Raw genomic sequence first — 56,748 nt, 5'->3', positions numbered from 1 at the left:
CGAGCAGTAGGCTGCTTCATTTCAATATTTATTGGCACAGCAGTCGTCAGCATCACAGTAAAATTAACTTTCAGATACCCATCAAAAATGGCAAAACGGAAGGTGGACACTGAGAACCGGGGGTTCATACACAACGGTGGAGTCGGAGTATATGTTCACGGAGGTAGCTGGAAAACCTGTGTGTCTTCTGTGTGGAGAAAGTGTGGCGGTACTGAAAGAGTATAATCTGAGACGACATTATGAAACGAAACAACGGACAAAAACAAGAATATGGACATGGAACAAAGGCTACAAAAGGCAGAGATATTAAACGAGGCTCAAATCTCGACAGGCTCTGTTCAAAAAAGCCAATCACAAGGCCAGGCTGCTGTCAAGGCCAGTTTATTTTGGCAGAAGAGATCGCTAAATCAGCCCGGCCATTTACGGAGGGGGATTTCATCAAAAACTGCATGATTAAAGTTGTGACGAAGTTTGCCCAGAAAAAAGGGAACCTTTTTTAATGTGAGTCTGAGCAGAAACACCATTGCCGAGAGAGTAGACCAGTTGTCCATCAATCTAAAAGAGCAGCTTGTGAAAAAGGGAAAAGATTTCATTGCATATTCCTTGGCTGTGATGAGAGCACCGACATTTCTGACATTGCCCAGTTGTCAATTTTCATCCGCGGAGTGGACTCCAGCCTAAGCGTGACAGAGGAGTTTTTGGCTTTACGTCCTATGCATGCACAACTAGGGGCATGATTTGTATGAAGAGGTGTCAAGATGTGTAAATGAGATTGGAGCTGCCTTGGAAAAAACTCGTGGGTTTGACAACCGACGGAGCACCTGCGATGTGTGGACACAGGAGCGGACTGGTGGCGAAGATACGGGAAAAGATGCAAGAGGAAAACGCGACAGGTGAGCTGACAGCTTATCATTGTATCATACACCAGGAAGCGTTGTGCGCGTAAAGCCTTGAAAATGGAGCATGTAATGAGCAATCATCACGCGCCACAGTTAACTTTATCAGAGCCAAAGGTTTGAATCACCGCCAGTTCAAGGCATTTCTGACGGAGTTAGAAAACAGTGAGCAGTTGATGTATTTGCCTTATCACACAGACGGTGCGATGGCTAACCAGGGAAAGGTGCTTCAAAGATGTTTCGAGCTTCGTGAGGAGATTTGTCTGTTCTTGGACAGCAAAGGAGAAAGACACAACACAACTCCGAGACAAATGTTTCTGTGTGAAATGGCTTTTCTGTGTGACATTACGAGTCATCTGAATGCAAGAACTTGCAGCTGCAGGGTCGGGATCATGTCATCTCTGATATGTACAGTACAGTGAAGCATTTAAAACCAAACTGACTCTGTGGAGACGCAGATGCGGAAAGAAAATTTGAGCCACTTTCCCAGTTGCCAGACCATGAAAGAGGAAAGCTCTCTACCAGTGCGTTCTCCCGAGCGCACATGCTTGTATAAAATAGGTATGCTTGCCGCTGACTTTCGACGCCGATTTGCTGACTTTGAAGCACAAAAAAAGCAGGTTGGAACTGCTCGGTAAACCCATTTGCTGTGACGTGGAAAGAACTCACCACCAAACCTCAAATGGAAGTTGATTGACCTCCAATGCAATGAATGCACTGAGGGCAAAATATTCGGCAGTGGTGTCTGCGGAGTTTCGCCACGTTTCCTCCCCGACCACAATGCCCCAGCTGCGCATTCCAGGACTGCTCGAAACGTTGTTCTATGTTGGCAGCACATACCTGTGTGAACAAACTGTTTTCTTTGATGAACTGAACAAAAATCTACACAGAAGTCGACTTACTGCTGAACACACTCAATTCTGAGGATTTCCTCAGCTCAGAGCCTTACCCGAACATTGATGAACTTGTGGAAAAGATGGGACAACACCAAGTAACACCCTCAACCTCAAACAAGTGAACATTACTGTGCAATCACATATTTAGAGTTTTACTCAGTTCAAGTTTAAAAGTTAAAGTTTAATATTTGTTTTCACTGCAATTACTTCTCCTTTAAACAAAGTGTTGTTTTTGATTAATAGATTTTGCACTTTATTTTATTGTATTTCAATCCAATTATATTTAAAATAATTTCAGTTGAGTGGATGATAGAAAATTGCTATTATTGTTTTTTTCTTTGAAGTAAATTTAGCCCACTTTTGCTAAAATAGAAAATATAGCTACTGATGGTGCCTTGAATACCGGTTTCTTTCATTTATGTTCATGTTATGGGGATTTTTATATAAAGGAAATTTGTCTTTTGTGTCTGTTGAAAATTAAAGATTACTGACATAAGAAAATATTGCTTTTATTTATCTGATCATATTGGAATATATTTGTTAGGTTTTCAGTAGGTTCAATTAGGTTCACTAGATTATATGCGTCATTTTAAAAAAAATTTCAATGAACATTCGAACAGTCCGGCCCTCGGCTTGTAGCTAAATTTTTTATTTGGCCCTCCGTCCATTTGACTTTGACACCCCTGCTGTAGGCTGTCTCATCATCGCCGGTGATCAGGCCTACCTTCGTCGTGTCGTCAGCAAACTTGATGATGGTGTTGGAGTCTTGCGTGGCCACGCAGTCATGGGTGAAAAGGAAGTACAGGAGGGAACTAAGCCCACACCCCTGTGGGGCCCCGTCTTGAGGATCAGCGTGGCGGAGGTGATGTTGCCTACCCTCACCACCTGGGGTCTTGTCGGCCGGTCAGGAAGTCCAGGATCCAGTTGCAGAGGGAGGAGTTCAGTCCCTGGGTCCTAAGCTTAGTGACGAGCTTGGAGGGGACAATGGTGTTGAACGCTGAACTATAGTCAAAGAACAGCATTCTCACATAGGTATTCCTCTATAGGTGGGTGAGGGCACTGTGGAGTGCAATTGACATTGCGTTGTGTATGGATCTGTTGTGGCGATGTACGCAGGAGTACGGAGATCTGATTTACAGAATGGAGGACGAGGGAGGGCCTTGTATGCTTGCTTGTGGGTAGAATAACAATAATCTAGGACGTTATCGCCCCTAGTAGTGAGAGAAATGTGTTGATGGAAGTTGAGCATCACGTGCCTTAATGACACAGAATTAAAATCTGTGGCAACCAGAAAAGCATCCTCTGGAAGTAAGTTTTTCTGCTTGGTTATAGCCTTGTACAGTTCGTTAAGTGCCAGCCTGTTCTTGTCCTGAGGTGGAATGTATACAACAGTTACGGTAACAGCTGAAAACTTCCTCGGGAGGTAAAAGGATCGGCATTTGTCCATCAGGTATTCGAAGACGGTTGAACAATGGGTTGGCACTTCCACCAAGCTCGAGTCAGCAAACCAGTTGCGGTTTGAGGCTAACCCCTCCCCCCTCGATTTCCCCGACTCCACTGTCCTGTCGGGATGGTGAATGGAGAGTCTATCGAGTTGGAAAGCCATGTGGTGTATCTTGTCCGAGAGTCATGTTTCAGAAAAGCAGAGAATATTGCAGTTTCGAGAGTCCCGTTGGTAGAAAATCCGCGAATGGAGGGAAGAGGTGGTCGGTTTTCCCTTCAACTTAATCTCGCCAGGATCCCCCTCTCTTGCCTCTGTAACGTCGTCGTTTCCTCTTGGGTAGCCCGAAAATTGGCCGGAATTACAGAAAGAGCCCAGGGCAGATGAGTCGAAGTTGAAGCCGGAATTGAGGTAAGTAACTGCCGATCTGATGCTCAAAAGTTCTTGTCGGTTGTAAGAAATGATAGAGGATACATTTCGAGAAAATAAAGTAAAAATACACAACAAAAGAATTACAAAATAGCTAAGTTGCTAAGTTGCCAATGAGCTTGCATAACAACGGCCATCCTGTATGGCTCCATTTTTTTATTTTTTACATCTCACATTCCAGTGTTCGAACTTGTTAAAAAGGCTGCATGGGATTTCTATCAATGTGACTATTTGCACCCAATGGCAATGTTCGGTTTAGGTATAATGCCGGGAGCCACTTATGGATTTGTAAGGTCTAATGCAATTCCACCTCCGAACACAGCCAAAACAACCACCTTGCGGATGTCGGCTGAAGCAGATCTGATTGAATAGAGCCCATAGTAGGCTACCTCTATACTATCCACTGCAAACTCAGAGTCATTGAGGGAATTGTTTATTAGTTTATTTATTTATTTTTTATTTCCCCTTTATTTAACCAGGTAGGCCAGTTGAGAACAGGTTCTCATTTACAACTGCGACCTGGCCAAGATAAAGCAAAGCAGTGCGACAAAAACAACAACAACACAGAGTTAGTGGGACGTATTGGGATAGAAGCTCAAGGTAATTTCTAAGAGAATGATGAGAGATGTAGAATATAGAAAATCTCAAGAGCTTAATCATGTTGATAGTAATGGATTGTCTCTTGAAGGGAATTGCCTACCGTTCTTGTAAGGTGAAAGTAAAAGAAAAGTGAGGCTCCATGCCATTCTAATTTATGGATATGCTTACTCAGCAATGTGCGTCCACACAGTGTTTTGGCGAGCTCTGCGTTACAAATTCACTACACAAACACACTGCTCTTACAATTAGGTCATCCCAGCTGATGCTAGTAAACCTTTACTGACATTTTTTTTTACATGGACATATTCATCAATTTAATTCTCCATCATGTTAGGTAAGGAAACAGGTAACGGATAGGCATGTGTTATCTCATTCCGGTTAATTGAAACACAATCAAAGTCATGATTGAATTATGATGATGCATGGACAGCTGTTCTCTAAAGAATGCATTTTGATTGGTAGAGAGGTGAACACACTCACAGGAACAGTGTCCAGGTGCAATGGCCTTCTCGGGGAATCTACTGCCACACACACTCACAAAAACGAAGGAGACGGCCAAGTGACCCCAGAGGTAGATTTACAATGTGTCAGCAGCAACCTCCCCCTCCTCCCTACACACCACTGAGGATTTATAACATGACTGGAGAAGTTTTGGTTTGGCTGACTGACTTACCGAGGTCAAATTACAGCATCTTGCAGCCTGCTCTAGCCACATGATGAAAGAGTAATCATACAGAATCTTAACGTCACTCTAATATCTGCCCATAGACTTCCGGCTACATCTGGGGACTTTTACACTATGGTTTCAATGTTGGGTAGACTTGAAATCCTACGAAGTCAGAGCCAATAGCTCCTTCGTATTGTGGTGTACGTGTCTAAGTCAGTCTGGAATATAACCAGTCTGGTATTAATAAATTGTGTATAGGGATTGGGGTGGAAATATGGTTTTGGGAATCAAGAGTGGAGCTATCTTGAGCATAGATTACAGTACAGGACGTGGTGGGGATAGACTGATAGTATAGAATGATATGTTTTGGAAATCTGCCATTTTCTGTCAGATTTTGCACTTCCTTCCTGGTTGAACAGCATTTTCCACAGAGGGTTTCTTCATGAAACCCAATGGGACAGCTGAAGAACACTTTTTTTTATCCCTATTGCTAAAAATCTTGTTGTATCCTATGTTTTACATGAAATGTTTCTTGATGTAGTCATACTGAGAAAGCCAGTGGTTCCAAGAATGAAGGGGCAAAAATGTTGGTTTAAAAATAACTAAATAAAACAAGACTTACGGGCAATCATGGTCTCATTATTTCACATATCGTAAACTCAAAACATCAACAAAGTACATTGGCATTAATCCCTCAAAAATGTGACTATTACTTAGAAGGGTTTGATTCAACTCATGATAATAATGGAGTAAAATGCTAACTTACATAACAGGCTCTAGCACAACAACACAGTGTCAATGTATCACATTTCTATGGATAGAAATGCAGAAAAAGGGTATTACAATTTATCGGATTTGACTGATCAAATATAAAGCTAACTATCATCAACGTCATGCAATGGCAGCTTTGCCATTTTGACAAGGCAATTAATATACAAATACTATGTTACCAGTGTATCTTGTGTATGGTTACAAAGTCAGATGAATTGGGAAGTTCTCAGTTCTTTGAGCAAAGGCATCCAACAAACAATTTCAACCTTTTAATTTACTGAGTGGGTTTGGCTTAGTCAGACAATGCGCAGTGTAAGGATTCATGTTGTACAGGCTGTTCAACAAATGTGAGGGTATGAACTTGGTTGGATAAAGAAGATGAAAGAGCTGTTGCCATTCAATTCTTACACAGAGAGGTTACGTCATTTAGCAAATGCTCTTACCCAGAGCAACTTGCAGTAGTGAGTGCATAAATGTTTAATACTGGTCCCCCATGGGAATCAAACCCACAACCCTGGCATTGCAAACTCCATGCTCTACCAACTAAGCCACACTGGACCTGTGTGTTCCACTCACTAAATTGGAATGAACCAATGAGTGATTCCTTTTCACACCTGGTTGAAACAGACCAGTGTTCATGCCACAATAGGAGCCTTTCTTTCCTTCATGTGCCATTGAGCAGCAAAGGTTGGTAAAGTTCAGGAGGCACACCAATTTTTATTTAAAAATCTATAAATTGTGAAAATGAATGCCCCTGTGTTTATTTGTGCTTCACTTTCAGGGCCAGAGACTTCAGTCCGGTTGCCAGCTGCAGACCTATTAGTACCCCACAAAACCCCCTAACATCACAGCTGTGGCGTTGTGTTTGTTTGACTTTGTCATTATTGAATTGAGACATGCAAGCACAGTGGATGTGAATTGAGAATGTGTATTAACTCATTTTGAAGGGTGCACTTGTTAAGTCCTGACCATCTCGGATAATGTTTAGACTGAGAAACACTTCCAAACTGTTGACTCTGGTCTTGGACAATTCAACTTTGGGTGAGTTATGTATCTCAGAAATTTGAAAGGTGTTTCTGAGGCCAAGTTTTCCATTCTTTCTGGACCTCAATGCTGACTCCTGAATTCATTTATTGAGGAGGGCTTGAATAAACACAGAATATGGCATGAGCTTTTGTGCCTTAGTGTTGATTGAATATGTTTGAATAAGGATTATCCCAAAGCTGCGTTCAAGCTGTCATCAGAGAGTGTGTAATTTGATGTAATTCTTCACGAATCATAAATACAGTTTTGACATATGGTATATGGTTGTTATTCAATATTCAAACAATAGCACACAGGGTAATGAGAGAGCGGTCATTCAACACTACGGTTGAGTGGTCACTCCTCTTTTCTATCTGCTATTCCACTATGTCATCTCCATGAAACTTCCACAAAAAAAACGAAAGGCCAAAAATCCAGTGTTCCAGGCTGCTTCAACCGTACGGCTTCAAGCTCCACAGGAGGAATCTGTCTTGTAAACTGATCTGGCTGGCCAGTCATGACCTCAGCCTTCAAGCATGAGTTCTCAGCATGGGTCTGGGTTTAAAAGAACAGCTTTCCAGTGTAACTGAGACTAATTAGCATCTGTCCCTATGGAGAGCAGCAGAAGGTACAGTAGAGCTGAAAAGATGAACCTATAGACACTCTTTAAGTAACATCCCCTTATGCCTATGATGACAGAAGGTAGGCTAAAGAAAATAGGCTGAGAAGCTATTTGTTTTCTGAAGGAGATTATTTTATTTTATTTTTCCCCACTTTGCATTTATTGTGATCTTAAAGCAATTTACTAAAGCAATGTTTTTGTTTTTTAATTCTGCAACAGATTCATATTTCTCTGAGTGCTGCAATGTTAACTCGCAATGTGAACTGTACAACAAACTACAATAAACCAAGTTTTCAATGCCAAATAAAAACTTATCTTTGTAATATTGCTCAGTTGGTGACAGCTTAATCACAGTATGTTGCCAAGCTGTTGTCCAACAAACAGGTTGAGAGCTGTCAGCAGATCTGTGAATGATGGTCTGTGATCATGACGGATACAGAGGGAACTCTGTGAGATGACAGGTGGCCGTGGACAGCATTAGCTCTCTGAGAATCCTCTTGGGGGTCTCATGGAACAATGTTCCCTTGAACCTCAGCTGTGGATGGGCTAAAGTGATAACTTTTGCCTCTGCTGTGTCCATTAGCTTGATGTGATCAATTGTAATTGACGCTGCTTGCTCCAGGACGGATTGAGTCCTGTTCTTTTAATGGGATCCTCATATTCCTCTTGAGAATACTCAAGGTCTTATTCTACAGCTTTGCTTGCAATGGAGCCCCCGAGCAAAAATATTCACTACAGTGCCTAAAATAAAGCAAGGTGACATTGTTCCTAAACCAGAATGTGGGTTCAGAGGGTAGGCTAAACTCAGAATGTGGGTTCAGAGGGTAGGCTAAACTCAGAATGTGGGTTCCAGGAGGGGTAGGCTAAACTCAGAATGTGGGCGTAGTCGGTAGGCTAACCTCAGAATGTGGGTTCAGAGCGTGGCACAGAGTGTTCACTCTCATAACCAGAATGTGGGTTCAGAGGGTAGGCTAAACTCAGAATGTGGGTTCAGAGGTAGGTTTAAACCAGAATGTGGGTTCAGAGGGTAGGCTAAACAGAATGTGGTTCAGAGGGTAGATTAAACTCAGAATGTGGGTTCAGAGGGTAGGCTAAACTCAGAATGTGGGTTCAGAGGGTAGGCTAACTCAGAATGTGGGTTTCAGAGGGTAGGCTAAACCAGAATGTGGGTTCAGAGGGTGGGCTAAACCAGAATGTCGGTTCAGAGGGTAGGTTAAACAGAATGTGGGTTCAGAGGGTAGGCTAACCTCAGAATGTGGGTTCAGAGGGTAGGCTAAACCAGAATGTGGGTTCAGAGGGTAGGTTTAAACCAGAATGTGGGTTCAGAGGGTAGACTAAACTCAAATGTGGGTTCAGAGGGTAGGTTAAACTCAGAATGTGGGTTCAGAGGTAGGTTAAACCAGAATGTGGGTTCAGAGGGTAGGCTAAACCAGAATGTGGGTTCAGAGGGTAGGTTAAACTCAGAATGTGGGTTCAAGGGGTAGGTTAAACCAGAATGTGGGTCAGGGGTAGGTTAAACCAGAATGTGGGTTCAGAGGGTAGGCTAAACTCAGAATGTGGGTTCAGAGGGTAGGCTAAACTCAGAATGTGGGTTCAGAGGGTAGGTTTAACTCAGAATGTGGGTTCAGAGGGTAGGTTAAACTCAGAATGTGGTTCAGAGGGTAGGTTAAATCAGAATGGGGTTCAGAGGGTGTCTAAAACTCAGAATGTGGGTTCAGGGGGTAGGTTAAACCAGAATGTGGGTCAGAGAGAGGTTAACCAGAATGTGGGTTCAGAGGGTAGGCTAAACCAGAATGTGGGTTCAGAGGGTAGGTTAAACCAGAATGTGGGTTCAGAGGGTAGGTTAACCAGAATGTGTTCAGAGGTGGTTAAACTCAGAATGTGGGTTCAGAGGGTAGGCTTAAACCAGATGTGGGTTCAGAGGGTAGGTAAACCAGAATGTGGTTCAGAGGGTAGGTTAAACCAGAATGGTAGAGGGGAGGAACTCAGAATGTGGGTTCAGAGGGTAGGTTAAACTCAGAATGTGGGTTCAGAGGGTAGGCTAAACCGAGGATTCAGAGGGTAGGTTAAACCAGAATGTGGGTTCAGAGGTAGGCTAAACCAGAATGTGGGTTCAGAGGGTAGGTAAACCAGAATGTGGGTTCGAGGGGTAGGTTAAACCAGAATGTGGGTTCAGAGGGTAGGTAAACTCAGAATGTGGGTTCAGAGGGTAGGCTAAACCAGAATGTGGGTTCAGAGGGTAGGCTAAACCAGAATGTGGGTCAGAGGGTAGGTTAACTCAGAATGTGGGTTCAGAAGGGTAGGCTAAACCAGAATGTGGGTTCAGAGGAGCATCAGAATGGTGTTCAAGGGTAGGTAACCCAGAATGGTGTCAGAGGGGTAGGCCTAAACCAGAATGTGGGTTCAGAGGGTAGGCTAAACCAGAATGTGGGTTCAGAGGGTAGGTTAAACCAGAATGTGGGTTCAGAGGTTAGTAAACTCAGAATTGGGTTTAGGGTAGGTAAACTCAGAATGTGGGTTCAGAGGTAGGCTAAACTCAGAATGTGGGTTCAGAGGGTAGGTTAAACCAGAATGTGGGTTCAGGAGGTAGGTTAAACCAGAATGTAGGGTTTCAGAGGGTGGCTAAACCAGAATGTGGGTTCAGAGGGTAGGTTAAACCAGAATGTGGGTTCAGAGGTAGGTTAAACCAGAATGTGTCAGAGTGTGGTTAAACTCAGAATGTGGGTTTCAGGGGTAGGCTAAACCAGAATTGGGTTCAGAGGGTAGGCTAAACCAGAATGTGGGTCAGAGAGTAGGTTTAAATCTCGAATTGGGTTCAGAGGGTAGGCTCTAAACCAGAATGTGGGTTCAGAGGGTAGGCTAAACCAGAATTGGGTTTCAAGGGTAGGGTAACTCAAATGTGGGTTCAAGGGAGGCAAACCAGAATGTGGGTTCAGAGGGTAGGCAACCAGATGTGGGTTCAAGGGGTAGGTTAAACCAGTGTGGGTTTCAGAGGGTAGGCTAACTCAGAATGTGGGTTCAGGGGTAGGCTAAACTCAGAATGTGGGTTTCGAGGGTAGGCAAACCGAATGTGGGTTCAGAGGGTAGGCTAACCAGAATGTGGGTTCAGAGGTAGGCTAAACCAGAATGTGGGTTCAGAGGTAGGCTAAACCAGATTTTATTACGATTTGCATCGCAACAAATAATCTGCCTCAGACCCCAACCAGGAGCATCAATAATCGTGCTTAAATTCTCAGCAACACAAAGATTCTTGATGCCCTTCAGACTCCTTCTGCACCAAGGACGTCAAGGACAAAATCAGTTAACCACTAACTGAGGAACTCAATTTAACCTTGCGCAATACCCTAGATGCAGTTGCACCCCTAAAAACTAAAAACATTTTGTCATAAGAAACTAGCTCCTGGTATACAGAAAATACCCGAGCTCTGAAGCAAGCTTCCAGAAAATTGGAACGGAAATGGCGCCACACCAAACTGAAAGTCTTCCGACTAGCTTGAAAGACAGTACCGTTGCAGTATCGAGAGCCCTCACTGCTGCTCGATCATCCTATTTTTTCCAACTTAATTGAGGAAAATAAGAACAATCCAAAATGTATTTTTTGATACTGTCGCAAAGCTAACGAAAAGCAGCATTCCCCAAGTGAGGATGGCTTTCACTTCAGCAGTAATAAATTCATTGAACTTCTTTGAGGAAAAGATCATGATCATTACAAAGCAATTACGGACTCCTCTTTAAATCTGCGTATTTCCTCCAAAGCTCAGCTGTCCTGAGTCTGCACCAACTCTTCCAGGACCTAAGATCAAGAGAGACACTTAAGTGTTTTAAGTACTATATCTCTTGACCACAATGATGAAAATAATCATGGCCTCTAACCTTAAGCTGCATACTGGACCTATTCCAACTAAACTACTTAAAGAGCTGCTTCATGTGCTTGGCCCTCCTATGTTGACCTAATAAACGTCTCTCTATCCACCGGATGTGTACCAAACTCACTAAAAGTGCAGTAATAAAGCCTCTCTTGAAAAAGCCAAACCTTGACCCAGAAAATATAAAAACTATCGGCCTATTTCGAATTCTTCCATTCTATCAAAAATTTAGAAAAAGCTGTTGCGCAGCAACTCACTGCCTTCCTGAAGACAAACAATTATACGAATGCTTTCAGTCTGGTTTTAGACCCCCATCATAGCACTGAGACTGCACTTGTGAAGGTGGTAAATTACCTTTAATGGCGTCAGACCGAGGCTCTGCATCTGTTCTCTTGCTACTAGACCTTAGTGCTGCCTTTGATACCATCAATCACCACATTCTTTTGGAGAGATTGGAAACCCCAAATTGGTCTACACGGACAAGTTCTGGCCTGGTTTAGATCTTATCTGTCGGAAAGATATCAGTTTGTGTCTGTGAATGGTTTGTCCTTGACAAATCAACTGTACATTTCGGTGTTCCTCAAGGTTCCGTTTAGGGACCCGCTAATTGTTTTCCTAAATATTTCACCTCTTGGGGATGTCATTCGAAAACATAATGTTAACTTTCACTGCTATGCGGATGACACACAGCTGTACATTTCAATGAAACAGGGTGAAGCCCCAAAATTGCCCTCGCTAGAAGCCTGTGTTTCAGACATAAGGAAGTGGCTGGCTGAAAACATTCTACTTTAAACTCGGACAAAACAGAGATGCTTGTTCTTAGGTCCCAAGAAACAAAGAGATCTTCTGTTGAATCTGACAATTAATCTTGATGGTTGTAAAGTCGTCTCAAATAAAACTGTGGAAGGACCTCGGCGTTACTCTGGACCCTGATCTCTCTTTTGACGAACATATCAAGACTGTTTCAAGGACAGCTTTTTTTCCATCTACGTAACATTGGCAAAAATCAGAAATTTTCTGTCCAAAAATGATGCAGAAAATTAATCCATGCTTTTGTTTACTTCTAGATTAGACTACTGCCAATGCTCTTACTTTCGGCTACCCAGAATAAGCACTAAATAAACTTCAGTTAGTGCTAAATTCGGCTGCTAGAAATCCTGACTAGAACCAAAAAAATGTGATCATATTACTCCAGTGCTAGCCTCCCTACACTGGCTTCCTGTTAAGGCAAGGGCTGATTTCAAGGTTTTACTGCTAACCTACAAAGCATTACATGGGCTTGCTCCTACCTATCTTTCCAAGTTGGTCCTGCCGTACATACCTACACGTACGCTACGGTCACAAGACGCAGGCCTCCTAATTGTCCCTAGAATTTCTAAGCAAACAGCTAGAGGCAGGGCTTTCTCCTATAGATCTCCATTTTTATGGAGTGGTCTGCCTACCCATGTGAGAGACGCAGACTCGGTCTTAACCTTTAAGTCTTTACTGAAGACTCATCTCTTCAGTAGGTCATATGATTGAGTGTAGTTTGGCCCAGGAGTGTGAAGGTGAACGGAAAGGCTCTGGAGCAACGAACCGCCCTTGCTGTCTCTGCCTGGCCGGTTCCCCTCTCTCCACTGGGATTCTCTGCCTCTAACCCTATTACAGGGGCTGAGTCACTGGCTTACTGGTGCTCTTTCATGCCGTCCCTAGGAGGGGTGCATCACTTGATTGGGTTGAGTCACTGACGTGGTCTTCCTGTCTGGGTTGGCGCCCCCCCTTGGGTTGTGCCGTGGCGGAAATCTTTGTGGGCTATACTCTGCCTTGTCTCAGGATGGTAAGTTGGTGGTTGAAGATATCCCTCTAGTGGTGTGGGGGCTGTGCTTTGGCAAAGTGGGTGGGGTTATATCCTTCCTGTTTGGCCCTGTCCGGGGGTATCATCGGATGGGGCCACAGTGTCTCCTGACCCCTCCAGTCTCAATGCTGCAGTAGTTTGTGTCGGGGGGCTAGGGTCAGTCTGTTATATCTGGAGTACTTCTCCTGTCTTATCCAGTGTCCTGTGTGAATTTAAGTATGCTCTCTCTAATTCTCTCTCTCGGAGGACCTGAGCCCTAGGACCATGCCTCAGGACGACCTGGCATGATGACTCCTTACTGTCCCCAGTCCACCTGGCCGTGTTGCTGCTCCAGTTTCAACTGTTCTGCCTGCGGATATGGAACCCTGACCTGTTCACCGGACGTGCTGTTTTCAACTCTCTAGAGACCGCAGGAGCGGTAGAGATACTCTTAATGATTGGTTATGAAAAGCCAACTGACATTTACTCCTGTGCTGGCTTGCTGCACCCACGACAACTGTGATTATTTGACCATGCTGGTCATTTATGAACATCTTGTCCATGTTCAGTTATAATCTCCACCCGGCACAGCCAGAAGAGGACTGGCCCACCCCTCATAGCCTGGTTCCTCTCTAGGGTTCGGCCTTTCTAGGGAGTTTTTCCTAGCCACCGTGCTTCTACACCTGCATTGCTTGCTGTTTGGGGTTTTAGGCTGGGTTTCTGTACAGCACTTTGAGATATCAGCTGATGTACAAAGGGCTATATAAATAAATTTGATTTGAAATTTGATTTAATGTGGGTTCAGAGGGTGGGCTAAACTCAGAATGGCTGTTAGGCTAAGACACGCGTTTTTCTTTTGAAGGTTGAACAACAAATGTAATTGTAGAGGATACAGAGCAATGGAAAGATCTACATCCTTGGGGAATAAAGATTCATGAACAGTTTAGACTACAGGTAGTCTAGCGGTTAGTCGGGCCAGTAAGCGAAGGTTGGTTTGAATACCTGAGCAGACATGGTGAAAATAGGCAAGGTACCCTTGAGCAAGGCACTGAACACCAATTCGCTCCAGTTATGGCTAACCCTGTAAAACACATTTGGGATTACCAGGTCATTGTTACCTTGGGTTCAGATCCAGACCCTTCCATTTTTGGGGTTACAAAAGCAGAGGACRTAATGAGATGGACCAGAGGCTGACCAACAGCAGAATAGATCTGACCTGAATAATGTCTGTACAGATGCTCCTTAGAGTGCAGTGAGAGGCCTTGAAAAGGAGCAGCTCTGAGCAACTGGGTCAGCCCAGCCATGTCCCAAAAAAAAGCAGCCTTACAGCTTGAGTGTCTAATGCATGTGAACACCGGCCATACTCYGTTGCCATTTCCCCTCTAAGCCAGTCAAAATGTCATTACTCAAGCAGTTGAATGCCTACCAGAATTTGTGCTCTTTGGCAGATGTTCAAGTGATAGCTAGAAAATGGCCAATTGTAAATGTGCCATGCAAGCACCAATAAAGGAAACTAGCTGCACATCACATGAAATTGCCAAGACAGCAACTAAAGCACTAGCTCCTTCTAGTGGACAAGATTAAGTATTACAATAAGAATACCTTCAAAATCAAAGTATTAAACAAAAGCATAATTTAAAAGTTTATAAAATGTTTATTGACATTACATGAATATACAGTCTTGATCATACATGCAAGTTACATTGATGGCCAGGTAGAACTTACCCACTTTAGGTCAATGCATTTAATTACCAGGAAGTCCAACACCCAGGTGTTGGAACACAAGCTATACACTTCCCAACACTAACATTTCTCCCACAATCGTTAAGACTTTACTAAAAAAAATAAAATCACATAAGTAATACATTCTGTACAGTACAAGCAGCACATAGCGCCAGCAGGCATCTCATAGGGTGAGTTGTTTTGCAAGGTCCTTGATCAATGAAGACTTAAGCTGTGAAATAGTGGCAATTCTCATCTGCTTCTGACTAGAGTACTTGTTCTTAACCGTCTGAAACAAAGAGTTAAAAATCAGGGGGACAAGGGCAATTTCGTAGAATCATTTGAACGCTAATCATTGGTGCATGTATAGTGACATTCACAAAGCAAGAGGCAGTACTTTGTATGATACTCACCATGTGCTTAGTTTGTCCCTCGTTCACCTTCAGAACATTTTTTGCGATGTGCTGCATGGCAGGGACCAGGCTGTCTTCTGTGTAGTTCATGTAATGCTGTAGTGTGGAGCTCTGGGGTGAGGACAGAAATACAGCAAGTAAGAAGACTTAAGCAATAATGAACAATGTCCTCGTTTCACTGGTCAGGAAAGCTTACAAAATGGTGGATGCCATTCAGAAAAGTTAAGAGAATTGAATAAACTGATGACATCTTACCCATTCACCGCAGTTGAAGACCTTCAGGGTGAGGGCAAAGGCTGCACTGGCCACCTGGGAGGGAGGGAAGTGCACCATCTCGTAGTCTACCATGGTGAGCTCCACAAAGTACTTTGCCAGGGTGTGGTGCTCAGCAGTCACCTGGAGAGATTTTAATTGGTGTGAATACAGGACAGGGCTGTCCAACCCTCTTCCAAAGAGCTACAGTCCTATAGATTTCTGCACTAAGGCTAATCTAGTGCACCAGATTCTAATAATTAGCTGGTTGATAAACTAAGCAAGTTACACCTGTGGTTGGAGCAAAAACCTACAGGAAGGTAGCTCTTTCGGAACAGGGTTGGAGAGCAACACAAATGGAGGTGTCAGTATTGAAGGGGGTTGGCATACCTCGCCAATCTTTGAGGCCCTTCTGAGGAACTGGAGGGGGAGAGGACGGCCAAAGCTGAACTTGAGCACCCTTAGGATCGTCATCTCCATGTCCCTGATCTGTGCAGTGGTGTAGGCCTGGTCGGTAACATAGGCGAAGTCTAAGATCTCCGGAGGGTACATCTCCTCGTATTTGGAGGCAATGAACATGGCTGTCACACCAACAAGCTGGAGCTGRTTTTTGGGCAGTGGGTTATCCTGGTGAACGAGATGTCAATCAATTGGGACCTTTCACACACACAGTAATAAGAGCAAATMATTTGTGGTTCTGTCAAACCCATTTTGTTGATCTGCCCCAACTTGAAATGCTGGATTGGCAAAAAATAAAGCCTACTAGCGGGTTAAATGATATGTCTGCTACATTCCCCACCACGTGGCCTCCCGAGTGGCGCAGTGGTCTAAGGCACTGCATCGCAGTGCTAGCTGTGRCACTAGAGATTCTGGGTTCGAGTCCAGGCCCTGTCGCAGCAGGCCGCGACCGGGAGGCAGCGCACAATTGGCCCAGCGTTATCCGGGTTAGGGGAGGGTTTGGCCGGCAGGGATATCCTTGTCTCATAGCACTAGCAACGCCTGTGGCGGGCCGGGCACAGGGCACGCTGACACGGTAGCCAGGTGTACGGTGTTTCCTCCGACACATTGGTGCGGATGGCTTCCAGGTTGGATGGACATTGTGTCAAGAAGCAGTGCAGCTAGGTTGTGTTTCGGAGGATGCATGGCTCTAGACCTTCGCCTCTCCCCGAATCCGTACTGGAGTTGCAGCAAGACTAGACTACTACCAATTGGATATCACGAAATTGGGGAGGAATAAAGGGGTGAAAATAAATTCCCACAACACTTCAAATAGTTTCAGATCAGGATGTCTAGGATATAGTTGGCCAAGGGAAAAATGCCACTGACTTATTACCTGAAGGAAGCGATCAATGATTCCCACAGTCATGAACATGGTCTCCTGCAGCAGGCGGAACTTGATTTGGACCTGGACAAGCCAATCGATGAGGATAGCACGCATGTTGCCTGTAATTTCCTGTCCCTCCAGATATTTGGGTTTGACAGCCTGATCAATCTGCAAGGGGAGATGACAGAGGGTCATGTATGCAACAGGCACATGCAGTAAGATAATGCATTTGCTGGACATAGTTACTCCGTTTCAGAACACCAACCTCAAGTTTCTGGAGATATTTGTAGATGTCCTTCACATAGTCACTGCAGAGCATGGGGTTGTCATAGTCATCAGCATCTACATCCTTGATATTAAGTAGGACATCTGAGAAGGCCTGGCACAGCTCGTTGGGAACACAGCCAGATGTCTCCATAGGTGTGGGAGACATTGGCTCAGGCAAAACCTGTCAGATAACACCCAACGTTCATATTCAATATGGGGTGTAGTGGTGAACAAGGTCCAAGACGGGAATGGAGAGTTGAGCAGATTGAAGGCAAACAAAAATATGAAGCAGACAAATTATTGCCCATCACCCCAGAAGTCTCACCTGAACAGGGGGAAAAACTACTATTTTTGGTGCTTGAACCACCTGGGCCTTTTCAGTCCGCGTGCTGGTCTRCCTGTCAACCACCTTAGTGGTTTCTGCCTTTGCATTCTGTAGAATCATTTAAGCGCAGTATTTTAGTACAAAAAAAAAAAAAAGACATGGCAACTAGATCGTAAGCCATACATAGAGAAAACGTTTCCGGAATCTCACCTTTTTCAGAGTCTGTCTGGGGACTCCAACATTTCCGATTTCGCCGAGCGCCGCTCGTTGTCTCAGCGTAGGCTTAGTTCCCAGAACAGCCTTTCCCGGCAGAGTAGTTTGGTTCTCTGAGGAAGCCAGACGACTCTACCGCAATAAAAGAAACCATGTAGCTAGATTGATTCACAGTCAAATAAAACAAGGGATATCGAACTCTGAATGGCTACAGTACGCAAGAATGTCACGAGAAGGAAACATTTTTGCAGATGCACGAGGCGATTCCCTCATCTCCATTTGAGCTCCAAAAACTCTAAACTAATGCATAGAAAAAATGAATCAAATGCCACGACTACATTACAACAACGAGAAAATCCGCAAAATATAAAACTTACTCTGGTCATAGGGAGAGCCATTTCGAAAGATGAGTTTGTTTGCTGAAGACAGAATACACTGATCTGTACAATACCAAAGGGTGAATGACCGTGGTTTAAATGCAGGCTTACTCGAATCTCATTCGCTGCGTTCCCAAATTCATTGTCATCTGATTGGATGATATGCAGCCGCTTAGAATGCGTTCCTAGGACAACCTGTAATGACGACAGAATTCATCATTTTTTTTAAGACTTCCGCCTCCTTATAAATAAGAAAAATACGTTTTGTTTCAGTTGAAAACAAAGGCACTTTATTGTACTTAATTACGGTTTACCAACTTGTTTTTTTGTTTGTTGATGTTTTCTACTATGTAATGAATTATATGTTTGCAAAGATCTTTTTATTTATTTTACTAGGCAAGTCAGTGAAGAACAAATTCGTATTTACAATGACGGCCTACCGGGGAACAGTGGGTTACCTGCCTTGATCAGGGGCAGAACGACAGATTTGTATCTTGTCGGCTCCGGGATTCGATCCAGCAACCTTTCGGTACTGGCCGAACTCTCTAACCACGAGGCTACCTGCCGCCCCTAGGAGCACCATCAGCMGCTAATTTCCCCAAAGATTCTTAAAAACCTTTGATTTTGGCTCTGCTTTTCTTTGATAACTCCACCATCACAGTTGCATTTTATGTAATAAAGTGTACACTTGTACTGCACTGTTATTTTACTATTTACGGTCTTCTTATTACTGCATTTGTGCTAGTCATGTAGGAAACAGGACATCATGCCCATACAACACACATTTATTATATTGTGTTAACCTCTGATCCCATAAATGTGCTCTGGAGGCACATCAGGCTCTGCAGTAGCCACATATCTTGTGCATAATTACTCTTCTAAAAAAATGGAGGTGGAGTAATCAAAGAACATAATAAAGACAGTGGTTGTAGTCCAACCATGATAAAAGTTATATATTCCATTTTTATTTCACATGAACTGCACACACACACATAAATGCAAAAAAAAAAAAATTCTAAAATTTGATTTGGTACCACAGAATAAGTTACATGATACATGTTCCATCTTTCAGATAATTCATGGACTCCATTTGTTGTGTCATTGCCAGAACATCATGGAATCCAGTAGTGAGGCCAGACATGTGCTGGAAATAGGCCTCCTTCTCCACCTGGACAGATAGATTATTCACCCCGGCATCTTTCAGAATAGCAGTCACCTATAAATGACAACATGAAAATGGTTTGAGATGTATTATTCATGAAAACACAATTAACTTAACCCAAAAAATAATCAATAAACATTTTTTTACACTCGCCTGCTGTATGATCCTCTGCTCCACAACGTCTGACATCAGCTGCAGGTGAATCGTTCCTGCGATGACACTGGCTGAGTGTCTCCAAAAGTGAGGGTCGCGGTAAGATAGCACACCTTCTACTTTCTCAATCTGAAAGAACACAAAATTACCCAACCTGATTATTCATTGTATGGRCCGCTCTTCAAACAATATCAATCAACCCAACATGATTATTCATTGTATGGTATGGTCCACTCTTCAAACACTATCAATCAACTGAACACAAATCTAATGTACTTAATTATAATATTTCGATTTTGATTTACTTTACTATGTAAGTACAGGTTTTGCTATCCAACCTTTTCCAGGGCGATGTTGAGGTCCTTCTCATGTTCAGGAGGCGTCCTCAAGAGGAGGACCTCGGCTGCATCTGTCAGCAGCGGGATGACACTGAGGAAGATGAGGGTGGAGATGAAGAGGGAACAGATGGGGTCAGCGATCAACCAGCCAAACTGACGAATGAGAATTGTGGAGATGATCACACCAACACTGCCCAGCGTGTCAGCCAGCACGTGCAGAAAGACACCTGGAAAAAAATACGCATTTAAAGCCGTGATTAAACACTGACTGTGGTCCGTCATACAGTTGAAAACAACGAAGAGCAAATGAGCACCTAATTTGGACGTACATTCATAACACCTCTCTTCAGCTCAGCTCTACAAGGAATTATGAACAGCTTTTATAATGTGGATCACTCACCTCTCATATTGGCATTCATGCCCCCGCCATGGGAGTGGCCATGGCTGCTTCCATGACTGTGTCCATGACTGCTCTGCCCATGCCCGTTTCCACCGTGCCCATGTCCCCCATGAGAGTGCCCGTGCTCACTGTGCCCATGCCCGTGGGAGTGGCCATGATCATGTGATGAACAGTTGCTTTTAGCGGCACCGTGGGAGTGGGCGTGGCTGAAGGCACAGATACCCACTAGGTTGACGAGGAGACCTCCAACTGACACAGGCTAGGGAAAACACAGATGCTGTGTTATCAGGGTTACCAGACGAACATTTGTTTAAACTCTTTTGGACAACCTACATATTATTAGGTAGAGAAACTTGAATATGTTTGATACAAATGTTAACATGATGAACATAAAGAGGCATTATGAGAAGCTGTAGACATGGTTAACTTACTGTCAACATGTCTGTGTTAATGTTGGGAGGGTCTACGAGTCGTGTGACCGACTCCACAAAGACAAAGAAAGCTATGACCATGAGGAACAAGCCATTGATGAATCCAGAGAGAATTTCAACTCGGCCATATCTGCAAATTGAAACAGAACATTGATCAATTACATTTGAATTTCTCAACTTGACAATAATAGCTCCAGATAAGAATGAAGACGTCCAATTAGGGCTGGGCGATATGACGATATATATCGTGTGACGATAGAAAAACTTCTATCATTTCATATTATGCTCTATCGTTTATTTCGTTGTGTCGCAAATCACACTCTATACGGCAATATTTTTCGTTGATTGGACGACGCTTTGCGTTCTTCCACACGTGCAGAAGGAAATTTGCAACACAAACAAACATGGAGGAGAGTGAACGTGACACAAAGCACGGAGCTCGTATCTAAAAGAGGGGCTACTTCGGTCGCTTGGACGTGGTTTGGGTATCAAAAGTCTGACACGGGCCAGAAAACCGTCCTCTGCAAAATATGCCGCAAGCCGGTCCCGACAACAGGCTCAAACACCACTAACCTCTTTTACCACCTACGCAAGAATCATGTGAAACAGTACGGAGAGAATCTAAGGATGAGACCCAAAACAGTACAATCGAGTGCTCAAAACAAACCACCGACTCAGACATTGCAAGAGGCTTTTGCCCGCGGCACACCATATGGCAAAGAATCACAAAGGTGGAAGGAGATAACAGCTGCCGTTACAACTTACATCTGCAAAGACATGGCCCCAATTTACACTGTCGAGAAACTGAGGTTTCGTGAGTTGGTGCCAACACTCGACCCAAGGTACCAAATGCAAATTGATAAGTGACAAGTATTAATGCCAAAATAACATTTAAAACAGGCAAGCCCCCCTCCATTTAAAAAAAATATTATATATATATATATTTTTAGGCCTATATTTATTTTGTTTGCAACTATATTTGAAGTGTTTTCTATTTACCTTTTTAGGTTTCATAAATTTGGTTACATTCTTAATTGAAAATGTGCACAAAGGTTCTAAATAAAAGGAGAAATAATCATATGAGTAAGTACCTTTTATTTGTTGATTATAACTCAAAATGTAATAAGAAATAGGCCTTTACATGTGGTCATTTCATATAAACTATTTATTCATTGAATTTACAGAAAATGTGCTATATCGTGATATGATTCGTTATCGGGATATGAAATTACTTATAAATCGGGATATGAGATTTTGGCCATATCGTCCAGCCCTACGTCCAATACCTCTTAGAGCAGCTTATCTCCATTACTGAGCTTACCCATAAGAGAATATCCTGGTTGCTTTCCAGCGTGTCATGAGAGCTGCGAAGAGGCCCAGCACTAGAGCAGAGCAGTCAAACAACATGTGGAAGCCATCAGAGATCAGGCCCAGGCTGTTGGTCCACACACCGTAGAAGAGCTCCACAAACGTGAAAGCCTAGAACGTGGAAAACAAGAAGTAACAAGCAATTTAGTCAACTAATCTTAATTTTTTAGCCACCACAAAAAGCTCTGTAGATAAGGCATGGTACTGAAATTCTCAAGTCTAGATCACCCAGTCCAGTCATCTGATATTCAGTCCTGTGTATTCTCATACCTGAGGTTCTACTTACCAGATTGAGACAGAGGAAGTAGAAGATCTGTCTGGAATCATACTCCTCCAGGATCTGTTTGAGGGAGTCTTTGATGAAGCGGGGCAGAGACTGGGACGTGTGCTGCAGGGCGTCCCCCATGAAGTTATACAGAGGGGTTCCCTCGGGGGAATACCCCACCAAGGTCCCCTTCTGACCCTTCTTCGATGGTGACGACAAGATGCTGTCAGCTGAAAACAGTGAGAGAGGGGGATTTACGCTATATGACATGCTCAATGAATGCCACCTGAAAGTTAGACTACTTAATGTCAGTCCTTACTCTGACAAAAACTGTCTAGCCACCATGAAGTCAGTCATTACTACTGCCGGTACTCTCACTCACCCATGATGAAGAAGACTGCACTGACCAGCACCCCCCCAGAGAGCACATGCTCCGTCTCTGTGCTCTCTTGCTGGGGGGTCTTGCTCATGGTCCGGAGCTGTTCCGTCAGCGGGTGGGTCCAGAAGTTGGCCAGCAGCAGCCCGCTGAGGAAGAGAAAGATGGAGCCATAGCGGGCACACCTGGGAGCCTCCATCTTGGTGATGCAGATGGACTCTACATAGAACTCCAGGATCATTACAGAGAAGATGATCATCCCAAATGGCAGGATAAGAGCCGACCATGACTCCACTTTGCTCTGGAAATTTAGAATCACAGTTTAGGCACTTTGTACTCTTTATGCAGTAACAAATACCCAATTGTTTGGGCTCTTAACCTTACTGAGACAAAATATTTGTAAAGAAATCTGATAAAGCTGCATTAGATGCCTTAGAACTGTGCTTTCCCATATTATCCATCTCTTACCTCTGTGGTGGCTGAGAGCACTATGACCCAGGGCAGCAGGACTATGGAGGAGACCAAGTTATCCAGGGCATAGAGGCGTTTGGCTCCCCCGATCTCCACAGACAACTTCCTGGAAGCTGTGTGGAAGCCAATCTTCAGGCAGAGAGACACCACCAGCAACACAACCCCACCCTGAGAAAGAGAGCATTAGTGGCTTAACTTTTCTCAAAGTGTGGAGAAAGGAGAGAAGATGGAGTTGAGGCACAGGGAAGATTACATCCACTAGACAAGCAAATACTGTACTTGTGATGTGATTGATTTCCTTACCTTGTGATCTGCTACCCCCAAGAATGCAATAGCAGTATAGAGAGCATGAGTGAGGGCACTGTCATGGTGTCCTTCAGCTAGAAGAGCAGATGATTAAGGGAAAGACTATAGAGGTTAGACATTATGATCACCCATTCAGAAAGAAAATAATGCACTTGTATACCCCTATTCTATCATGCATTTCAGAAAGGATACGATGTTCCGCCATCTTCGCCATGAGGTCATCATTGTCAAAGAGAAGGAGACAGATGACAGCGATAATGAAGAGAGCAGCACCTCTGGTCTACAACACAAACAGACATGTTGTCATTCACAACATCCACAGGGGTTTGGAAGACATTGAAATGAAGATTGATAAGACTGTTTAGAAAGAAATTTAAAAAACAGATGCACACGTGTGCTTACCTTGGAGGGGCCACCTCCTGAGCTTGTGAATAGAACACTGAGGAGTGCGATGACCACCACATCGCTGTGCTCAAACAGTAACAACGTCCTGAGCAAGAAGGAAAAAAATAGGATCTTATCAAGGAGTGTCTGAGGTCGTACAAGTAATGACATCAAGAAACAAAACCCTCCATTCAATCAGACGGCTGACATGACATCTTACCTTAAAGGTCCACAGAGAGTGAGACCAAAGAAACCCAGCAGGGAAATGATGCAGCTGATGACCGAATGTTTGAGAAGCTTGATCCACTGCAATAAAGATGGGTGAGGGTCACGTGATTACTCCTGGAGTGCACATGCTGTCTATGACACATTATTTGTGTCTCCGAGTAAGACCTGAAAGCAAGGCAAAAGCATACCTGTCTCTTTGAAATTGCTTTCCCAGAAGAGAATGGTTTTTGGAAGAAAACCAAAATCACTGCACACCTAGACAGGAACAAGAGACAGATGTATTTTCCATTCATAACAGAATAAACTCAGATTTTAAATCGGAGGAGAAAAGGGTAACAAGGAGCTACTCACCCCAATTTTAGTATGAAGATGAACTGAACAATATGGACAACTTTAAGGAGGTCATATGATTCAAAGATCCCAAGTGCCTTCAACACCTTGGACACAAGCAGTAACACTATGTACCTGGTTAGCCTGAAAGAGAGAATACCAAATGCAATCTGAGAACATGAATTTGCCCACCTAGCTAAGGACGACTAGTGATGACAATCAGTGACATAAACACAGCCATGATGTAAACAATAGCCTCACTTCTACTGTAGGCTAGCATTGAACAGAACATACAAGCAAATACTCTGAATTCAACTAATGTGGTACAATCGTCACAGGATAAATAGTTAGTCAGCGAAGAAAGCAACTGACCTAGCTGAGGAACGCTCAGCTCTGTTCTCTCTTGAGCATTCCTCAGCTACAGCTAACATAAGCTGCCTAACCACAACAATTTAACGTTACTAGAAAACTAGAGGGCTTACCTGGCATTCGGCACTTCAACCCTGCCAAGCTGTCCACTGGAAAGTACATTGCTGCTGTATTTGTCATCCATTTTTAAAGCTAGGCTGAAATTCAACAAATGTAATGATCCATGCGACCAGGCTGGTGGTTGCTAGCGAACGTTGGCCTTGTAAAGTTGTGTCAAAGAGATTAACGTTACTATAGTAGCTGTTGTTAGCTAGCTAGCCGGCTAGCTTATCATATAATTCAACAAGGCATCGTAGCTAGCTAGTTAGCAAGACCTCCCTCTTACAATACAGATGCAGACCATGTTCGTTCAAATATCCGGCATAATTAAGAATATGGTATCATAAACTATTTGTAAAATTGCTTCCAAAGGAAASAATACCATCCCAGATGGTGGCGGCCACACTTCCGGATACTGTAAACGTTTCCACGTCACAAATTCGCGAACCTAATGCCGCGTTCAAACAACTTGGAACACGGAAAAATACGAGGTCAAATCATGACGTTAGTGATCTTCAGGTCGGGAATTCGGAGCTCTAGTCATAGGCCCGAGCTCCCGAGCTGAATTCGGATTTGGATGACCATTCAAATAGATTTTTCTCAGTCGACGCTTGTTTTTTCCGAGTTCCCAATGGTTTTGAACGTACTAGAGTTCCCAGGTCCGAGTTCCCATCAGTTCTGCTTTGTGCAGCCAAAGTGAAATTATAGCCTTTCCCCAAAACATTTTATATTTAGACTTTGGATTACATATTTTATACTGCTGTAGGATACCTAAAAAGATACATTGATTACTGCTCTTACAAAGAGTTTTATGAATACATAATTCCAATATACTTATTTAGTAAACAAACCACATATGAAGGCAGCACTAGTTGTCAAGCTCTTATCTGTTCTTTATGTATGCAGCTATTTGTAAACAGGTAGGCCTTCAATATTTTCAATATGTTTTTATTTATTTTAGTAATGCAAGAACATTTGGTATGTACAGTCTTCAGAGAGGTCCGCACAGTAAAAGCAGGATTTTCTCATAATATCCCTTGTCTCCTCCTGTTTCACAAAGGAAACGGGGTAATGAGTTAATGTCAAAATAATTTAATAAAAAATCTCCAACTTTCTCCTGATTCTCACCCAGTGTTGTGTTGTGTAATTCACCAGGGTGTGCTCCTGTAGTTTTTTTTTGTACATGGTCTCAAACTCTTCCATCACCTTCTTCAGGTCCACCTCAGAGCGGCTCAGCAGGCATCCTGATCAGAGTTTCATCACACGTACCGTAGCCCTGGAGAGGAGTTTTATATCTTTACCAAATACACCATCTAATACAGGTAAGCACCAACGCACACACGCATGAACACACGCATGAAACACACACACACACACACACACACACACACACACACACACACACACACACACACACACACACACACACACACACACACACACACACACACACACACACACACACACACACACACACACACACACACACACACACACACACACACACACACAGAGAGAGAGTGAAGAAAACAGGCTTGCAGCAGACACTTTACTACACTATCAAAGACATACAGATCAGTTGAATATAAATCACAGAAATAGAGTACAATGTATCAATCATGATAGTGGAGATGACCTCACCAATGTCTATGAGGCAGTCCTCAACGTCCCCCTTCGGCTCCAGGTCGAGTGCTTTGGGCCAAGCCACAACACTGAAATCAGAATACTTCTGGAATGCTAGGAGATAAAAATAGACATTGATTCATTCATGATTAAGGACAGTCTTAAGAATCTTTCTTTCTGTGTCCGTTTTATGTGTGACCTGTTTGTGTGTGGTTACATTACACCTGTTTGTCTGGGTGTGTTTGGACCTTCTGTTGTGTGTTGGAACCTATGTAGTGATTTTGTACCTGGCTATTTTGGAGACTCTGCAGGCCTTCTGTGTGTTTGTGTGTGTTTGTACTCTTAATATGCCTTACCTTTGGCGAGCTGTGGGCCGCTCCTGCTGCAGGAATGTCAATGAAGACGGCGACATCAATCAATCAATCAATTTTATTTTATATAGCCCTTCGTACATCAGCTAATATCTCGAAGTGCTGTACAGACACCCAGCCTAAAACCCAAACAGCTAGTAATGCAGGTGTAGAAGCACGGTGGCTAGGAAAAACTCCCTAGAAAAGGCCAAAACCTAGGAAGAAACCTAGAGAGGAACCAGGCTATGAGGGGTGGCCAGTCCTCTTCTGGCTGTGCCGGGTGGAGATTATAACAGAACTATGCCAAGATGTTTTCAAAAAATGTTCATAAGTGACAAGCATGGTCAAATAATAATCATGAATAATTTTTCAGTTGGCTTTTCATAGCGATCATCAAGAGTTGAAAAAACAACAGGTCTATAACTGTCCATAACCGCAGGCAAGAACAGCTGAAACTGGAATAGCAGCAAGGCCAGGCGGACTGGGGACAGCAAGGAGTCACCACGGGCGGCAGTCCCGACGCATGGTCCTAGGGCCCAGGTCCTCCGAGAGAAAGAAAAGAGAGAAGGAGAAAATTAGAGAGAGCCAAGATTTTCAAAATGTTCATAAATGACAAGCATGGTCAAATAATAATCAGGAAATTAATCTCAGTTGGCTTTTCATAGCCGATCATTAAGAGTTGAAAACAGCAGGTCTGTTTTCAACTGATGTTTTCAACATCAGTCCCTTTGGTATTCTCTCCTGCCTCAAAGAGAGCCTAGGAAACAATTTTACCACATTAGAGACTGACTATGTGCCCAGACATTATCATGGAGTTATATTATTGCATCCACTATGTTGTTAAAGGTCCTACCCTTGCACCCTTTTTGGCAAGATCGATGTCCACGTCAGTGTCTTTACTCCTGTCAGCCTTCAGAAGGGCCAGAATTGCGGGGGTGAAGTCTCCACTGGTCTCACATTTAATGACCTTGTCCAAGTCCTTCTGGTATTCTGTAGGAGAAAGCGAGCGAGACATTTATAACGCTTCAATACATCCTTACACTCATGATCGATCTTGAAATGAACACATATTCACACTATCCATGAAGGTCCTCTTGATCTGACAAATCTCCTCGTGTGTCCTTGATGCCATAATTTCTACCAGAAGATCCTAATTTGTGCCCAAACGCTATTGAACAAAACAAGAACCATATCGAATAGCAATTGAAGCATAGACCTGCCCTACAGTACATGATAATATTGGTCACAATTGGTCACCAAATAAAAGGGTGTGTGTGAACATTTGCAATTTCTTTCAACATGGCGCAGGATAGACAGCAAGGGAGAGGAAGAAATCAAAGAGCTCGTAGACAAGGAGGTGGGCATGGGCCCCGTCAAAGAGGTGGGCATGGGCCCCGTCAAAGAGGTCAAAGAGGTGGGCATGGGCCCCGTCAAAGAGGTGGGCATGGGNATGGGCCCCGTCAAAGAGGTGGGCATGGGCCCCGTCAAAGAGGTGGGTATCAGAGAGAGGGAGGCAGACAACATGGAACATGTGTCTAAAGTCCAGGCCATCGTCGTTGACCATGTGGTAAACAGAGGCCTTACCATGGCAGAGGCTGCTAGATTAATTCACCCCAATCTGAAAAGATCAACTGTCAATTCGATCATGAGAACATTTCGCCAAGAAAACCAGTAAGTCTGCAGAATATGCACTCTGCTTTATCATTACATTTACAGTAAATGACATGTTACAGTAAATTACATACAGTAAAAAAACATGTTAATGTTCTTACAGTATGATCTATTGACAGTATACACTGTTCTACCCTCAGAATTGACAGAAGACCCTGTGGCCGTGTGCTGACCAACCAGCAGGAGTGAGCAGTGGTGGAAAAGGTGAGAGCCAGCAGTGACATATGGCTGTTCAAAATAAAGCAGGCCATTGAGGAGACCGATGACACCTTTATCAATGTGGCATCCACCAGCTTAACAACAATCATCTGCCTTTCGAAGAGGCACCAGGTATCTATGAAACACATTTACCTTGTGGCTTTTGTGAGAAACAACGACTGGGTGAAACAACTGCGGGCCTAGTATGTTCAGGTACAGCACTATATTGTAAGGTTCTGTATTTATTTTCCTAGTCAACCTTGTGTTCTGTTTCTTTGTGTTCTTGAAKGTAGCCCTGTCTTTCATTTRTGRTKATTGATTTCCCCTGTGTTAGTTACTCACCTGGTCTCATCAGCTCCTTATTTAGTTCAGTTCATTCTGTTTGTGCCTTTGTGAGGTATTGTTCGCTTTGACTCTACTAAGCCTTTTCCTAGCTCGTTTGTGAGAAACAGTTATAGCCTTCAGTCCTAGTTTTGATTCACCTGCCTGTTTGCCTACCTGTGTATGACCATTGCCTGCCTGTGACCACGATTCTTGCCTTCTGCGAAATAAACACCTGCTGCGCTCTGCGCGTGAATCTATACCTTTTTCTCCCTGAGTATTCATTACATATATACTGTATTACTGTTACTATTTGATGTACACGTTACTTCACAATATCATATTGGAACTATACTGTAAAAATAACTAACAAAAATATATTTTAGAGGGTGATAGTGCTTGATGCTGCTGTGAACTATCACAAGTATATCTTTGTTTATGAAGCGGGCTTTAACCTGGCCAAAACTTGGCAACTCATCGGCCAACGGGCGACCGTCCAAGTGCCTGGACAACGTGGGGGAAACATCTCCATGTGCGCAGCTATCTCTGAAGATGGTGTGGTATAACGTAGGTCATTACTTGGATCCTATAACACTGCACACCTCATTGTGTTTCTCAATGAAATTGAGCAGGACTGTCAAGGTGGAGAAGTCACCGATGACATTGTGTAGGACAATTTCAGGTTCCACCATGCAGAGGGGGTTCAGGCATGGTTTTGGGCCCATCCCCGATATGTGACCCTGTTCCTGCCCCCATACTCTTCTGTCCTCAACCCTATTAAGGATTATTTTTCAGCATGGATGATCGCCGTCCTCATGAGCTTGCCACCTTCCTTCTGGCAATGGACGGTGGCTTACGACGACATCAATGCAGACCAACGTCAAGCTTGGATTTGCCAACCCAAAAGGTTTTTCCCGCGATGCATGAACAATGAGATTCACAGTGATGTGGACGAGAATGTACGGCCAAATGCTCAAGAAAGGCTTGATGCAAATGAATGCGTGCTAAATGTTATTTCATCTTAATTAATTTAATTTGTTTCATTTGAACACGTATCTTGCATTGGATGAACTGGTAGTTAAAACGACTAAGTTGAAAATATAGAATTATGTGATTAAACCAATGTTCTCATTAGATTTCACAATAAACGTATATTTTGAATCAGTGGTTGTGTGGTGAGAGATGTTCACAATCCAAATGAATGCACAACGGCAAGTTTTGAATGAAAGACTGGCTGTGTTACAAGTGACCAGTTTGGAGTTTTGTACTAAAAGTTGTGAAAATATACCAAAAAACCTTCTTGCTGTTTACCTTTGTAGCTTGTCTGAGCTGGTGGGCATCAAATTAGTCAGGGGTCATCAGCAGGGCCAAAACCACATCCTTCAGATCTGAGCTCAGAGCTGACTTCAGGTCATCAGTCAGAGCCTGAAACAAGTTAGAGGGGAGGGGACGAGATGTGTAAGGGGCAGTTAGGAGTGGGGATTGGCTGAGGGGACAATGTTGTGACTCATATGCCCAGAAGACTGCTCATAGACTATTTTGATTTGTTGTCTCTGCCCATTGCTCCTCTTCACCAGAACTGTCATAGTCACATCCTCATCCACTCCTGTAGAGGTAATATTGATCATTAATAAAAACACAACAAAACCGACTGAGTGAATAGTTAAATAAAGGTTAAATAAAACATTTAAATTAAATAAAAATAGAAGCCCATTGGATAGAAACTGGTTGAATCAACATTGTTTACACATAATTTGAACCACAAAATGTAATGTGATGATATTGAATCAACGTGAGTGTGGAATTTGTCGTTGTTGATTTCACGTTGAATTCACGTTAGTTGACAACTCAACCAAATGTAAATCAAAACCAGACGATGAACTGACGTCTGTGCCCAGCGGGAGGGGGGCTTGGAGGATGACTATTCTGATACATGGTGTTCTTACCTTTGACTTCAATGGCTTTCTCAAGAGCTGTTGCATCGCCACTAGCACTTAAGTGTGGATATGGGGCTACTGTTCCATAATATACAGGCTTTGATTTACCAAACATTTGTGAGTTGTCTTCCATCTTTCCAGCTGTTATGTCTGTTTCCATCTCTACAGCTGATGTGACGGTTTCAATCTCTACTGTTTGCGACTGTTTCCATCTTTACAGCTCGGAATTTAGTTATATCTGTGAAAATAATTCCTGTAAGTACAGTGTAACAGGTGTTGTAATTACTGATTGTTACACTGTACTTATCTCAGTCAACTTAACCCTATCACTAGTCCTCACACTAATCCTAAGCAATAGCAGTATAATTACAGTGTACTTGTTACACTGTACTAACTGGAATACGTACACAGTAATAAGGGCAACTGTAATGTAAAGTGGTAACAACAATTTCATAAACAGAATTATAATTAAAGCTTCAATAAGTAACTTTTTTTGCGACTTGACCAAATTCACATAGAAATATGAGTTATAGATATGTTATTCTCATTGAAAGCAAGTCTAAAAAGCGGTAGATCAGCTGAAAATACAATATTTTGGGCTCTGGAAAATATATTTCACAGATGGTACAATGACTATCTACACTGTACTTCCTTGTTTTGTCACATAAACTGAAATTAAGCAAACTTTTAGAATTTTAGCAACCAGGAAATGGTGGAACGATTTCTGCATAGTGCACCTTTAAAGAGAATGAGCACAAGTGCATCAATACTTCTTATACGTTCCTTATGGTCACAAGGCCGCAGAGCCAGACGGATTACCAGGATGTGTCTTCACTGACATTTTCAACCTCCCTGACCGAGTCTGTAATGCCAACATGTTTTAAGCAGACCACCATAGTCCCTGTGCCCAAGAACACRAAGGTAACCTGCCTAAATGACTACAGACCCATAGCACTCACATCTATAGCCATGAAGTGCTTTGAAAGACTGGTCACAGCTCACATCAACACTATTATCCCAGAAACCTTAGACCCACTCCAATTTGCATACCGCCCTAACATATCCACAGATGATACACTCTATTGCACTCCACACTGCCCTTTCCCACCTGGACAAAAGGAACACCTATGTGAGAATGCTATTCATTGACTACAGCTSAGTGTTCAACACCATAGTGCCCTCAAAGCTCATCAATAAGCTAAGGACCTGGGACTAAATACCTCCCTTTGCAACTGGATCCTGGACTTCCTGACGGGCCACCACCAGGTGGTAAGGGTAGGTAACAACACATCCGCCACGCTTATCCTCAACACAGGGGAGGTCAGAGACCTGGCCGTGTGGTGCCAGGWKAACAACCTCTCCCTCAACGTGATCAAGACAAAGGAGATGATTGTGGACTACAGGAAAAGGAGGACCGAGCACGCCSCCATTCTCATCGACGGGGCTGTAGTGGAGCAGGTTGAGAGCTTCAAGTTCCTTAGTGTCCACATCACCAACAAACTAACATGATCAAAGCACACCAAGACAGTCATGAATAGCACACAACAAAACCTATTCCCCCTCAGGAGACTGAAAAGATTTGGCATGGGTCTTCAGATCCTCAAAAGGTTCTACAGCTGCACCATCGAGAGCATCCTGACTGGTTGCATCACTGCCTGGTATGGCAACTGCTCGGCCTCCAGCCGCAAGGCACTACAGAGGGTAATGCGTACGGCCCAGTACATGGGGCAAAGCTTCCTGCCATCCAGGACCTCTATACCTGGTGGTGTCATGCACCCAAAAATTGTCAAAGACTCCAGCCACCCTTTTCGTTAGTTTAAAAAAAAAAGTTTAAAAATGTAAGTGCATTGTTGGTTAGAGGCTTGTAAGTAAGCATTTCACTGTAAGGTCTACACCGGTTGTATACGGCGCATGTGACTAATACAATTTTATTTTATTTTATTTGAATGTTAGAAAACCTCACCTGTTAACCTGAAGAGATTGTCCTGAGTCGCAGTTGTCTTGATTGTGTTGTTCACTACTCAACAACACACCTTGCAGTGTCTCCACCATTCACTTCTCAAACCCCTCCGAGCCTGACAACATTTTATCCCTCAAGCGAACCTTGTTCAACCACAACAGATTTAGCATACTAGTGCCTGTGTTAAAGATTACAGTAAGAAGCAGAAATGCTGCAAATCAGTCGTTATGTAGTGGGTTTGATTGCGGTGATGTCTGATGTTCTCCTCCAACACAATAAAAGTGATAAGCATTTCACGACATACCATGAAGACGTGTTGTGTTAACAAAATGTTACGTCAAAGTCAGATTCATTGAGTGAAATACAAAGCCAGTAGGCATGTACAGTATGTGAATAAAAGGTTGAAATGTGTTTTCCCAAACCGTTCCAAACACAACCGTTCCAAATCTGTTATTCCAAACTATTTCAAACACGAGGCAAACTCAATAAAGACACAATAGCAGTTGAATAATTGTATATCTCTTTATACACTGAGTGTACAAAACATTAAGAACACCTTCCTAATATTGAGTTGCCCCCCCACACATGGATGCTGGCCCACGTTGTCTCCAATGCTTGTTGTTTCCAATGCTACCCACAGTTGTGTCAAGTTGGCTGYATGTCCTTTGGGTGGTGGACCATTCTTGATACTCACAGGAAACTGTTGAGAGTGAAAAACCCAACAGAAAAACCCAGTTCTTGACACAAACCAGTGCGCCTGGCACCTACTACCATACCCCATTCAAAGGCACTTAAATATGTTATCTTACCCATTCAACATCTGAATGGCACACATACACAATCCATGTCTCAATTGACTCAAGTCTTAAAAATCCTTCTTCAACCTGTCTTCTCCCCTTCATCTACACTGATTGAAGTGGATTGAACAAGTGACATCAATAAAGGATCATAGCTTTCACCTGGATTCACCTGGTCAGTCTATGTCATTGAAAGAGCAAGTGTCCTTCATGTTTTGTACACTCAGTGTACAGTCCCCAACCTAATCCAAAATGTGAATTTGTTCTTAAGCAATTAGTAGCTCAAATCCAACACTTTCTTGTACAATTCAATACATTTGCAAATTCTTTAGTTAAACAATTGTTAGATTTATAAAAAATCTTGACTTTTATTTTTCTTCTGGGTGCTAGCGTCTTGGAGGTGGCTGTCCTCTCCCCCGTCCTCGCCCTGGTCCCCCTCCTGGCCCCTGCTGACCATTTCCAGGCAGAGGTCCAGGCCCCCGGGGACCCGGTGGGCGGGTCACTGCGCCTCGAGCGTTGGGATTTGGTGATGACAGGGACACGTCTTTCTGCAGGTTCACATCCTTGCCTGCAGTTCCTGGCCTCACCTTTGTAGACTTTCCACCTTGGTCTGCTTTATTGTCTGGTCAGGGAAGACATAGGGGGAGTGCATTGGCTCAAAGTCTAAACAAGTACAGCCATATTTTTGCTCATGCAACCTGGACATAACATAGTAAATCCAGGACTCTCCAATTAGTATGATATGTTATGTTTTGTATGGTTTTTCTATTAATTTGTGGATGTCCATCATCCATTTCGTATGATATGTTACGAATTACAAATTGCACATTGTACAATATGTTACGAATTTGCTAAACTTATGATATGATACGAATTCCAATTTGTGGTGGCTAACATTATCTAGGTGGCAAGGTGGTTAACGCTAACGTTGGCTAGGTGGCMAGAGTTAGCTATGGTTTAGGGGTTAAGGTAAGGGTTAAGGTTAGGGGTAGGAGTTAAGTTAAAGGGTTAAGATTAGGGAAATGGCTAGCTAACATGCTAAGTAGTTGCAAAGTAGACAACAGTTGTAAGTAGTTGCAAAGTTGCTAATTAGCTAAAATGCTACATTCGTCCGAGATGAGATTCGAACATGTAACCTTTGGGTTGCTAAATGTTTGCATTATAAACCTACCCATCCACCCCAACCAACCATCCTATTTTTGTTTTTGCCTTAAGTAACTTTCTGTTTTATGTAACCATACCAAACAGAACATATCATATTAATTTGAGTGTCCCCGGAGTTACGTTTACCATGTTACGTCTAGTCTATGAGACCAGGCTGGCTCATGATATCATTGATTTCAGCCATATTTAACATCAGGTCAAACAAGATCACCTGCGTTGCACTATCGGAGCTAAGGTTTCATACACATTTAACGTGAAGGTATGATGCTCACCTGCACCTGTCTCTGGTGGGGGAGCTGGGGGCAAGAGAGAGCGGTTGGGGAGCAGGTCCTCCAGGTCCTTCATGACCTGGTCTGTGCTTTCAGTGTTGTTCCTCCTGTTCTTCTCCTCATCTCTTGCCTAAAGAGAGACAGAGAGTGTGTGTTTGTGTGTGTTTGTGTGAGTGATAGATAGATGAAAGATAGATATATACATGTAGATAGATAGATGATAAGGAGCAAGTGAGTATTATTTAAATAACAGTCAAAAGTTTTTTGAACACCTACTCATTCATTTTTTTAAACTATTTTCCACATTGTAGAATAATAGTGAAGACATCAAAACTATGAAACTGTTGGAAAAGCATTCCAGGTGAAGCTGGTTGAGAGAATGCCAAGAGTGGGCAAAACTATCATCAAGGCAAAGGGTGGCAATAAAATATATTTTGATTTGTTTAACACTTTTTGGTGACTACATGATTCATATGTGTTATTGCATAGTTTTGATGTCTTCACTATTATTCTACAATGTAGAAAATAGTTAAAAAAAATAAAGACCCTTGAATGAGTAGGTGTCCAAACTTTTGACCGYTAGTGTGTATATTAACCACATAACATTTTTACGTGAGACTGAATTAATTCGAAAAACCCTCAGACTCACCATCTGCATCTTCTTCTTCAGCTCCGCGTTGGCATGTTGGTACGCCTCAGATACCGAGTTCAAATAGTAGATAGCCAGTCTGTGGGGAAGTACATATCCATCTGTTTACAAATGTAGATATTGCAGTTTAGCCTATAGCATATAATATATATATATATATATATATATGTGTGTGTGTGGTGTGTGTGTGTGTGTGTGTGTGTGTGTGTGTGTGTGTGTGTGTGTGTGTGTGTGTGTGTGAACGTATGTGTAGCTATATACTCTTCTACTCACACCATCAGTAGCACAGCTGGTATAATGAGGCCAGGGTTGGCTGCATAGCCCATCAGTGTTCCAGAAAGGCAGGCAGGTCCAGGTCTATCGTCTCCATGATGACATCAAACATCTTGGCCTTCCCACTGTGGAGATCACATATTGTGTGAGTCTGTATTTGTGATTTTTTTTGTGTGAGTATGTAGCTACAGGTATGTGTCCTGACATATTGTATATTGTTCGTTGTGTTTATGTGTAGAGATGTGAGTGCATTTGCAGGGATTCTCCTCTGTGAATGTGTATGTCCTACAGAACAGTAAACATGCCTGTGTGTGTTACCTGAATGGCCCACAGTCAAAGGAGGGTGGCAAAGTCATGATGGTGTAGACCACAGGCAGTAGACTGAGAAAGAGGAGAGAGGAGAGGCCCATGTAGAAGTTGTTGGATTTGGAGGCTTTGAAGACCCTCTCATGGGGCACGTTAGTGGCCATTACGGGCCCAGCACTGGTAGTACATGGAGGAGAGGAGACGCAGGACGTTATCCCTACCAGCCCTGGAGCATAGAATGCACCCTCAGTCCTGAGAAAAAAAAAGAGAGAGACACAGAGACACACACACACACACACACACACACACACACACACACACACACACACACACACACACACACACACACACACACACACACACACACACACACACACACACACACACACACACACACACAAACACACACACACACACACACACACACACACACACACACACACACACACACACACACACACGATCAGCAAAGGGAATATACTACATGAGTTCTATAGTTCTACAACCAGAATAGAAATATCTCTTACCAGATCATTCCTTGGTTGAAGACCAGACCAAGAACGTTGCCACTGATGTCAAACTCTCCATACGATGGCTAGAGAGGGAGAGACAATCCATATCACAAACAGTGGTTCAAACTTCTGCCTGGCAACAAAAATGTAGACCTCTAGAACATCCCCGCCAATGGACAAGATAAGACATTTGTAACAATGACCAGTGGAGCACGTACATATGTGGCTTCGAGGTCCCAGCACCAGCAGTAGTTGAGGAACCTGACAATGACAGCCCGCGCAAAGTCACCAATCAGGATGGTCAGGTAGGTCACCTGGATGTCTGAAACGGTCAGCTTCACAAACTCCTGTCGCATGATGAACATCACAGACAGGGCTTCACAAAGGTACATTGCATACAACAGAAACAATGACCATATCACACCAGAGATGAGGATATCAGTAAGGTGTCAGTACTATGCCGACGGCGGTCTCCCAGCATGGCCCCCTGATGACATCAGAGGGGTCCATGGGGGGTGGGGTGGTGTCCGTGTCATTGTTGTAGAGGGTGAAGTTAGCGTAGTATTCCTTCTGGGCCCAGATGGACGCATTCCTAATGGACACCTCCTCCTCAAGCTGAGGGGAAGGAAGGAAGTCATCGAATCACAGGTCATACATTACAATGCACTACCCATTCATCCCAATGACAATGCATCTCTCTGAGGAACATCAGTCCTAAGAGTATGAAACCAATCCCTCACTACAGGATGCACTGCGTTGTTTACAGAATACGTAACTCAACCGTCCCAGTATTAAACCTTATCCTTCTCATTGACCCTTTCTTATTATCCCAAAAAGGATCCTGTAATTCCGCTCTCAGTGTAGATTTAAGATGAACAAGAAAGAGCTAACGTCTGGTAGTGGCCTAAAGTAGTGTGAGGCAGCCTTACAGTACCTTGTTGTTGACCTCATCAAACAGGGCAAACAGGAAAGTGTAGAGGTTTCCCAAAAAGAGGGCAAAGATGCGCCCCAGCTGCCATTTGAGGGCGATCCGGGGGTGGTACTCCTCCAGCTCAGCAATGGTCTCAAACAGGGGAGGACACACCAGGCCCAACAGGGACATGATGAGCTCCAACTACACAGTGGGACAATGGGAGGAATCATACCATCTCTCCACTACACCACCACTTTACACAACACCATATGATCAAACATATTTCGGTGATGAAATAGAGAGGGAAGTTTGTTTAGTCATTAATGAATGAGATAAAGAAAATGCTACACTATTATGACATAATATCACTATAATTTATTCCACGTAGAAACTGATTCCATTGGTTTCAAAGGATGTACATGGCATCAACAACTCCAAGCATTACCTCGTTTTTCTCGTACCAGCTCAGGTCGTCCCTGTTGGCAAATTCCTGGGACCTTTTCACCACAAAGAAGATGAGGTAGCCACTTCCTCCCAGGCAGCAGATGATCATGAAGTTGGCCAGCACACGCAGGAACCTCCTCAGGTGGATGTTCTCATCCTTTTGGTTCTCCTGCTCATCCACGATGGACTCCTGCACTCAGACAGACAGAAAGACAGTTAGATTATGGGCCACTAACATGTTTAAGTGGTGCTGTGTAATTAGTGGGAAATAATATATGTAATTATATTGGATTGAATACAGTAGAGAATACTCAGAAGAACATCATTCAAAAGATCAGACATTGTGATGAAGTTGCGAAAATAGAACACATGTCTCCATGGTTACCTTGAAGCTGGTGGTGATGGAGGCGTACTTGTTGTCAGCCGTCTCGGCGTTGCCGATGAGGTAATCCCAGCTGGTGAACATCTTCCAGGCAAAGGTGAACTCCCCGTCATCTCCGTCCCCTCCCCCCACGTCAGCATTCTTAGCCATTCTATCAAAACATATATGAATGACAGTGGGGAAAGGCCGTCATCCAATTTCAGATCAAACACCATGAACAAACAAAATGATTTGTATTTATTTGTTTATTTTGATCCCCATGAGCTTTGGCAGAAGCAGCAGCTACTCTTCCTGGGGTCTATCTTGATGTGTTAAGCTGTGTTTGACATATGTGTGACATGGGATCATATTTTATAAGTGGYGGATTGGGTGGTGACTCACGTTCGTATCACCACCATCAGGCTGTAGCCAAAAGTCCCCACTCCTACCATGAGGTAAGACAGCGGGAGGCGGAACTTCAGCAGCCCAATGGTCCTCTGGTTGTTGTAGTAACCATAGAAGAGGACTGAGTATTTGCAATATCCCTGAGAGAGAAAGAAGTGATTGCAAGTGATGAACTGCGCTCTTATAGTGTACCAATAAACTGTGTCTTCTGATCTTCACGGGTGTCTCCAGACCCATGCTGATCATTTAAATAGTACAGTATGAAATATCATCACATCATATGAGCCTGAACTCTTTGATATGGTAATATTTGATAGGCTTTCATGCAGAGTAAATAGAGGGTAGCCTATCTCGACTGCATGTTTTAACCCACGTTGAAGTCCATGAGGACAGAGTAGTCTTGAGCAGTGGGCTGCTCAGCTCTGGGCACTGTCTTTCTGGGAATGGATCCATACGGAAGTCCCATCAGAACCTGGAGCCATAAAACATTTAAATAATGATTGATAGACTGCTAGAGTATACATTAGAGTTGTATCTATGTGTTAAAACTCTTTGTGAGGCGGTTTTACCTCTGGGATCACAACCAGTCCGAAGGTTAAGCCAAAGAGGACCATGTTCATGCCATACATCCAGCGCAGGAAGATGAAGTAGGAAGCAACTGAGGACCCAAAGTGACCTGAGGGGAGAGAAGTGACCTATAGGGTTTCTTCACTAGGTTGTAGCGATCAGCTGTCATTCAACTGGCCTTTGTCAATCAGCTCAGTATATTACTTTATCTTGTGTCGTGACCTGTGTTCAGGAATATTTTCAGTATTTTGGTGTTTCGAAAGTGTGGGGTATCAGGTAACTCACTTTCAACCTCTTTTATCTTTCGTTCCCATGGTATGCAAGTCGTTTTGAAATTTTCAAAATCTCTTTGGAATTTGATCCATTTCTGGCGAAAAAGAAAGACAATCATTTTTATAGCCTCGTATTTTGACAACCACAAAAAGCTAAGTGGCAGAACATCATATATTGTGCTCATGGTTCCATACCTTCGTCATCATGACTTTATAGGCATAAAACTTCCTGCCTTTTCCTTTTCCCAAAGCCCCTTCAAATTTATCCACAAATTCTTGACATTCTCTGAGAACAAATCATAAGGTTAGCAACAGAACAGCTACAGTCAAGCTCAAATAAATTGATAAAATTAACAAAATAGGAAAATAATTCTGACAGGAGGTGTAGAACATACTTTAAAATGGGGTACAAAAACACAGCTATGATCAATGAATAGAGCTAATTATTATCTGAAAGTGTATCTCAACTTCATCCTGTCCAATGACAGCATATGTCATTTTTCCAGTAGCCTATGCGAGTGCAATCAGTCAACTCGTTCATTACTTCAGATGTACCAGCCTCCTCTTCATTCGCCAGGGCTTGTTCCTCATAATAGCTATGACCTTCTTCTTCTCCTCCACCTCCTCCTTCAGTCGTTCCATCTCTCCCTCTGACATGGACTCTTCCTCTGAGTCTGTGTTAGAGTCTGTGTCTGAGCTGGGAGTTAGATAGAAGATAGAGGAAGGGAGACAGAGTGGAACAGAGAGAGCGGAAGACAGATTGTTAGGAGAGAGCGATCGAAGGGAAAGAGAGGTCAGTGATGGAGAGAGACAGAGAGAGAGAGATAGTTGGAAAGGTTAGACAGGATGTCCCTCTATTTCTCTTGGTGCAAGGGTAGCAAATATTGTATAATACAGTTAAATAAGGTATTTGACCCATTATTTTGATTCCTGTGCTGTTTAGTACTACGTTTAGAATCTTGGGCCCTGATTTCCACTCAAGATACCTGCTCTCTTTCTTCTTCTTCTTCTTCTTGTCCTTCTCGTCTTCCTTCTCCTTTCCTTTGCCCTTCCCTTTGGCATCTCCTTTCTTATCTTTGGTCTCCTCTTCTTTCCCCTTCTTTCCCGTGGCTCCCTTCTTGTTTCTCTTGTTCCCCTTCTCCTCCTCGCTGTCCTCGTCACTGTCCTGGGCCTTTCCTCCTTTCTTTTTGTTTGCTGCTCCTTTATTTGCTGCTCTTCCTTGTCTTCTCTTGGGGGTGTCATCCTCACTTTCATCGTCGGTGTCACGTGACTTAGCACCTTTCTTCTTATTGGCTCCTCTGCGGTTTCTGGGGGCCTCCTCTTCCTCCTCGTCCTCATCATCCTCATCAGCTGGCTTTTTGCCCCTGCCGCGGGCTCCTCCTCTGCCAGCTGCCGGTCTTCTGTTCCCTCTCCTTCGACTGGTGTCATCTGTATATATATACACGCACGCACGCACGCACGCACGCACGCACGCACGCACACACACACACACACACACACACACACACACACACACACACACACAAATGTATGCGCGAGAACACACACACAACAGCTCAACACATGCAGAAATATACACTTTTAGCACAATGTAAAAAAATACACTAATACAGATAGAGCTGAAGCTTTTAAAATATCAGGTCAATTCTAACAACCGGTGTCAGTAGCTGTCCTCCTTCTTCACAGAGAAAGACACCACTATAAGCTCTGCTTTATACGGGTCAGGTGAGAACTCATCTCCGCTTACCCTCACTGTCACTCACGTCCCCATCGATCTCGATTCCAACTGAATGACAACGCAAACAAATAAATGTCCACCACTCATTCAAACATCTCTAAAATGGCCCAGCATGAATCTATAAAGGAATTTTGCATTTGCATCTCATATAAAGTCTTTATATCACCTCAAAGCCAGAGCATAAAAACATTAACAACTGAGATTCTGAATCCCAACTCACCATCCTCAATCTTCGCCGCCACATCACTCTTCCTAGGCATGGTGGTTGGCGTGAGATATTCCCTGAAGGTACTGGGACTTTAACTGGACTGAATGCACCAACCCCTCCCCAGGTACACAGAGCCAGAGCTCTACCGGGACCTGTACCTCGCTCTAGTAACTAACTCCCTATCACTATGACAACTACAGCATGTGACCTGCCTCCATAGGTGTTATATTGTTTCTGGAAACAAAAACATGATATCATAGCTGCAGACATCAAGGAGTGTGTAACTTAATCACAGCAACAACAACAAAAAAGTTCCAGCATGATCTGGTGTTGGTTTTCTTAAATAAAACCCAGAGAACCCCCATAGGGAACCTGAGGAACCATTTCAGTGGACAGCATCTGTGTCAGACAGAAGGTTAAGGGAGTGGACCTTCTCTACGGTCCATATAGCAGCAGAAGGACAAGGACATTTAAACAGTTAGAGACACTCTCACTCGTCTGGACATCAGACACCATGACCACACACAGACCAAGACGAACAGCCTTAAAGATTTAATGAAGGTTTAGGTTTCCTTTTCAAGACCCATTAGGCAAACCTCATACACATTAGACACATCTTACACATTACATTTGCTATTGATACAATGCCTACAGAATATTGGAGAGCTATTGCCCACAATGACGGTGTGAGAATGTACAGCGGTTTGTGTAGTAACACATACAGTACACACACAAAGATACAGAGCGCACACCGCTGAGCCTGTCGGCCCCCATTAAATAATGAAGAGGAGCTCATCTTCCACAGCCAAAACGACACCATCACACGCTCCTCCACCCTGTCAAGTAGAAAACACACACACGCACACATGCATAAAACATTGCATCTATCACCAGTATCATTTWAAAAAAAGTGCAATCATAATATTACAATTTCATTTTTCCAACCAATAATATTCCAGAAATGATTCCACCTTCAATGAAAATGGAAACCAGGTCATCACCAACAGCTTTCATGCCAACGTAGTCATCATTCTAGTCTGAAAACTTCCGCGCTTCAAAATGACTCAGATGATTTTAAATCAATATTTAATGCATTTCTGCCATGAATTGTGCATGAGTATTTAATGTTAATGCTTCCAGTCTGGAGGATGCAGTAATATCACTTTAAGGGGACGTTTACCCGTTTTTTGTTTTGTTACAGAGAAAATAGTTTTTTTTAAACATTTTGCTGAGTTATGTTTGAATTATCCTGTTTACAACATCAATAACAACACTAACAGAAATAGTATTGAAATATGGATTTATGGGACAGTGAACCTTAAAAAAAAAAAATTGTGCAGAAACATTCAGAATGGCATTCTGATGTAATAGGAGTTGGTTTGGAGTGTTTTCTAACATACTTTGGACACATTTTCATAATGCATTGTAATCAATGGGCAAGTGATGACTAATGGAACAAAATATTTTTTTAAAAGGGGTTTCGGGATCAACTACAAACACAAAAACTGTGAAAAAAGTATATATGTAAAAATGTTAGACAGGACAGGAGGAATGTTTAGTCTGTGCTGAAAAAAACACTACAATCATGTAAAGCCACTCAGTCAATGTATATCACAAGATCTTGAAAAGACAAACAAATACACGGTTTGTATGTCCGTTTTACAGCAGCTACATGTCACCTTGACTTGTGCACAAATCAGCAAGGAACAGAGATCTGATAAGGTGGTGACGAAAACAAATGATCAGTCAGAGCAGTCTCCAGCCTGTCACCTACTGGACAAGAAGGATATTATCATTGGGTTTGTGATAATCTCCCGTGGGCACCCAGTTGACCAAATTACACAAGATTTTACTTCTGGGTTAATAAAGATTAGTTTTGTGAACAAAGAGGTGTTTTGTTCGAGAATCAGATGGTTTAGCAATCTTAGAAAATAAAGTGTGAGGAAATTCAATGTGTAAAATAAAAAGTACCTCCCTGTACGGCCTGTTATTCCTGGCCTTATAATAACTATGTCACTTGACAAGGACAAACAGTGTTTCTCACCACTTGATGATATATTGTAATAGTGTACAATTGATTGATATTACTGATCAACCCATACAACTTACTTATGAACTATGCAGACAAGCAGGTATACTAGCAGGTAGACTAGCCAATGGACATGTAGGTACATGTTGTAATGTAGGTACATATGTTTATGCTCTGTCAGCAGTGGTGTAAAATACTTAAGTAAACATACTTGAAAGTACTACTGAAGTAGTTTTTTGGGGTATCTGTACTTTATTTGACAATTTATATTTTTGACTACTTTTACTTTTACTTCACTACATTTTCCCTGACACCCAAAAGTAAACGTTACATTTTGAATGCATAGCAGGACAGGACAATTGTCTAATTCACACAGTTATCAAGAGAACATCCCTGGTCATCCCTACTGCCTCTGATCTGGTTTGTTTGTAAATTATATCTTAGTGTTGGAGCATGCCCCTGGCTATCCGTAAATTAAAAAAAAAAATGTATATATATATTATGCCGTCTGGTTTGCTTTATATAAGGAATTTTAGCAATTACATTTACTTTTGATACTTAAGTATTTTTAAAGCAAAAACTTTTAGACTTTTACTCAAGTAGTATTTTACTGGGTGACATTTTCCATTAAGGTATCTTTACTTTTACTTAAGTATGAAAATTGGGTACTTTTTCCACCACTGTCTGTCAGAGAACTGGCAATCACAAGAGGTCCAACTCATTGCCCAGAGATTTCTCTCTCCCGCATGGTGTTTGGGGGCCTTTTAAAGTAATCCACAGGGTGCCTGCTGTGACTGTGACCCCTGGGTTGTGCGACCCCTGGGTTGTGCTGTAGCTGAACACGTGCAGCTTGTTTTAGGCTGATTATGCCTGCCTGCCCAACAGTGTGCATCATAACATACTGTACTGGTGGAAGCTGGGGGTGAGTATTTCATGTAAGAGAACGCCACACAGCTACAAATCAGGTTGCCAGTCTCTATATTTACCCATAAGCAGAGACACACAGGGGTGTTGTCAGTCAAAATGTAAGTAACTTAATGTATGTTCCTCTGAACGACTGTCAATCCGACGGTTATTGTCAGCAGTAATCATGCGCCTATGAACCTGAGTTACACTGTTAGCACTGAGACGGTTTTCCCTAGCAGGAAGCCCACTGTGAACAGTTCACCCTGGACTATCAGATCAAATACATATATCACTGTCATGTCTACCTCTGATAAGCCTCCCAGTAAAGCAATTAAAAACAATCAAGCAACCAGAAAAGTGTGAAAATAGGTCACATTAACATACAGTGCCTTCAGAAAGTACTCAAACCCCTTCATTCCCCCCACATTTTGTTAAGTTACTGCCCTATTCAACAATGTATAAAGAAAAAAAGATCCTCAGCAATCTACATACAACAAACACCCCATAATATTTTTTGGGGTGCAAATTTATAAAATACAAAAAAAAAGAAATACCTTATTTACATAAGTATTCAGACCCTTTCCTATGAGACTCGAAATTGAGCTCAGATGCATTCTGTTTAAATTTTCCATCCTTGATATGTTTCTACGACTTGATTGGAGTACACCTGTGGTGAATTCAATTGGACATGATTTGGAAAGGCACACACCTGTCTATATAAGGTCCCAAAGTTGACAGTGCCTGTCAGAGCAAAAACCAAGCCATGAGGTCCAAGGAATTGTCTGTAGAGCTCCGAGACATGATTGTGTCGAGGCACAGATCTAGGGAAGGGTTCCAAAAAATGGACGCAGCACTGAAGGTCCCCAAGAACACCCTGGCCTTCATCATTCTTAAATGGAAGAAGTTTGGAACCACCAAGACTCTTCCTAGAGCTGGCTGTCCAGCCAAACTGAGCAATCAGGGTAGAAGGGCCTTGATCAGGAAGGTGACCAAGAACCCTAGAGTTCCTCTGTGGAGATGGGAGAATCATCTCTGCAGCACTACACCACTCAGGCCTTTATGATAGAGTGGCCAGACAGAAGCCACTCCTCAGTAAAAGGCACATGACAGCCCACTTGGAGTTTTCCAAAATCAAATCAAATCAAATGTATTTATATAGCCCTTCTTACATCAGCTGATATATCAAAGTGCTGTACAGAAACCCAGCCTAAAACCCCAAACAGCAAGCAATGCAGGTGTAGAAGCACGGTGGCTAGGAAAAACTCCCTAGAAAGGCCAAAACCTAGGAAGAAACCTAGAGAGGAACCAGGCTATGAGGGGTGGCCAGTCCTCTTCTGGCTGTGCCGGGTAGATGATTATAACAGAACATGGCCAAGATGTTTAAATGTTCATAAATGACCAGCATGGTCAAATAATAATAATCACAGTAGTTGTCGAAGGGTGCATCAAGTCGCACCTCAGGAGTAAATGTCAGTTGGCTTTTCATAGCCGACCATTGAGAGTATCTATACCACTCCTGCTGTCTCTAGATAGTTGAAACAGCAGGTCTGGGACAGGTAGCACGTCCGGTGAACAGGTCAGGGTTCCATAGCCGCAGGCAGAACAGTTGAAACTGGAGCAGCAGCCCGGCCAGGTGGACTGGGGACAGCAAGGAGTCATCATGCCAGGTAGTCCTGAAGCATGGTCTAGGGCTCAGTCCTCCGAGAGAGAGAGCGAGAGAAAGAAAGAGAGAATTAGAGAGAGCATACTTAAATTCACACAGGACACCGGATAAGACAGGGAAATACTCCAGATATAACAGACTATCCCTACCCCCCGACACAAACTACTGCAGCATAAATACTGGAGGCTGAGACAGGAGGGGTCAGGAGACACTGTGGCCCCTCCGATGATACCCCGCGGTCAGGGCCAAACAGGCAGGATATAACGCCACCCACTTTGCCAAAGCACAGCCCCCACACCACTAGAGGGATATCTTCAACCACCAACCTATCATCCTGAGACAAGGCCGAGTATAGCAAAAGGCACCTAAAGACTCTCAGACCATGAAAAATAATATGTGCTGGTCTGATGAAACCAAGATTGAACTCTTTGGCCTGAATGCAAAGCATCACGTCTGGAGGAAACCTGGCACCATCCCTACAGTGAAGAATGACAACTCCATTGTGTCCTCCTCCCAGAGTGCTAAGAACCTGGGGCGTGATCCTGGACAAACACCCTGTCGTTCTCAACTAAATCAAGGCGGTGACCCGTTCCTGTAGGTTCATGCTCTACAACATTCGCAGAGTACGACCCTGCCTCACACAGGAAGCGGCGCAGGTCCTAATCCAGGCACTTGTCTCTCCCGTCTGGATTACTGCAACTCGCTGTTGCTGGGCTCCCTGCCTGTGCCATTAAACCCCTACAACTCATCCAGAACGACGCAGCCCGTCTGGTGTTCAACCTTCCCAAGTTCTCTCACGTCACCCCGCTCCTCCGTCTCTCCACTGGCTTCCAGTTGAAGCTCACATCCGCTACAAGACCATGGTGCTTGCCTACGGAGCTGTGAGGGGAACGGCACCTCCGTACCTTCAGGCTCTGATCAGGCCCTACACCCAAACAAGGGCACTGCGTTCATCCACCTCTGGCCTGCTCGCCTCACTACCTCTGAGGAAGTACAGTTCCGCTCAGCCCAGTCAAAACTGTTTGCTGCTCTGGCACCCAATGGTGGAACAAACTCCTCACGACGCCAGGTCAGCGGAGTCAATCACCACCTTCCGGAGACACCTGAAACCACATCTTTAAGGAATACCTAGGATAGGATAAGGTAATCCTTCTAACCCCCCCCCCCCCCCCCCCCCCCTTAAAAGAGTTAGATGCACTATTGTAAAGTGGTTGTTCCACTGGATATCATAAGGTGAATGCACCAATTTGTTAAGTCGCGTCTGGGATAAGAGCGTCTGCTAAATGACTTAAATGTAAATGTAAATGTAATGGTGGTGGCAGCATCATGCTGTGGGGATGTTTTTCAGCGGCAGGGACTGGGAGACTAGTCAGGATCGAGGCAAAGATGAACGGAGCAAAGATCCTTGATGAAAACCTGCTCCAGAGCACTCAGGACCTCAGACTGGGGTGAAGGTCCACCTTCCAACAGGACAACGACTCTAAGCATACAGCCAAGACAACAAAGGAGTGGCTTTAGGACAAGTCTCTGAATGCCCCTGAGTGGCCTAGCCAGAGCCCGGACTTGAACCCGATCGAACATCTCTGGAGAGACCTGAAAATAGCTGTGCACCCCATCCAACCTGACAGAGCTTGAGAGGATCTGCAGAGAAGAATGGGAGAAACTCCTCAAATACAGGTGTGCCAAATTTGTAGCGTCATATCCAAGAAGACTCGATGCTTTAATCGCTGCCAAAGGTGCTTCAACAAAGTACTGAGTAAAGGGTCTGAATACTTATGTAAATGTAATATTTCAGTTTTTTATTTTTTACAGTGCCTTCTGAAACTATTCAGACCCTTTGCATTTTTCCACATGAACGTTACAGCCTTATTCTACAGCCTTACAGCCTTATTCTAAAATGTATTTTTTTAAATCCTCATCAATCTACACAATACCCCATAATAACAAAACAAAAACAGGTTTTTAGAAATGTTAAAAGTAAAGAACTGAAATATCACATATGTGATGGGATGTATAGACATTATGGACAGTATGTGGATAGAATATGTAATATTTTTGTAGAATACGTAGGACAGAATAATTTATGTATAGCAGTAATTTAATAGGATGGTCTTTACAAGAATACAGCATTATACATATGAAATTAGTAAAACAGTATGTAAACATTATTAAAGGGACCAATGTTTCATGTCTATGTACATAGGGCAGCAGCCTCTAAGGTGCACGGTGGAGTAACCAGGTGGTAGCCGGCTAGTGACAGTGACTAAATTCAGGGCAGGGTACTGAGTGGAGGCCGGGTAGTGATGGCTATTTAACAGTCTGATGGCCTTGAAATAAAAGCTGTTTTTCAGTCTCTCTGTCCCAGCTTTGATGCACCTGTACTGACCTTGCCTTCTGGGTGATAGCGAGGAGAACAGGCCGTTGCTCCGGTGGCTAAGGTCCTTGATGATCTTTTTGGCCTTCCTGTGACATCGGGTGCTGTAGATGTCCTGGAGGGTAGGCAGTGTTCCCCCGGTGACTCGTTGGGCAGAGTGCACCACCCTCTGGAGAGTCCTGCGGTTGCGGACGGTGCAGTTGCCGTACCAGGCGGTGATACAGCCCAACAGGATGCTCTCAATGGTGTACCTGTAAAGGTTTGTGAGGGTCTTAGGGGCCAAGACAAATTTCTTCAGCACACTCTCTGTGTGGGTGGACCATTTTAGATTGTCAGTGCTGTGGACGCCGAGGAACTTGAAGCTTTTCACCTTCTCCACTACATCCTTGTCAATGTGGATTCAGGCGTGCTCCCTCTGCTGTCTACTGAAGTCCATGATCATCTCCTTTGTTTTGTTGAGTTTATTTTCCTGGCACCACTCCGCCAGGGCCCTCACCTCCTCCCTGTAGGCTGTCTCGTCATTGATGGAAATCAGGCCTACCACTGTTGTGTCGTCTGCAAATTTGCTGATGCTTGCAAGACGAAGAACACCATCCCAACCGTGAAGCATGGGGGTGGCAGCATGTTGTGTGGGTGCTTTGCTGCAGGATGGACTGGTGCACTTCACAAAATAGATGGCTTCATGAGGATGGAAAATTATGTGGATATATTGAAGCATTATCTCAAAACATTAGTCAGGAAGTTAAAGCTTGGTCGCAAATGAGTCTTCCAAATGGACAATGACCCCAAGCATACTTCCAAAGTTGTGGCAAAATGGCTTAAGGACAACAAAGTCAAGGTATTGGAGTGGCCATCAAAAAGCCCTGACCTCAATCCTAAAGAAAATTTGTGGGCAGAACTGAAAAAGCATGTGCAAGCGAGGAGGCCTACAAACCTGACTCAGTTACACCATTTCTGTCAGGCGGAATGGGCCCCAAATTCACCCAACTTATTGTGGGAAGCTTGTGGAAGGCTACCTGAAACGTTTGACCCAAGTTAAACAATTTAAAGGCAATGCTACCAAATACTAATTGAGTGTATGTAAACTTCTGACCCACTGGGAATGTGATGAAATAAATAAAAGCTGAAAGAAATCATTCTCTCTACTATTATTCTGATATTTCACATTCTTAAAATAAAGTAGTGATCCTAACTGACCGAAGACAGGGGATTTTTACTAGGATTAAATGTCAGGAATTGTGAAAAACTGAGTTTAAATGTATTTGGCTAAGGTGTATGTAAACTTCCGACTTCAACTGTATATAGTGGATCGAGAGTTAACTGTCTAACAGAACACAGAGGGTGTTGTTTAATGGACGCCTCTCCAACATAATGCAGGTAAAGTCAGGCATACCCCAGGGCAGCAGGCTAGGCCCCTTACTTTTTTCTATTTTCACTAATGACCTGCTACTGGCACTGAGTAAAGCCTATTTGTCTATGTATGCTGATGACTCAACATTATATCTGTCAGCTACCACAGCAAGTGAAATCACTGCAACACTTGAAGAGCTGTAGTCAGTTTTAGAATGGGTGGCAAGTAATAAGTTAGTCCTAAATATTTCAAAAACTAAATACATTGTATTTGGGACAAATCATTCACTAAACCCTAAACGTCAACTAAACATTGTAATTTCTAAACTGCTTGGTGTAACCCTGGATTGGAAACGGTCATGGTCAAAACACATTGATGCAACGATAGCTAAGATGGGAGAGGTATGTCCGTAATAAAGTGCCGCTCTGCTTTCTTGACATCGCTATCAACAAAGTCCTAAATGCCCTAGTTTATCGCACCTGGACTACTGCCCAGTCATATGGTTAAGTGCTGCAAATAGCAACATAGACAAATTATAGTTAGCCCAGAACAGAGTAGCACGTCTGGCCCTTAAATGTACACCAGAGATGGAAACTCTCGCACTTAAATTGCAAAGAAAATGACTTGCGACTTGACTTAGACTCGTGATCAATTGACTTGAGACTTGGACTCTCGACGAGAGACTCGTGAACAATGCAAGTCAGTACTGGGATAAGTTTTTGTTGTGCATTCTGTCAGATAACATGGAAGAGGTGGAATTGTAACACAGAGAAAGTAGTTTAATACAGAGGGCTGAAAAGCGTTCTAGAACATCTGCATTCCGCAAAAAATATGCAGACAAGGACGTATCTATTTCAATGGGGGGATAATGGTTACTCATATTTACACTTTGTCCTTATTTGATTGAGCGGACATTGTGTATGCTATTGCTATATAGATCGGAACATTAAAACGCAAACAAAAGCTATCGTTTATCTTAAGTTAAGCTTGTTAAGACAAGCAAGTTAGCTATCGTTTATCATAGTATGTGAAATCGTGTCATATTTAAATAATATGCTGTAAATTATATAATTATGTCAGTGTTTGGAAACTAACTTTAAATTTATGAAATTATCCAAAAAAGAATGTTGGAAATTTCTGTTCGTTTTTTTTAAGTGGACATGGTTTCACATTGACTGTTGACCTAGTGAACCGTCTTAGTAAACTTAGAGCTTAAAGAACTATTAAGTGTTAATTTTAAAAATAGGTTATTGGACTGGTCTAGGTGGAATTATTAAAAAGGAAAGAATATTTATTAAATGTTTCTGCCCACTATGCTGTGCCTGCCACCAGCGCCCCAGTGGAGAGTAGTCATGGGGGCCTCATCATGCGCCCTCATCGTGCCAGGCTCAGTGCAAGAACACTGCCAAACTTGATCTTTCTGAAAAGTAACCTGTCTGCAATAGAAATGTTCTCTATCTTAGGGTACACTACATAAATTGCTTCTTGTTACAGTAAATTGCATTTCTGTTAAGTGTCCAGGTCAGTAAGTATATTTTAGGGATAAAGGTCATTACGTTTGATATATAGGACACTTTAGTAGTGCAGATATTGAACAGTTGTCAGTCATTTTGGTTAAGATTCATACTTGTCATTTATTTTCCCTCACCTACAGATTTTCAGTTTGTGTGACAGAATGAAGTGAAATAGACAATATCTTCCACAAAATACCATAACATTTTAAAGTTTATGTTTGCTTTTTTTCATATCCGGTACAATTACTTTTAATGTAAACTGTCTACATTTTAAAAGGCAATGTATTTTGATTTAAATAGCGCCTGATGTGCTTTCTTCATACAAGTATGGACTAATGAACAAGGGAGTCTCTTCAAATAATTTACAAGGTTTACAAGACCTAACCCACACCAGGCAGAAAGCCATTGCCTAAAGGGACTTGCGACTTAACCCTAAAAGACGAGACTTGACTTGGACTCTACCTCAAAGACTAGTGACCATCTGATGTACACGGAGAGCTAACATCAGTAACATGCATGTCAATATCTCTGGCTCAACATAGAGAGGTTGACAGTATCACTACTTATCTTTGTGAGAGGTAATGACAAGAAGCAGCAGCAAATGGGGATCCTTAATAAATACAAATACAGACTTAAAAAGCAGCCCCTCCACAGGTGTCATAGCAGGAGGGAGAAAATACGACACTATCGGGTTTTGCCCCTCTGCATAGTAAAATACCATGGGCCGTGTAGCAGGCCAATGCTATTATGTACTGATACTTGCAAAGACATTGGAGTCTTAGACATTGGTAAATGCATCACCTTCACTGTTGCGACATGTTAAAAGCATCAGCGTGAAAACAGACTAAAATTGCTGATAGCATCAACGTTAAATAAAATGGCCACGGGTTACATGATTCTATATCTCTGTACATCATTTTATTTACATGATACAATTTTGAAGTAATGTTGTGTAACAAGATTATATGCGCAGTACATAAATATAATGATGGTTTGTACAAACTTGCATAACTAAAAAAGGGTTAAAAATGTTAAAACATAGATATTAAAGTGAAATCTCACAGCCCTACAGCGTGAACAGCAGGACCAAATAAAACAGAAAAACTAAAAAAATCTAAATCAAGAGTGAGTCCACTGGACCAGTTCTGACTACTGAGGAACACAAGCACTTACTTGCATACATACAAACATACACATCCACCATACATCCAAGTCTACTGCACTACACTTGTGTTTAATACATAGCATGTGACACGCACTCCACAATATATCAAACATATCAGCACACATACATTAAAAATAAAAAAAATGAACAAAACACAGAAGTGAAACATTAATCAAAAGATTAGTGGACCTAACCCTTCCAACCTCAGCAATCTGGTTCATTTAGGCTTTTTGTCATTGATACAACAACCCATGCAAAACAATCCATATCCTCGTAAAAACATGGACACGAGAAGGGAGAAAAAAAGAACACAGAATGGGCATCAACACTGTCACATGACCCGAGTGGCTGGATGAGTGAGGTCAAATGACCTGACCTTGATCTCATTGCAGGAAGTCTTCCTCCAATTTCCCATCCACCCTGTCAGAGGCAGCGCCAAGTATCCCCTTCAAATGAGCATCACAGCATCAAACCTAAATACTTCTTTAGGAAATAATCTTTTTAACGGATACAAGTAAACCTAAGCAATGTTTTTTTAGTGCAGCACACATTGCCAGAAGAATGAACCAGTGGAGCAGGCGTGTATGACACAATGCTATTCGGTTTGATTGACGCATCTCCGATGAGAGCCAATAAGGTTGGAATAGAACACATCCATCCAGCCATCGTCCAAGTGTCAGGGGTCTGGCTGCTTTCACCATGCCTACTGGATGATAACTTCACAAGCTCCCCCAAGATGTTCTTTAGTTGACTAATAAATCAAGCTTTTTTTTATGTCACTACTTCACATCTTATCTCACAATAGGGAAATGTGCTTGAGGACCTCCCCTGAACTGAGGCCCCATGCAGCACAGAAACAAACATGTCTGGTAGTACATATAAAACAGACTCCATGAGGACACGTTATGAGAAGTTGAGCAAAAACAGCTATTCCCAACAAGCCAGCTGTGACCTGACACTGCGGGAGTGATCCGGTCGGGGCTGTAACAGTCTCATAGGCTAGTATGTGTCCCACATCCTAAGAAAAATCTCAACAATACACAGATAGCCAGTCACAAAAGTAGTTAACACATCAGATCGTCTACTTGACAACAATCAGACTCCCCCATAAACAGTGAGAATTAAGCCAGGTCCAGGCATCACCGGAAAAGCAACATTTCTAGTCTGTATTTTTTAAACAATTTTTTGATCTTTCTCATTTTTCTTTAATCATTAGCACAGACACCGACAGAAAACAAAAGAAAAAATGTGATCGTTCATGCATTGCAGGAAACTGGACCCCCCCATACTGTAATTTAAAAAACTAGTCCTTTAGAACGCAGGTCAGCACGAGTCCTTTTTTAAAATCCAATCACTCAGTGTTCAAGGTCAAAGTGAGAAAAGGTCTTATATTCTCTGGATCTTGTCGGCCACCACCACAGGGTTCTCCTTGCGGATCTTGGCGGCGGCCTCTGCTTTGTAGTCGTACGGGCAGTTGTGCTTGTCTGAGTAACGGTGGAGTCCACAGAACAGGTTCCCACAGCGGCAGTCAAAACCTGGCAGATTAAAAAAGGTACAGTGAGTCACACTAATAGACCTGGCTCATACCAACTCTGTACAGTGTATCACACTCAAATCATAGCAGCACATAAGCCACAGCCTTCTTGAGGTGTAACTGACCGAATAAGCAGTAATGGAATGTTTGTCCTCACCTGTAAGGCCAACCTTCTTGCGGCACATGAAGCACCTGTTCTTCTTCGGTTTGGGGGGTTCGGGTAATTTGGATTCGTCACTTCCGGCAGCACTGGGAGGGGAAGCGGAGGCGATGGGCTGAGTGACCACTGGAAAAATAGGGGAAAGCAAAATAAGACCTCAAAACGGTCCCAGAGAATATTCACAACCACCTCCCATCACAGGCCTGTAACCACTAACGTGACCCCCCCCCCCAAATGAAGCACTGAACACCCATATGAATCAGACACGCACCAGGTTCTGCAAGCTCTGCTTTAGGCGACGCTCCTTCCTCTTCACAGGAAATGCTCATCTCGGTCATCTGTTGGGTAACAGGAAGAGCTGCTGCCCCACTACAGTGAGAGAAAGAGAAAGCTACAAAGTTTTACTCCAAATCGTCCACTTCATACTCGATCTCATTCAGATGTAATGATATACAAACGTGGTGCAAGACAAGCGACAGTCATTTGGTGTGGATTTGTCTTAAAGAATTGTTTCCATGGTCATTTCTAAGTAGCAACAGCACTCACCTGGCAGCTTCGGCATCAGCTTCAGCAGCAGCAGCCGCAGCATTATTCAATGTGGCTCAATTCTCTGGATGGCAGAGGCCTCCATTGTGGGGCTACTGGAGACACTGCACCTAAATTAGACAATTATTGGATTTAATAGGAGAAAGGTCATGACCGCAAACCTGAGTCTTAAGGCATCTACTTCTCAAACAGATAAAAATTAACAAAAACAATTAACAGTTTATGGAGGAATGGCAGATCTTACTCATTGCATCAGGGGGCTCACTCTCCATTGTTCTGCTGGTCAGGTGGTCCTTATAGCAGACAGAGCACATGCACTGGTCTGGGTTTCCAAAGAACCACAGCCGGTAGCACAAAGCATGGGCGCCTGACTCTGATTGGTCTCCTGTGCCATCTCTGCTGGGTAATTGCCCTGGACAGAATCAAACAGACATGCTCATTAGAAGTGAGACGTGTGGGCTGCAAACACGGGCAGAATGTCATCTGTCAAAAACAGACAGACAATGGTTTAGGGGGGGGGGGGGGGGGGGGGGGGGGTCGTTTTATGAATATGGCTAGCTGAGCCCCTTCTAATATGATTCTAGCACAGTTATTAGCCTATCATTTGACAAAATGTCTAAACATAACCAATTGTTAGTGAGACAAAGCTGTTTACAGTATTGGTCCAGTCACACATCAGACAATATTCAGTACCAATAGAAGATAATGAACCCTTAAAGAAGAAGCAATATTATATTCCAGCATTTTAATCTCGCTGGGCTGTCCTGGCATCTGTGGCCTTGAACTGCTTGCCGCCATTCTAAAAGCACTGCCACTTCAACAGTTGAACCTGAATGATCTCACTCACCCACATCAGGGTCAGAGTGGGTTTATTTTGAGCCCCATTGAAAGTTTTCTAAATCAGAGATTTTATCTCCGCCTTTTGATAGCCTCACTGTCCACAGTTCAGTTTACAGCTTCATACGTTTAATCACCATCTGTTTCAAGTCACTCTTGCTGCACTGAGTGAATCAGTGCAGTCTAGGCCTAGTTATAAGTTAAAAATCGATAGCGTCGCCGGTGAGCTCATCAGTCAATATGCGGCTGCCTGCATTGTTATCGTCAACACAAGGTCAATAGACAAGACAGGACTCTTTAAACAGCTGGTGGGATGTGCAGTCTTCAATCATAGACAAGAAACAACTAGTCCCTCTGGTTGAATCACTCACTATCACAAGAGATAAAACAAAGAGACGTATGAGACTTGGCCCAACCAATCAGCTAACGATTTTCAACTGGACACAAAATTTAGCAGTCAGTTAGCATTAGCCAAGCTATAGCCCAATAGTATTTTCATGGGAAGATTAACTATAAAAGCAAGAGTTGGGTGTGGGCCACAGAAATAATGAATTAAATTACTATGGCAGTTGTATCAGTCAGAACCAAATGGGTCCCATGCAAACAAACTCCAACAGTACACCCCACGCTTTTTTGCGAAATGCGTCATAGGATTTCCCAGGAAATGCACTGCAATCGCTCCATCACGTGTGCCTGCTGACTACAGTGTTCTTCAGCATCCCATGCTGTGTTCCTAACCAAGTGGGACGTGGGAATTTACCACCATAGATTTAAATAGGACTCTAGATGGATAAAAACCCGTTTTGGTATGAAGGGCTTCCACCATTTTAATGTAGTCAACTGGGTGGGACCTCCTATGGGTGAAGGAAGGATCACATGATTCCACCCAGGGTCCTCAGGAGGAATCAGACAATTAATTATACTTGTGCGCAAACATTCAATAAGTGTAGGAGGCAGTAAATTGCCATCATTGGCTTCAGGAGGTTTAAAATGCATTATAATAATGTTGACTGCTGTCAAGCGCAGTGATTCATGCATGCTCAATTCTTGGAGGTTGCCGGAGTGGAAGTCTGAAATGGACGTTGTGGAACTCCCTCGCGTGGTTCTTTATTAAAAAATTTAAATTATTGGGGG

General features: G+C 43.1%; 4 protein-coding genes and 1 pseudogene across 5 annotated transcripts; all 5 read right to left on the bottom strand.

The window, feature by feature from the left end:
- Nucleotides 1-14,658: 14,658 nt before the first annotated feature.
- LOC111963995 (G2/mitotic-specific cyclin-B1) lies at nt 14,659-18,028 on the bottom strand. Of its 2 annotated transcripts, XM_023987626.2 has the most exons (9): nt 17,918-18,028; nt 17,538-17,672; nt 17,328-17,435; nt 17,001-17,183; nt 16,745-16,903; nt 15,802-16,038; nt 15,415-15,555; nt 15,160-15,270; nt 14,659-15,035 (listed from the first exon to the last, which is right to left on the bottom strand). In XM_023987626.2, the coding sequence occupies exons 1-9, from the start codon at nt 17,936-17,938 to the stop codon at nt 14,931-14,933; spliced, it is 1,200 nt and encodes a 399-aa protein (XP_023843394.1). In that variant the 5' UTR covers nt 17,939-18,028; the 3' UTR covers nt 14,659-14,930. The 2 variants fall into 2 exon arrangements, with proteins under 2 accessions (XP_023843394.1, XP_023843395.1); XM_023987627.2 differs by lacking the exon at nt 15,802-16,038 and having other exon boundaries at nt 14,834-15,035; nt 17,918-18,018.
- Nucleotides 18,029-18,860: 832 nt separating this feature from the next.
- slc30a5 (solute carrier family 30 member 5) lies at nt 18,861-25,049 on the bottom strand. Its single transcript, XM_023987625.2, has 16 exons — nt 24,612-25,049; nt 24,151-24,273; nt 23,988-24,054; nt 23,792-23,877; nt 23,590-23,677; nt 23,380-23,467; nt 23,185-23,261; nt 22,879-23,049; nt 22,417-22,711; nt 22,056-22,264; nt 21,723-21,880; nt 20,402-20,531; nt 19,971-20,229; nt 19,571-19,797; nt 19,233-19,361; nt 18,861-19,133 (listed from the first exon to the last, which is right to left on the bottom strand). Exons 1-16 carry the CDS (start codon nt 24,680-24,682, stop codon nt 18,963-18,965), a joined length of 2,349 nt encoding a protein of 782 aa, XP_023843393.1. The 5' UTR covers nt 24,683-25,049; the 3' UTR covers nt 18,861-18,962.
- A 2,221-nt stretch (nt 25,050-27,270) lies between these two features.
- Nucleotides 27,271-30,830, bottom strand: LOC111964520 (annexin A1-like; annotated as a pseudogene).
- A 2,512-nt stretch (nt 30,831-33,342) lies between these two features.
- Nucleotides 33,343-41,587, bottom strand: tmc2a (transmembrane channel-like 2a). Its single transcript, XM_070443477.1, is given in 23 exon segments — nt 33,343-34,076; nt 34,891-35,017; nt 35,537-35,615; nt 35,810-35,873; nt 35,876-35,934; nt 36,128-36,282; nt 36,284-36,330; nt 36,333-36,367; nt 36,643-36,710; nt 36,846-36,974; nt 37,084-37,242; nt 37,562-37,741; nt 37,986-38,174; nt 38,370-38,517; nt 38,748-38,890; nt 39,124-39,222; nt 39,320-39,426; nt 39,603-39,684; nt 39,785-39,875; nt 40,134-40,286; nt 40,576-41,167; nt 41,337-41,375; nt 41,548-41,587. Coding segments are annotated over 23 exon segments (3,021 nt in total). The 3' UTR covers nt 33,343-33,840.
- Nucleotides 41,588-53,368: 11,781 nt separating this feature from the next.
- Nucleotides 53,369-55,217, bottom strand: LOC111964518 (AN1-type zinc finger protein 5). The gene is given in 8 exon segments (XM_070443587.1): nt 53,369-54,072; nt 54,229-54,357; nt 54,503-54,600; nt 54,778-54,832; nt 54,835-54,887; nt 55,022-55,061; nt 55,064-55,117; nt 55,120-55,217. Coding segments are annotated over 8 exon segments (630 nt in total). The 5' UTR covers nt 55,172-55,217; the 3' UTR covers nt 53,369-53,923.
- Between the last annotated feature and the right edge of the window lie 1,531 nt (nt 55,218-56,748).

This window comes from Salvelinus sp. IW2-2015, linkage group LG5 (genome assembly GCF_002910315.2).
Source record: "Salvelinus sp. IW2-2015 linkage group LG5, ASM291031v2, whole genome shotgun sequence".
In the NCBI taxonomy this organism is placed as follows: Eukaryota; Metazoa; Chordata; class Actinopteri; order Salmoniformes; family Salmonidae; genus Salvelinus; species Salvelinus sp. IW2-2015.
This window is presented reverse-complemented; position numbering and strand designations above follow the sequence as displayed.

Bases quoted from the DNA above. Each gene is read 5' to 3' on its own strand.
- slc30a5 (XM_023987625.2), bottom strand. From the start codon at position 24,682: ATGGATGACAAATACAGCAGCAATGTACTTTCCAGTGGACAGCTTGGC. The intron at 20,230-20,401 runs GTAAGTTAACCA...TGTTTTCCCTAG, and splicing joins TTAACACAGACATGTTGACA to CCTGTGTCAGTTGGAGGTCT. The intron at 19,134-19,232 runs GCGAGTGTAAAA...TGTCATTTATAG, and splicing joins AGCAGAGGATCATACAGCAG to GTGACTGCTATTCTGAAAGA.